Source organism: Watersipora subatra, chromosome 10 (assembly GCF_963576615.1).
Source record: "Watersipora subatra chromosome 10, tzWatSuba1.1, whole genome shotgun sequence".
Classification (NCBI taxonomy): domain Eukaryota; kingdom Metazoa; phylum Bryozoa; class Gymnolaemata; order Cheilostomatida; family Watersiporidae; genus Watersipora; species Watersipora subatra.
Window position 1 is genome coordinate 39,303,438 of NC_088717.1, and position 72,089 is coordinate 39,375,526.

The 72,089-nt window shown below is 37.2% G+C and overlaps 3 protein-coding genes across 4 annotated transcripts in view; 2 read left to right on the plus strand and 1 right to left on the minus strand.

The window, feature by feature from the left end:
• Window positions 1-1,397: 1,397 nt before the first annotated feature.
• Window positions 1,398-31,317, plus strand: LOC137405622 (protein KIBRA-like). Its single transcript, XM_068091941.1, has 23 exons — window positions 1,398-1,604; window positions 3,623-3,729; window positions 4,997-5,091; window positions 13,516-13,630; window positions 14,104-14,263; window positions 15,174-15,271; window positions 15,456-15,607; window positions 16,623-16,777; window positions 17,483-17,613; window positions 17,955-18,087; window positions 18,286-18,472; window positions 19,547-19,783; window positions 24,082-24,224; window positions 24,390-24,557; window positions 24,648-24,834; window positions 26,032-26,185; window positions 26,739-26,862; window positions 27,031-27,164; window positions 27,460-27,530; window positions 27,657-27,927; window positions 28,182-28,380; window positions 28,697-28,892; window positions 30,140-31,317. Exons 1-23 carry the CDS (start codon window positions 1,477-1,479, stop codon window positions 30,353-30,355), a joined length of 3,561 nt encoding a protein of 1,186 aa, XP_067948042.1. The 5' UTR covers window positions 1,398-1,476; the 3' UTR covers window positions 30,356-31,317.
• A 4,657-nt stretch (window positions 31,318-35,974) lies between these two features.
• Window positions 35,975-58,522, plus strand: LOC137405856 (membrane-associated progesterone receptor component 1-like). Its single transcript, XM_068092283.1, has 3 exons — window positions 35,975-36,295; window positions 49,646-49,801; window positions 57,649-58,522. Exons 1-3 carry the CDS (start codon window positions 36,019-36,021, stop codon window positions 57,753-57,755), a joined length of 540 nt encoding a protein of 179 aa, XP_067948384.1. The 5' UTR covers window positions 35,975-36,018; the 3' UTR covers window positions 57,756-58,522.
• A 3,231-nt stretch (window positions 58,523-61,753) lies between these two features.
• LOC137406068 (zinc finger protein Gfi-1b-like) overlaps window positions 61,754-72,089 on the minus strand; it is a 20,260-nt gene continuing 9,924 nt past the window's right edge. For both annotated transcript variants that reach the window (XM_068092593.1, XM_068092590.1), the window contains 8 exons: window positions 71,888-72,035; window positions 70,159-70,281; window positions 69,790-69,879; window positions 68,873-69,057; window positions 66,068-66,237; window positions 65,828-65,923; window positions 63,764-63,944; window positions 61,754-62,380 (listed from right to left, as the gene is read on the minus strand). In XM_068092593.1, coding sequence (XP_067948694.1) covers window positions 62,117-62,380; window positions 63,764-63,944; window positions 65,828-65,923; window positions 66,068-66,237; window positions 68,873-69,057; window positions 69,790-69,879; window positions 70,159-70,281; window positions 71,888-72,035 — 1,257 coding nt within the window. In that variant the 3' untranslated portion in view covers window positions 61,754-62,116. The remainder of the gene's footprint in view (window positions 62,381-63,763; window positions 63,945-65,827; window positions 65,924-66,067; window positions 66,238-68,872; window positions 69,058-69,789; window positions 69,880-70,158; window positions 70,282-71,887; window positions 72,036-72,089) is intronic.

Sequence of the window (72,089 nt, forward strand, 5' to 3'; positions counted from 1 at the left end):
AGGAGTTATCCTCCCACATGATTGTAGTCATTCAGATGTGCAACTATAAAATAGGCATTCATTTTTTGTTCAATATAGAGAAATTTGAAGGTAAAAAGTAAATAATCTACATCAATGGATAGACTAAAAAAAGATTTAACCGCTGTTCTTAACCCGGTAAGACCTATTATATGGTTATTCAAGTTGGTCCTTGAACCATGGCACGTCTGGAAATGGAATAATATAAAATACCTACCTCGAGCTAATAATGTTTTTTGAAAATATTTAATTATGTCACACGCTTATGTTTCATCCACCTTTCCACCGGCACAATGTTGTTGATGGGGCCAGAGGTTTTCCATCACCAACCACTGTTAGCTATTTGCATTCAGTTTTTTGTCACCTGCATTCTACTAGACTGGCCAAGGCGCAATTTCTGCTGGGCTATTATTGGTCAGCCTTTGTTGATTTGTTATCCTCATAATTTTGGTGTGTCTTCTATTAGTTTAATTTTGTTCTAATAAAGCTATCTATATATGGGCTAGTGTTTGTTTACTTGCTGTTATGTTACAGTTGCGGCTGTCGATAATATCCACCTACAGTATAACCCAGATAAGGTGGATAGATAAAATTTGTAGAGCTTTTTTAATAACTCTTTTCTCACCTTTGCTCAATAAACCATAATTTACCGCCATGTATATTTTAGTGCTTTTGTATTTGATACAGCCATTGCTGCAACAACTGTCAAGTAAACCATTTTTGCAAAATCTTACATTTCTTAAGAGGGGGCAACTCTGCGGAAAAAGCTGCGTAAAAACGTCCTACCTGTGATAAAGATAATTATGGTGAAGAAACGAAAAAGGGTATTTAAAAAGTCAGACAAAATGATCGTGTTTTTGTTTACGCTCTGACAGTTCGCTATTGCTCACAGGCTAACAACAAAATCTATCCCAGCGAGCCAACTAAAGCAGCAAAAGCTAGTCGATATAACAAGCGTCAAACAATCGTAAAATATTTCACCTCAGCAATATACCGTACAAAAGCATTCGACGATCAGAGTATCAGTTTTAAGTAGGCTAAACTTAGTTGTACGGGTAGAACGCAAATACCGCCTTTACACAAAGTACGTAGTCGCTGACACTTCGACATTCCATTCCTCGACGTCATTCAGGAATGTGAGCTTATCAGGTAATAGAGGCCTTCGAAAGGAGTCGATAGAATCGTCAAAACATTGTATTAGCTAATTCATACATAAAACCAAAAATTAAGTTTGTATTTTAAAAAGATTACTTTCAAATCGATTTTTAATTTGTAAAAACAACAAAGACTTGTTTTAAAAGTTGTGAGTACCGGATGTGTTTGTACGCACCTTCAAAAGCCCCGCAACATTCTATTATGAAGCTTGTCAAAATGGTGGACCGAAGTAGTAACTTGCGTTGTTGTTAATGCCATCATTTACGCTGATCGCCTGTGCGCTTTTCTATAGATGGATTGGATATGTCTAAACCTAAACCCGAAGAGTTGCCACTACCTGCAGGCTGGGAACAAGCTCAAGATTTGGACGGCAAAGTATTTTATATAGATCACCGGACAAGAACAACAAGCTGGGTAAATCCTCGCGACAGGTAAATAGTGAGCCTATTCGATATTGTTTTAATGTATGCTACGTATTCAGTATTAATATAATTTTTTTGCCAACCAAACCAATAACACGTTTAGTAACGTCCTTAATTAATCTTGTTAAACCCACTCAATAACATTCATATACCGACTAGGCCCACTACTACATCCATTAGTCATCGAGTATACAAAAACACTTGAACTTTGTATGCAGGAAATGTTCGCTTTTCACCTAACAATTTATAAGAGTAGCGTAATCAAGTAATATCTATAATATTATTAACTGATATGTAGCAGCGTTGTCATATCCCAGCGACGGTGATATGCTTGTCAAATTTCTTACTGCGAAAACTAATTAGATGATATGTTCTAATGAGTTATGTTGGCAAAAATGTTTTTGTTTAGTTTATTTATATTGTTGAGGATAGATGGAGAGTACAGGAATATGAGGAATTATTTAACATCCATATTGTAGTTACATATTTTAGCTAAGGCAGAGCAAATAATGCTCTAAAAATTTAAATTTGAAATACTTCTCCAATATGGGTTTGCTCGATTAAAATTTTGTCTCCGTGGCTAAGCCATTCATATAATTCCTGCTCGATGCACTTTGTCCTACCAGAGGCCAGGATTTTATGTTCAACCTTGAACAGAAGTTTACCAAGAAAAAGAAGGGTTTTTTTTCACCTAACTAGGTCTTTTATTAGTAAATATATAATTTATATAACAAAAGCCTTTAATGCTATAAATAACGCCACAATGTTTCAATCTATAATGAATATTCATCTCTTGAACTGTGCATTAGTTCACTCTTTCAGACAAACATTCATTACTTTTAATGCAATTTGAGTATTTTGTTTTCTCATTTGCCTTTGAGAGATCAATGTTTTATCTAGGAGTGTGTTTGTGTTTCTGTGTAGGACACCAGTAGATCACATTTTAACTAGAACATGTAGATCAAGGTGCTAGCAAATGACATTAAAAACAAAGTTGGCAATGCATTACTTCATCAAGAAATGAATAGACTTTTTAGGCCTATTCTACTCCTCTATAAGTCAATAATTGGGTCCTTGCATTAGATGTTATTGTGAAAATGTTTATGAGAAACTTGAAACAAACTACAAAGCTAGTAAAAAGTGTCTTTGACGAGATTGTAGTGAAGGGCAAACAACTCCTTCTGTATTGCTGCTCAAAGCGTGAACCCTGAAATGTAATTTCCTTAGCGGTTATTAATACTTCATGAGTAGTTAGCTTCATTGTAGTTTTATGATCTCACGCAAGTTATGAGCACTTCGAGCTGTAATTCAGTTCTTTACCCGCAACTTCTTGACGGAAAGTTAACTATTTTTCATGAGCATACTTGCCATTCACTGTAAGACACTTTTTACACAGAGTGAAGCTATTTTGTAAAACACTAAAAATATTTTGTTTGCCGTCGATAATAGTGTGGAGTGTGTAGGAAACTAAAGGGAGCAGTAGTTCATTACTAATTGATTTCGTGCTAGGAAAGCGAAGAGTGATGGGCGCACTTGTTCTTGAATTCCTGTGGTTAATTGCATACCACAGCATACTACGAATCCCACTGGTGATATTTCCTATGAACTGGAATACCTCACCGCTATTGCCCAGCTATTGCCCATCATTGCTATCAGTCCATCTATCCATTCAACCCTATGCTATTCATTTCTGCGCTCCCTTTGTTTGCTGAAATATTTCAATATCTTACCCTTCATTGAGTCATGAATAGCTTTTTCATGTGAAAACCAAATACTCAGCTCACTGGACAGTGATAATCTTACCACATTCCTTTCAAGGCATGATTCTCTCATAGCTGGGCTCTTGGCTTGCTGATCAATCTCCCTCTTTATGGTAATATAAGGTCCGATCATGGCTTGCTATAGAAGCTTATCATTGAGATTGGCTCTCTGGGAGTTTAGGTTCTTATTTCTGTTAGTAGACAGATGTTGGCCTGTGTTGTGTCAATTTTTTTTTTTCTAATACAAAATGGGTTGGTGGTTTGCAGGACAACAAAACCTCAAACATTTGCTGAGTGTGTTGGAGAAGAATTACCTTTTGGATGGGAGAAGGTATTCAAAGACAACAATGTCTACTTTATAAATCACAACACTAGTAAGTAAGCTCTTGTACTATAACACATGTGTTCTAAATGCCATACAATTATTCTCACTAAAATACCACACATTTTTGTATCTGTATGCGTATTATTTGTTAAGGTTATCAGGCTGGATGACTAAACGGGCAGTAAAGTCTCTGTGTAGTAGTATTGTTGCCAAAGACTACCTCTTTGCTTTTAGGTTTTCAGATATTGTACCCTATCTTCTATAAGCAGTGCTTCCCTTTTCATTTCAATTGTCGAACTCTCTACTACTGACCAGTGCAATCTCGCCTGCTTGATTAGAATGTAACCAGAGACCTCGCAACGTAATAAAAAAAAGACATTTGAAATATATGAAAACTATTTTATTGGAAGACTATTCTACGAAGAGTCAAACATTTTAACATAGCCGCAACATGTGAACGAGCTCACTTTATGATATTTGACTTTTCTCTTGCCTCTTCTCTACTATTATTTGATCAAAACGTCATTCGTTGTGGGTGAGTGAAATGCACAGATGGTTTTCAGGACTGATGGCGTTATGATATTTATTTTCTATGTATAGTTGAAATGAAAATCCATATTCGCGTAGCCGAGTTGTTGCAAATGGAACTAGAATTTTCAATGCTCATTTCGGGAGAGTTCGATAACCAGTCTTCACGATTAATGTCGCGATTGATGCAAACAACAGCTGCATCCCTTAGTTGTATGAGCTCCCTTAATTGGGAAGACATGATTATAGCTTTCCTCCAAACAAAATATTCGGGCAACCCTTTCATTTAATAGGAAACCTTTGCTTACAACAGTTTTTGGTAAACTCAACCTCGGGTTCACCTGCACTCTTTAGCTTGATTGTAATTCAATGATTGTATCTTAGGGCTGCTTTACTATTAGCAACTGACTTTCAGTATGTGATATTGACACAGACAGAGCAAGCCTTCGATTCAAATATCTAGCTATATATTCCTGTTAAGATTATTAATGCAGCTTATTATAATACTGTACGTTGCAATTCATTCCAGTATGGCTTCTATTAGCCATTCCTATGACATGACACATGACTGGACTCCATGGTTAGTAGGGCTTATGATTAGCTGATGATAGTGTGAGTCATTGATTGGCCTGGGCAGAAAGACTTTGTTATTGTATTTGTACTTTAGTAACTTGGATAGATTAGTAGTTACTAGCATATATGTTACGATATTGTTTGCGATACTAATCTGAATCGCTAAACAGAAGTCTAGAATACATAGCTTAACCGTCTGATTTCTCAAATATTAGGTCAAACACAGTTGGAGGATCCATGTCTGGAATGGAGACGCCGACAACAGGAAATGCTCTCAGAATATCTTATCTCAGCTAATGATCAGTTGCAGGTGAGGAACTCTTGCAGGGCACCACCAGCCCTGCCTCTTTTCAGATGGATTGTAGCAAATGTGATCCAGTCGTATCTAATGCTCATGTGTTTTAGTGGATAAAAAACCAAATAAGTAGCAATTATTTTTAAATCAAGTTGGTTCTAAATACAGATATCTTCAAGTAGTTAAGCTAGTGTCTCTAATCAAATATTGTGTACATTATTTCTAGCAAACTCTGTTCGGTATGGCCGTATTAAAAAGGTTTTGCTGCGGACTATCAAAACCTATTTAACTCTTCAGATTTGTCTACTCAATGCAGTTACTTTGAGGCAAGCCTACACAAATCGATATAGTTGTTGTTACTCCAATCTCGATGCAAATCTTTAGTATTGCTGAGAAATAATCTATCAACTTGAGTTTTTGCCTTCTTATAAATTTGACAATGCATTGTACTTCCATAGATGGCAAAAACTCGCTTTTAAAGGTTTAACAAAGCTAGGCCAACATAAAAGTTTTGACATTTTGCGTGAAACAACCCTATTGCCTTAGCGAGGAAGTGTCACAAACATTGAGACGTGGGCTTTCCCTTTACCGATAAAATAGGACCTTAGACTAGATAATCTTTTTATGAGTCTTGAATAATGAGGACAAGTGATGCCTTGATTCCTGTGTCAATCAATCAGTTTTAATTATCATAGAGTGAAGAAGCCTTTAAAAGTCATGTATTTATATAGAATTCTGGTTTGAGGTTTATTTTGACTTAACTTCTGGGCAGTTTTATCAACTAAAAAGTCAATTTATTGTCTACTTGGAGCCATTAAATTAGTCTTTCCTGGACATTAAATTTGATTTTATGACTGCTATCATCCGAATTTAATTTCAGTTTTCAGTTCTCTGACTTTCAACTGAAATTAAGAGGATTATGAAATGTAAAACACTGTCGTATTGCATCTATTTTTATAGATTGTTGGAGAAGGTGTAGTACACATTTCAATCGATTTATTATGTGCTATTTGACTTACATGCTGGTAAAATGGAATTTATAGAGTTTAAAAATTGTTTCAAGCTACTTGACCATGTGTTATATATAGTCTGGTGCTCTGAATCGTTTAACATTCTGTAAAACGAAATGGTGCCTCTGAAAACCTCAAGCACCGAGTTTGATCTGGGATTCTTGTAGAGGTTCCAGACAACTTATTCAGCGTTCAAAAATTTAGTAACTTGAGCGCTGCAACATCGCTATTACCATCGCTTTTACCATAACCCTGCAGCATGAAACGATAAAAGTTCTAGAACATGTTGTTGAGAAATGATTCCAACAAATCATTCTTTACTCAATGACGCTTTCTCTCAACTTCATTATCCAGGTTCTAATTTGAGAGTTGTATTACACTGTTATAGGCTGACCATAACTAGTTTACGTAACAAACTCTGCTGCTGATTTACATTTAGAGTTGAAGTTATAACTAATAGTGGATTAAACCAAGCCAGTTGTCAGTTGTCACATTTTATTGTAAGTTTTTCTGTCTGAGCCGATGAAAGCAGTACAGAAGCTTGTCATCCAGTGCCTTCCTCTGCGTGGAAAGTGTTAATATGTATTTCAAAATGTGTCAGCTAACGAAAGTTAACATAGATAATAGATTTATGACATGCTTGTAGCTATGTACCTTACTATGGCACACTTGTAGACATGTGCCTTACTATGGCATACTTGTAGACATATGCCTTACTATGGCATACCTGTAGACATATGCCTTACTATGACATACTTGTAGTTATGTACTTTACTATGGCATACTTGCAGACATGTGCCCTACTGTGGCATACTTGCAGCTATGTACTTTACTATGGCATACTTGTAGATATTTACCTTACTATGGCACACTTGTAGACTTGTGCTTTACTATGGCGTACTTGTAGACATGTGCCTTACTATGACATACTTGTAGACATATGCCTCACTGTGGCATACTTGTAGCTATATCTTTTACTATGGCATACTTGTAGATATGTTCCTTACTATGGCATACTTGTAGCTATGTACTTTACTATGGCATACTTGTAGACATGTGTCTTACTATGGCATACTTGTAGCTATATACTTTACTATGGCATACTTGTAGACATGTGCCTTACTATGGCATACTTGTAGCTATGTACTTTACTATGGCATACTTGTAGACGTGGGCTCTACTATGGCTAAAACTAATCACTGTAGTCTTCATTGATGAAGCTTTCGTTATCTTGTCTATTATGCATGGTTCCTCTGCCGAATTTATGATTACCTTCTCACAAAGATTACTACTATCTCTAGATTATGGACAATTTTATTATTGTTCATGCTCAAATAACAGATATTACTCAAAAAAGTATAGGGTGAACATATTTCAAGTGTCAGCCATTTCTTTCTGAGATAGAACAAATGGAGTTTGACACCGTATTGTCTCGTGATTGTAAGCTACTTGGGGGTAAGACAAGTCCAACATAGTGTCATTTGATTGTTAAATTCATACACTCAATTGACTAACTTCCTTCATGTATAGATATCCACTTGACCTGACATCATCATCAGTTATTCAGCTATGGCAATCGTAAGCACAGCTGTACTTGAAGCTATATAAACACAAAGCTTTCCTTTGATCATTATACCATCATTTAGTTTACAAGTGTGACTTTCATCCAAGCACTCATAAGTAAAAAATTTCTTTTTTTAGCACCACAATTCCCCAAGGCGATTCATTACTTTACTAGAATACAGTGACATTCGTAGCAGCTGAATTAGGTTTAAAATAATTTTTTTATGTTCAAAGTCTTGGTATCAAATTTTATATTTTAAACATAGGATTATATTGCTAGTTGTTCAATTTGGATGTAAATTGTGTTGATTTGCTGTTATTAATTACGCACTTGGAAAATTTTTAAATTCATCTGGAATTTATCAACAAAACAGAAGTAATTATCAAAGAGAGCTTCACAAATATTTAGAACTATCATGAAGGATTGCTCTACTATTACTGTTATCACAGGTAGAGGTTAAATTAGTCCAAATATTGAAAAAAGCCTCTCCAAGCTTGTACTAAACAGTGATATATTAAGTGAACACATTTAAAACACTATTGTTTGTGCACGAAGCAAAATCTACCTGCTAGCACATGTCGCCACTCTATATCAGACCATTGGACAATTGTTTGAACACGTTTTCATGCTTTTCTTGTGTTTGTCTGTTATGTTAGAACTTATTAAAATTGGCTATGGATGATATGCATTGCTATGAATGGATTATAAAACATTGCGGTTAGCTCTGATTGGTTGAACAAAGGGTTGAAGATTATGCACACCTGCCAATGCTTGTTGCACACCTGCTAGCGTTAGTTACCAATAGCTGCTCACTCGAGAAAAGATGGCTGCTTGTTACCATGAATGAAGAATAAATTTTCATGCTCAATTGTAATCAATAAATGAAGGCCCTCTTGACAAGCATGTAAAGCATATTTTGCATAGGTGAGGACATGCATCTTGCTTAATCCACCTAATAATGATAAACGTTACACTTTTCATTGATATATATTACACATACTGTTTAATGAATGCAAACTCGCCACGTCTATAAATAATGTATAAGCTATCAACATTAAAGGCTAGTCTACACCTACCGACGAAGTATATTATTTGCATAGCCAATACGTATTTGATGCGTTGTTTTGAAACGAGCATGTTAGTCAACATCACTACTAAAACGGACACATTTGTGAGCGGTAGAAATAGTTGATTTCAATAAACGCAGTACCATTTTCATTTTATTCATTTCTCGTGTATGCTGGTTTCGCTTAAGATTCGCTTCTAGGCGACGATGGTAACATGGCTTCACACAAACAATTATTCATATATGAAACGATATATTTTCACTTTAACAGTAATATGAAGGTTACTAGGATTAATTGAGAGTGTTCATAAAACATCTCAGATAGTTCTTTAGATAATTACACTTTTTGAAACCCGATTTTTAAATAATTTAAATTATGAACCCGAATAATATTTGTACTTGGGTGTGTAAATTGGTAACATGTAGCAGTTTTGCTTGTGCAAAGATGTAGCAATGCAAGTCGTTGCATAAACATTATTATTATAGTAAATTGTTAATACATATTAGATAATATCATCAGAAAATCAAGCAATGAAGTTGAAGTGATTTGATGGCTGCGGTAATTCTCATTGGCCAATCTATTTGTCAACAGGACGAATCATTTTTTATCGTCGGTATGACTAGCCATTGCAAAAATGTAAGGAATGCACTTGCTGTACATGTCGTTGATTTATATTGCAGCCAGTATATTATATATATATATACATGTATATTACTTGCACTTACTGCAACATTTGGTAGTATTAAGCATCTAACTTTGTCTTGGCTGGGAAGTATTGATAAAAGTTTTGCTGGTGTTAGCATTTGTACTCCCATTACAGTGCACCCTCGAGATACGATGTTAATTCGTTCTAGAGTTGGCATCGTATGGTGAAAAATTCGTATATCGGGGTATAAAGACCATTGTAATTATACAATGCAAGCATCCCCTGGTAAAAATCGTCAATTTTGTTTATAAAAATGTGTACATATTGACAATTAGCAACAAAATAGTATGTTAACTTTAGTAATTATAGTTACCTACAGTAACTGTATTGTATTTAGTGTATTTTAATGGTTATGATCTGCAATAAAACGCAAAATTATGTGTGTACCAAATGTAGTACGTACGGTAAGTTCTTGCCTTCAAAAGGTACGCATAACATAAACTTTGAATTTACTTCAAGTAAGTTTAGCTTGCTAAGCCTACACTTAAAACTAAGTTTTAGTATGTGTTTTGAACTATTTTACTGAATTTCAACTTTTTATTACGAAATTTTATCCTTCAGCAGTTCCTATCTTCACTTTCACTATAAACTTTAGCCTACCTGGTTGAAATCTTTTTCGACCTAAATCAATAAGGTCGAGCGGTGCAGTTATAGAAAGCGGCCTCTCGCACACTTGACCATTTAATGCCTACCGAAAAGAAAAATAAGATTATATTTTCTATACTGGACGTACATACCTTTGGAGTAACGTAGCTGGTACATGTAGCGGGTAAAGCAGAGAGGAGGCAAAAACGTATCAATGCTAATTATGGTGCTGGACACTTGAAAATAAATTTAAAACGTAATGAATTGGAATTTTTAGCACGCTAAAAGAAGGTGTCCATTCCTGTCCAATTTTTCTGCGGAAAAATTGATGGTGCAATGCAGAAAATTGCTAGCTAGCGCTTGTAAAAGTATCCAGAGAATGTGGTACAGTAGTTTGTCTTGTATGAAATGTGCACAAGAATCAATGTAACCATACATACAAAGTTTGTACGTATTTATACCCTATGGGGGGACAGGGCTTTAGCAAGTTTCAGAAAGTAATGTGGATGCGTCAACTATCTTGAGTAGCTAGTTATATGAGTTACATACATACGATGAATTGTATTCACGTAGAAGATAACAAGCCCATATGCAAAGACATGGTTAAACAAGAAAATAAAACATAAAATCAAAAGGAAACAAATAAAATGAATAAAATATGAAAAACATGCCACACAAGAAATAAATAATATATATTATACATGCATTGTTTTAATGTACCAGTCCACATCAGTAAATTAAACACTTGAAACATTTCTGCGAATGTGGGATTTTTTGCATCTTCTGCATCCTCGCCTTTACAAAATGGTTGCTCCTTTTGAATGCTGATCGCGTGCATGAACTAGCTCATTCAAATCTTCAGTTGGAAGCTCTTTCTTGTGCTTGCTTTAATGGAGTTCTTGTTTTAATAATAATTGCAAATGCTGATTGGTTGCGATCATATTCCTTGACAATGTTAATAATACGGGTCCCTTCTTCTTATTTACGACATCCAACATTGTTGACATAGAAATCATTTTTTCTTCGTTTTGTAACGTTTGTATCGGTATCAGATTCCATAGATAACGAATTAAATGTAGATAGTTGTAGTTATATACGTATGCTGACTTGAAAGTTTATAGTAAAAGCTATAATAACGCTGCAAATGAATATTTGCTCTCGCTTGTGTATTTTACACGAAATTTTCCACGCGGGCATGAGAGAAGTCGATCATCGTGTCTCTTCTAAACGTTCTAAGAACGTTTTCGGCAAACTATATTTCGGTGTCTTTTTTATTTCGACGCGTGTTATAAGCACACCGGCGGCCAAATTTTTCCTCGGGCGAAACTTTTTCAAATTCGTATGGTGAAATAAAATTCGTATAGCGAGGTGAAGATATCACAATATTTGACTTCGTAAGGTGAAAAAATCGTATATCAGGGTAATCGTTTCTCGAGGGTGCACTGTAATTTGTTTTCTTACTAAAATCTCTCCCACTATCATGATGCATTGATGTAGAGAATGTGGCTGGTTTCCCATAACATGCCTCCACCTTACCAGCATGTGTTACCACCACCGTTTAAGGCTTAATAGACTTGACTGGAATGTCACACCTTTTTGAAGCGTCAGAGTTGACCTTTTATCTATCACTCAGGTTCAGTGATAGCATCTTGAAAGTTTAACTGTCTAGAGAGTAAGCCTTATCTTTTCATTAATCTAATTGGGATGTTTTATTAAGTAGACATGTATTGACCATAATTAAATGTGTATTCTCTCTTCAAAAGGATAAATTCTCGGCTGGGGTCAAAATTTAAGGCGTTGGGAATTGTGAGAAGCATGTAGGCTTCTATAGGCCTGGAGTGACCGCTCCATCACTCCATCAAGCTCATTGAACGCAAAAAAGGCACAAAAATTTTTTCCAGATTATTCTTACATACACATTTCACTTGCTAGGACTTGTTTTTGTTTGATTTGCTTGTGATTTTAATATATGTAAACTCTACATACAGTATTCTATTACCGTGTTTACTTGGGCTGCTAAGCAGGTGCCCCTAATACCAGATGTCGGACAATCCACAAAAATTAGTAAAAGCTAATTTTTTAGTTTCATTCCTTACTTTGCAACCACTAAGCCTCACGAGTGTTCGAAATGCTAACATTTCATTCAGATTCTGAGAGTGGAATATATGTCCTGGAGTTACAGAATTTTTCAATCAAAGAAATATATTTTTTAGTTATGTTAATAAGTTTATGCTAAGTCAAGCTATAAGCTTGGTGTCTGACATTGCCAATAAATAACCTTAAACACGTCGCACTTTCTGCTGAACAAAATAGCACATTATAACAAGGTCTTTCGCTGTACGTTCATCACAAAAGACTGCCTTATAAACTGAAGAGCAGTGGTGTGCACAACTTGATTTTCAAATGGAACAGTCCTACTCCTGGATCACCTACTTACAGGTGATCCAATTAGCCGCTAGTTTGCAGAGCACTCCAGACATTCTGTTTTCAGGCATCAGGTGGTTTGTAGAGTGTTCCGATGCGGGTCGTTCCCAAACAATCATGTAACAACTGTAATATACATTTTGCAAAGGGTTTAAGCAGTATAGTTGCTTGCGCCTTTGCCCTTTGGTGGTTTGTTAGAATGTTGATGGTTATAACACGATCACTCTCACAGCGTTGGTTTATAAGCTAACTGACTTTTATTTGCATGTTATGATCAGGTTAGTACATGTGTGGTAAACCAGCCATGCTGTGAACCGCCAAAGCTAAACAGTTGGTCTCTCATTTTATATACAGGCCATACAGGTCGTGCCAGGTCGGGTTAAGTTTTATGTACTTTAAAGTCAAATCGTTATGATCAAATCTTCCTTATGCAACCCTGTTGGTTTTATGCAACAAACCACAGTCATTCAACCACACTTCCTCCCTGCTGGAGTCGTTAGAAACTATCACTGCACCTTAGTCGGCTATCATACTACTGGCTCTCAGCGTTTTTTTAGTAAGGAGGGTAGATAACTCTGGCTGGGCTCAAGTTTACTGTGCATCTACGGGAAATGGTTGACTGGACAGATGGTTTAGCTCTTATTTCTTTTGTCCAGTAATACAGTTAAAAGTTTATTGTTTATTCCAAATCTTATATGGACCTGGTTTGTCCTTTAATGATTGTTTGACATACTTTCTAATTTAGTGAGATGCTGGCAAACTACTATAAAAAGTAGTTGTAAAATATGGTGGGCTGTAATAGGTGCTCTTTGTTAACAAGCTTAATGCGGTAGATTGCATATGATAGTGTTATGTAGGGTTCAGGTCCTGCTGGTTTGATTGAAGGCGAACTCGTTTACCTAGTCTAACCGATTGTTCGTGGTGAGACCCTAGTACTTTGTGAATGTTTAGAGGCGGTACCTTACAGGTTTTTGTTTGGACAGGTAATGCCTTTTCTAGGTTAAATATATTGACAGGTAGGTAATGCCTTTTTTAGGTTAAATATATTGACGGGTGGGGGTTACTAAGTTTTTGTGTTTTTAGGTGAGGAAGGAGATTGTCGAGGTGAAGCAACAGCAGCTGAACCTTGCAGAAAATGAATACAAACAGTTGAAAGACATGGCTGGGCCAAGTAGTAAATACACATCTACATCTAGCTGTAAGTGTCTTTGGCCTTGACCACAGGCTAGCTTTATAGAGTCTGCAGCATCACAGCTTCCAATAGTTCTCTCTTGTTTATTATTGTAGCTGACCAGGATCTAGAATCTTTTTTGATTATTTTTATATGTAACAAACTCTGAATGGACAAGATGAAACTTGCTATGTTGGTCCCGTGGCATATTACATGCTAGGAAGGTTTTACAGTTTGTCCAGCAATAGGTCAAACGAGTTCCTTCACTTCAGGAAGCTCGCGGAGCAGTTTTTCGATTTCTATGGGAGACATTGATAGTGAAAAACACTGCTAGTTTAGTAGTAGAAGACTTAGTCAAATATGTGATTAGGATGAAAAATTGAAATCCAGCAAGACTAGTCTATTATATGGAATATGTTATACATGTTTATGATCGATCACGAAGACGGCAGTGGCTGAAGTATTAATATAAGGTGTACAACTATCAGGTTTTGTTACAGTATCATCAGTGACAAGCACGGCGTCTGTCAAGCATGATCGTGACTTACTCAAGGCTGACATCGCTCTTGCGAAGAACCGACTATCTCGTCTCAGCCGAGAGTTGTCAGACATGAAGTCTCAGATGAAGCTGAACGAGTCGGGAGTAAAGACACTACAGCAGTAAGTGAATTATGTTTCATACATGTACATGTATATGATTCATCACATATTGCAAGATAAGTAGGTGTCATAGACACGGGTCCAGTGTCATTGGGGTTCATGCGAGGGCTGTTGTAGTCGAGCATAGTCTCGCTCCCCTACTCCTGGTCTAGCTACTCTAAAATTTACGCTATGGTTCGCATGAACAGATCTCAAATTAATACGGGTAGATTTTCCTACCTTTTGTTTGCAAGCATTTCCTATTTTATCTTTGAAGATCTTTCTATATGTGCGCATTATTTACTGATTTCCAACAAACAAGAGGTATTAACTTGTGTGTTTTTATATCATCTACATGTATGTGACTGGACAGACATAAACATTGTTTTAAAAACAACATATTGGTCCATTTATATTCAATGCTAGGCTGTGAAATATGTGTGAACCATGCTTATCTCTGTTGTATCATTGTCTCTTTGGAATGAAGAGGTGCTTCAAATGTTGCCATGCGGAAATACCCTATAGTGAACCAGTTATGTTTAAATATCTTATAATTGGAATTCTGCCACTTGACATTGGTGGAATGAGATATCATCATTATTGAATGTGTGAATGGTGTTTTTTCTACCAAAATAATCATAGTGTAACCCTGTATTAACTAGAGATGCACTTCATTATACGATAGCCATCAAGAAGTGTATGTTTCACTCACTATAATTATAGCCACTTCACTTGAATCGTGGTACTGCATAATATGACCATGTCTTTAATTACATGAAGGCTTCTTTTTCTGGTGTCTTAGTCAGCATGCTGTTTAACCAGTTTGTCTTTTAAGTATCGCTGCTCTCTGCTTTGAAGCTGGGAAATCGCTGATGATCAGTGGCACAATGAGCATAGATGCTCTCATCGGCTTGATCACTTTGTGTTACAGAGTCAATGAGCGGATGTGCAATGGACAGCAGTACAGCTCAAGGGAAGCCAATGAAATACTCAATGAGATTTATCGAATAAAGCAATCGTTACTCTCCGGTAAAGAAATTCTTGGCCTTTATATCATAATTTTGATACTATTTCTACATGTCAAGTTAATATGTTGTGGCCTATGTAATAATGCCTTTAGTACAACTCGGTTAGGAATTTCATACGTAATAAATTATTTATATTTTGTTTTGTTTATAATTTTCTTTTCTAAATTGACTACTGCATGATGCAGGTGAAGAGGAGAAAAGAAATCTGATGGAATCACTAGGTAAACTCAAAGATGACTTCTTGTTAAAGAAACTACAGGAGGATTCTAGTATGCCTGATCTCTATACTGGCCTCGATAACTTGACTGCGCTATCCAGTAGGGACATCAGCGGAGAGGTGCGTGTGTGTATATATTATCAGTGTAGAGATGCCCCTTAGATTCGGGCTTGGTTTTTTCAATAGTCTCAAGTGTTATAGCATTTCTGTCAGTGCACTGTTGTTAGTTCCCAGACCACAAATACATGTGGCTAAATGTAAAATGCTTGTTTTACTGTAATTTTAAAAGTTTTCAATAGAAAAAAACCTGCTATCGCAGAACCTTTAACAATGAATTTTCAAAGTTGAATATCAAAGACACTTGTGTCGTTATGACATCCCTCGTAGGTTGAAGCAAACAGCTGGCCTTTCTGCTAGCTCATATATACTGAGCATCACGTAGCTATATATCTATGATGGCTTCATGGGACAAGTCTCTTTTATAACTGGTCTCAGGGTTGTTTCATGCCTATTTATTTGTTTTGAACTAGTTTGGTTTGTTGCGTGAACTGACAGATAAGACTGAGAAGACTTCCTACCACACACTATATCCGGTGATAATTTCTTACCAGATGCATCGGTTTTCATACATGACTTCATAACAGCTTGAAGTTGTTCAAAAACTAGACACCCTATTTTATCACTCTAAAGACCAAACTAGTCAGACTTCTTTGACAAATTTTGACATTTGCTTGCCTATACCCACAAACAAGCATATATCACTTATATATATTCGCCAATGTCGAACAAATTTAATTGTAAAATAAGTTGGTGGGTCTGATCTACGCTTGCGCTCTAGCATTGCATTAGAATGTTAGGAACCATAAGGGTGTCGCTAGTGAACTAGAATACGAAGATTGCTTGCAATTTCAGTTTTTGTTTGTTTTACTAAATAGGCTAAACACACATACTTTAATTTCTCTAAAGGCATAGTCAACTTGTGACAGTGAATCTGGTTTAATTTGTTTTGCCCAAAGTCTACAAGCAACTTTGTGTGCGAGGAGGAAGTATGAGTGAAGATGATATTTGATGAAGGCTCATTCAGTTATTTTTTTGATATTTCCTAAAATCAATTGTTAACCTGTGTCACTTACAGTTCATTCCAGCCAACAAGCGTATTGCTGACATGGCACGGCTACGACTACAGTATGATGAGGCGAGGCGCCGAAGGGTTGATCTCCAGAAGAAACTTGCATATATAGAAGACAGTCAGACTCACGAAACTGACAACGGAATGTGTGACCATGATAGGTGAGTCACTAGACCATGCGTTTGACTATGATCTTCTAGTAAACTCAGTACCGTAGCTTGCAGTACTCTGTCTTTTATTCGACTCGCATGGCCATTAGAGTCGCTCCATCTTTTTCCAAATATTTGTAAGCCAGCCTCATAAAGGTTTTTAGTGGAGTGTTGAAATGGTTTTATCATTATTAATTCTTCTTGCTTTATTTTAAAAACAAAACAAGTTTGGGTCAGTCAGAACTATTTATGATTTCATGTTGTTGGTGAGCATAAGAAGGGTACCGTGAAACACAGTATAGGTTTTATGATTTCATGTTGTTGGTGAGCATAAGAAGGGTACCGTGAAACACAGTATAGGTTTTATGATTTCATGTTGTTGGTGAGCATAAGAAGGGTACCGTGAAACACAGTATAGGTTTTATGATTTCATGTTGTTGGTGAGCATAAGAAGGGTACCGTGAAACACAGTATAGGTTTTAAAATGTGAAACAAAACATTTGCAACTATTTCTGCAGCTGTGTAAGACTACGCGTTGACTATTTCACTTAGAATAATGCTCGGCCTGCATGTTTCAATCCAATAAATTTGATGACTATTGCTACACCCTGCTATTCGCAATAGATTGTGATGCGAAAAAGTTTTAACGAAATCCGATGTTTCATTCCAATCGAATTGATGTTTTATTATCTAATCATATTTTCACTTGTTGTGCAGAATTATGCTCATTTCGGAGAAAGAACAGCTATTGAGTGAGCTCAAGACATTGAGGTCTTCAAAAGATAAATCTCCGAGAGAGAAATCGGAGATACGAGAGCAAATCATTAGGTTAGATGAAGAAATTAAAGGTGAGTTTAGACATTATATTGTGTACACGGTGAACAGGGTGAACGGGGATCTCTAGCTCAACAGACTGTTCTTTGATTTCTAGTTTGAAATGATAAAACTGTTGCTACTATCTGATGCTTTGCTCAGACGAACACGCTCAAGGCAAATAAATTGCACTGCATTTTCTCTATGCCAATAGTTCCTGTCAAAACTAAGGCTACCCCCTGTTGGCTGAATAAGAATATGTCTCGGTCTTTTTATAGAGCTATTAGGGAAATACATGGACTGAGTTACATTGCTATGAATTTAAAAAGAAACTAGCAGGTGTAATGACTTTCTATTGATTTTCCTGCTGTTGCAGCGGCTCGTGCCATCGGTCACAATTTAATCAGCGACAGATTAAAACAAGACGAACGAAAACAGGGAGTGATCCAGCAGCTGAGTGATGCGGCTCGTCTCACAACCCAGCTCGAAGCTCAGTTCAAGTGTCTCGGGTACGCACATTGTTTCCTGCTTGTACGTAGAATGAATTTTCACACAAAGCTCACCTATAGTTACTGCGCAGGTTTTAAATCCCCGTGAGATTCTAGGCTTTCTTAATGATTATAAAGCATTTTTAAAGAGTGCTGCATTTTCAAGCAATGGTTTTTTTCTACCGATTTCACAATGTTTCATCTGCTTTTTCGTTGCAGCATGTCTATAAGTTCCCTCAGCTCATCGTCTAGCCTTGGATCACTCAGTTCTCTGGGTTCTCTGGCAAGCAGCAGGGGCAGTCTCAACTCCTCCTCCTATAGCGACCTCTATTCCTCGCAATCTCAGGCTTCCAGCGAGACAAGTCTTCCTGACTTGCAGCGGAGGTTCGACAAACTCACCACTCAGGTTAGTCATTTGATTCGCTGTCCCTTTTTGATGGTGCGTAATTAAAAGCTCTAAGTAGCAGGGCTTTCAGAGACCTGCTTTTCTAGGCCGATTTCAGCCAATGATCAGTCTGATTGCAGTAAGTATCAAAGTTGCACCAATATAAACGTTTGTGACGGAACTTCTACGTTTGTCTGTTCCAGTGGTACATAGGGCAAGTTATCAATGCACTTGTTTCTGGTTTATTAGCTACTGTTAAAACTTTTGATTAAATGCCAGTCGTTATTTTCACGCACCAACTATGAATCATCAAGCGGCGAAACACGCTTCTACTGGAATTCAAGACTGAAACCTTGCTTGTAATGGATCCTCTATAGAAAAAGAGAAGCCAATCATACGTTAGAAAATAGTACCGAGTATTCACATTTACTGTTTCTTGTCTCACGTCTCATATTATGTTATAACAGTTCAGTTTACTCAAACTTATAATATCGATTAGTATTATATATTAACATCTATTATCTGCAACTTATAATTAAAGAGTTTCGGTAAAGTGAACATCATTTGTATTCTCACTATAAAATTTTCACTATTTAAATCTAGGGAAAACCATTTGAAGTATATATCTATTTTATAAGTTGATTAGGTGCAGTTGGTTGAGCTTTAATTTTTTATTACTAAATGTTTAAAACTAACATCTAAAGCGAAACTCATGGGTAATTAATTATTTGTCCTCTTATTCGATTTTGGTTGTTTTGTTTCCTACATCCAGTTTATCTCATCAATTCGCTGCACACCCAGTAGCTTTTATCCTGCATATCAAGCAAGCAACCTGTCAAGTGTCACGCGCAAACAAGGTTAATCTGCTTTTACTCCGTACCATTTCTGCTGGCAGATGTCACTTTGTGGTTGTTGGTGCCCTCAGGCTGTGCTCTATCCGGCTATAAACAGTTGTCAAGAACTTGGCTGTTTTTTCACCAATGGTGTTAGATGGTTTGTCACTTCGGCTGTCATGGTCCAAGTATTGGCAGCTGTTGTTAGCATACCAAGATACACCAACAGGTCTACTGATCTAGGTATTGATCATGATTGCAGTGTCCTCCCTCCAGCATCAATCAAATGGTTGAAGCTGCCTACACAAATATCGCTCCGCCTTCCAGCGGTTCACAGTCGTCTCCTGGCAGCAGCAACAGCCTGCATAGTCTTTCCCCACCTGTCTCTCCTTACGATGCAGGCCCCCCTCCTACATATCAGCAACACCTTAACATGGTGAACAGGAAGCGCACAGTTCTTCCTGTTGCCAACAACCCTGCCAGTGTTGCTGTCAATCAGGTGAGTGAGTGATAGGGTGCCTTTTGTACAAAACAAATTTGTAATTGCATATGAGTAGCTCTGACGTTGTTCTCTTTTGTAAATGACACGACACGCCAGTCTGATGACATTTATTTGATGGTCTGCATGCCTAAATCTAGTTGTAGGTGATGTTACTTGTCAAGATTGGTGATTGACCAGCAGCCTTTAACCATCATTATCCTATATTTTATTGGTGTTAGGTCTGTGAACATCTTTCAAGGTTGAACACCCTCCGTATTGCACTCTCTATTCACCAACATGCAAATATATGTGATGAGAAATTACAGTCAACAGTCGATTTTTGGTCACCTCAACGTTTGATTTTTTGAAATCTTGCTGAATTATTTTCTCTGCATATAAAGTACATTCCAGCATACAGTGTACAATCTCTAAAATTTCTTGAAACATGACATTATTGTTAGTATATATAAAATTAAAAATATAAAATAAAGTATATTAAATTAGGCTAAACTATATTTAGAGTAAGTTGCCATCCCTGTTTTTATCACCCACTTTACTATCGATCTCACACGTTGGTGAGCCTACACTTCCTGTTTACTTGTCACTAAGGGAGGGTGACACTACAAGTATTACTTTTACTGATTTCATTAATTTTCTTTTTATATATAACTCGGATTTATAACATAGTGTTCTTACATAATTTTATATAATGCTATGGTTATATACTATACATAATTTTATATAATGCTATGGTTATATACTATACATAAGTTTATATAATGCTATTGCTATATACTATACATAAGTTTATATAATGATATGGTTATATACAGTCAAACATGGATAACTCGAACTTCAAGGGACCGAGCAAAAGTGTTCGAATTATCAGAGCGTTCAAGTTATCAGAGCACTGTCACAAGTCCATATATTTACTTATTTATTAGTAGATACATGTACATATACAAATTATAATATAAATCAAAAGCACAAATGGCTTGTTTCAAATTAAATGCTTCTAATGTAAAGTTTAAAACGTTTTCATGAAAAAGTATAGAGATTTTTCTATCACTTGAGATTGGTTTGTTGTTTGAGGTGATGTTATTGCCAGGACGTTTTTCAGATTGACATTGGCAAAACTTGATCGTTGTTGAAATGCTCAAAAGAAAAGACATTTTTTTCTTTTGGGGTTTTACCCACGATCAATTTTGCCGTTTTTTCTTGAAGTTTATGCAGATTACCTTACTTTACCTGGGATTCGTTAAGAGCAACACTCCGAGGCAGTTCAATTAGAAGTTTTACGAGGTTTTACGGTACATTCTATATCACTCACGCTTTTTTAATAGATACTTATTGAATGTACACACGTATTCTGTGTTTAGGTCAAACGATGAATAGTTTTTTGTAGCTCAGACAACGTATACGTTTAATTACACCAATTTTAAGACGTTTTAAACATTCAACATTCCGACATTGATTCAACACGGAATCAACGTCGGAAAACTATTCATCACGGGCTAGCCGGGTCACGCACTCAAGGATTTTCGCCACGCACATACAAAACAACATGCGATTTTTGTTTTGTATGTGCGTGGCGAAAATCCTTGCGCGCATGACCCGGCTAGCCCGTGCTATTCATCGTATCGCAGTATAAATAATTTTCACCAAACTTTTAGAAAAGTCGTTGACAAAAATATTTTGCCGATGGTGGTAATAACGACGCTTATGAATTACGAAAAGATGAAGTTTACCTCTATGGCTTTGAATAAAGTGATTTTCTAAAGCGATAACAACCGTTTCGGTAGCCGTTGGGCAAAAAAACAGTTCGAATTAGCAGTGTTGAGTTCGAGTTATCTATAGCAATTTATCATTACGTGGGAACGGACCAAAGGAAATGTTCGAATTAACCATGTGTTCGAGCTATCCGTGGACGAGTTATCCATGTTTGACTGTACTATACATAATTTTAAATAATGCTATGGTTATATACTATACATAATTACTTGGTGTATTTATCACTTGTTTATTTCTTGAAAGGATTGAACAACAGAGACTATATACGGTAGATGCTCCTACAACGTAAATAAGCTGTTTCAGGAGCGGTTATGTTATGAGGAGTTTAAATTATATGAACAATAAAATACATGTGAATTGCCTTTTCTAAACTTGCTCCTTTGGCCATGCAAATAAGAAAGACTAAAGCAGACTGTTTAACTTGTTGACTGTATCGTACCAGCGCTGTTATTCCTTTGCATCGACAATTTTTCTCTTTTTTCTGATCAGTTTCATTGGTTTTATAGACTGATTGCATCATTTTACAATCATTGGATGAGAAATGCGCATCTTCCACATTCATTTACAACAGTTTATTTATTTTTTGAACATCAAAGTCTATTCTGCAAAATAAAACTAATAAAAAATATTTTGTACGTCTACAATAAAGCAAAACAATATATTTTACTATAAAAAGAGCGTGTCTATCCGTTTTCCGTCAATCTGTGCCCCGGGGTCAAGATTATGATGAAAGAGAACTTTCGACGATACTGCAGCATGTGACAATCAGATTGGTAGATCGCCGCTGTAACACCTTCACCAATCAATCGCCTTCAAGTATTTATGAACAATTACGCAGCTACCTATTTTCTAAAATGGCATAGCAGTTGCGTATATATGCTACTGAATGCCCGGTATATATGGTGGATATATATAGTAGATATATATAGTAGAAAAAAATTGTTTCCTCACCCCGGATACCCCGTATGGGTGGTAAACTCTGCTCTAACTCGGATCTCCTACCAGAGACCTGGGAGTTTGAGCACTCGCCTCAAGATCTTAGCGGTTCCCAATAGCGCACTTTTCTGCAACTCACCTGAGTTGATTGTTGTTGGTATTTGGGCAAGCCACATTTTATAGTAGATATATATAGTAGATGTATATAGTATATATATAGTAGATATATATAGTAGGTATAAAGCTATACGTACATCGTTTTTTCTTTTTCACAAGTGCGGCGAGATATGTTACCATTCCGATTGAATTTGAGAAACTGCCGCAGCTTGACATTTCATGTTATATGGAATTTCTTTACTTAGTAAGAAGCAAAAACTTTACATAAATTTTTAATGTTATCTGGAATTTACATTATAAAAGGTCTATGTTATAAGAGCTCCTATTGTACTTAAATGTTTGCTCCATGGTTTTCACATACCAAACTTATATTGGACCGGATTAACGTCAATATGTAATTGTTTGACTTTATATGACCTGTGGGGTTACAATAGCTTTGATCCACATTTTCAGCATTAGCATATGTCGCTGTTCTTCGTGAATGTTTATGATTTTATATCATATAAAAACCTTTATCCGAAGAAAGTTTTGGAGTCGCCCTTTTCTTCCGGTACATGTATGGTTGCAGCCTTGAAACTTACCGTACATTCAATTTTTGTTCATTTGTTTGGAGCTAATGTTTACTTAGGGCCATGGTCAATCTCTATTTCTTGTTTTAGTAAAAAATTTAAGGTTTTAATTTTTTATTAGCGTTTCCAAATCAAGCGCAAGCCTTTGTTACAATTATAAAGGGTTAGTAGCACTGTCATCAAAGGCTCAATGAAAAATTATTTTGTTTTCTAAAAACGTTAAAAATTAATGAATTTTTTGTTAACTGTACTTTTCATACATGTGTCTTGGTCAAATTTCTGTTTTCTCAAGTCATAATCGGTTATCAAACTTGTCATAACAATAACAGAACCGCTAATCGGGCAGTTAGTCTGATCTATGCTTCAACAAATTCCAAGATGAAAAGATAATTTGTGAAAAGCTGGTTATGACCAGTTTTAATTCAGCATTCAAAAGATTATCTTCCTCTTCTATCAACATGTTTGTATGTATATTGTCAGTAGACATTTTTACAAAGCATTCATTGGCTGGGTAAAAGCTGTTTACTTCTATGCCTTGTCAGTAGCATTATTAATGTTTCATGAAAGAACATGACAAGTCAAGAGATTATTCTTTCAGCTTTGATGTCGCCTGTTTGGATTTGCTGGAGAGCACAACTGGAAAATCCTCTCTCGTATTTCAGTTTACGCGCATGAATATTATTCTGTGAAATACAATCCTTTTAATAGCTTTTATTGTTCTACGGTTACTCTTTACGTTACCTTCTGTGGCTTGTAGTTTGACTGGACACAGTTGTTGCGCTCTTTGTTTGACAGACGGTTCTAAAAATGGTTGATAATTAAAACGCTGTTTTACTTATTTATGAAGTGTAAATTTCTTCTTAATGTTAGATGCTTGCATTATAGATATGTATTCCTCTACAGGACTCCACAGATACCCTCTCAACCTTCAGTGCAATCGCTCAGCACAGGAATGGCTCAGAAAGAGATGACACTGTATCGGCAGCAGTCAGCAATGAAAGCGTAGCAGCTGACAGCGGTGTCTTTGAATCCTGGGCTCATCCAAGGTTAGTCGAATGGAATAATTTGTGTCGGTCTTACTGTACTTGTTGTCCGGTAAACCTGAGAAGTGCTCCTTATTTACCGCCAAACTGAAGATATGAATATCTTGTGTTAGCGATTGTCATTAATAATTCCTGGATTGTGTGTCAGACGCTTTCCTTTTTTTTAAGGTTGGAAGAAGGAGACCAACACCTATCCGCTCAAACTTATGCCTCACCTGATACAATTGCTCAAGTCAAGGTCAAACTCAAATACAACGCTGAACATATGAGACTTTATGTAACCTTGGATCAATGTAGGAATCTCATGTCCCTGTCTATCCCACAACAGGCAACTGTGTATGTTACATACGCCTAGAAAGTTCTTTACTGTACTTTGCCTGAAATGAAAAATGCAAGAGCTTGATAGGAGTTAGTTGCTAATTTTAGGTGTTTGACAGCCGACACGGTACCCACGATGGGCTTGCTGCACAGGACTGCTGCTGCAAACAATCTTGTAGACCCAAGGTTCAACGAGACATTTTATCTCCTCGTTACCGAAGCTGAGCTGCGCAGCAAAGTGCTGAGGGTAGACATATGCTCACAACTGTCTCCCTCCAGCGACTGTGAGAGCTTGGTAAGTATATGGTAAACTAACTGGTAGGAGCGAGCGAGTGGAATGTTGAGGGACGAATACCTTGGGTGTATAGAACTTCCGAATTGAGTACTCGGTAAAAGAAAGCGCTTCATTTTGCCTGTAGTTGGAGCACGCAGGTGTAAGAATGTTCCGGAACTATGGCTTGATCACTGCTGGTATTCAACTTAATGCCATTCAGTATAATCATCAATCTTGATGCGGACAGTATTTGACTAATTGCCTAGTATTCATGCTTAGCATTGAATGAGCTTATTGTTGTAGTCTCTGCTTTGTCTCTCGTTCAACCGAGTTGTTTGGAGATGAGTTGCTAGGTTTGTTTGTGTAGATAATTTCGGAGAGTTGAACGCCGCCTCTTCGTATCGACCAATCCCATACCTATAATTCGGAATAGTGATACGTAATGATTAGTGTTTGCATGTTGGTTTGACAAGTACTTGGGGCATAGAGTACAGTAGTTGATTTACCATAGTTCACTGTTGTGTATTAGATAAGAAATGTTCACCCTTACTGACTCACAGGTGCTGTAGTTATTTAAAGCGTTACGTAAAGCATTGCGCTTTACGTCAGCTGCAACATATTCCCTTTACCTTATCAGTGCTTTGTAATTTAGTTATCAACAGGAAATGTTTTGTGTGTCATGAAGCGTGTGTCCATACTGGTCTCACTGTGTGTTATTTAATCTATTGCTAGCTCTTAACCTTCTTACTCGATGTATCTTAACCGTATTGGAAGTTCTGCAAGTCATTTTCTAGATGCTTGTTGCTCATGAAGTTAGTTTCCATTAAATACCGTGTTCTATCATTTTACATTATATGTTCCCGCTCCAATCTGTCCCAAAATGCTTTCTTCGTTCTTCCAATATGCAGTATACATACATGCAGATTAACCGAATGAAATACATCAAAGTCGATAAAAACCTGGCTTATTTAAAATACCGCGTTAACATCTTAACAATTGATTTTTGGTTTTGTATTTGAACTACGTTCTATACGGTCAAAGCTCTTGGTGCGGTATCACGTAGAATTTTTTCATACGCATTTCTTTTATACAAAAGTATAACATTTAGGCTAAAACCTCATTAACCATACATGTTTGCAAATGTGTGGTAGTTCAGCCTCCCTACAAGTTGTGTATGCTTTTCAAAAAAGTAAGTTTGTATGTTGTCGTCATTGATAGGGTTGCGCACAAATTAGTCTAGAGAAATTCAACCCTCGTAAGACGCATACTCAGTGGTACAACGCGATCCACTTTAACCTATTGCTGCCAGACGCAGCGCTGCCTTCTTACTCCTCCCAGCCTGCCCCAGCAGCTCAAGCCAAACTTGTCCCTGGTGAGTACCTACCATTTGACCGTGCTGTACTCATCTTGATGAGTAGCTATTAAGGTGAGCTACCTCAGCGGTGCGTCTAGCCAATAGCATTCAGTCAGGTCAGCAATAAAAACTTTATGTTGAAACTGTAATAAAATTTTAATAAATAGCTGACCGTGTTTATCTTGCCAAAAATAATCATATCTTTGCTTTCAAGTAATTTATTTCTAGCAAATGTACTGTGGAGTAAGTAGAAGTTGTCTTTCCTATTTAAAAGTGATTGCCTGGTTCCGCACAATCCTGCCTTATCACGTTTTTAATGGATTCATATAAGTGCAGTTATGTTTCATGATCTGTAAAGTGATTGTGATATCCGAGACTTTGAAGTTGATTGTGTAGGGTACATACGTTTTTGCAATGTATGTGTGATCATTTAAGTTACCCAAGTATTAGTAACAGAATTCTTTGATACATAGTTTATTGTGTCACGTTAATGGTTTCATTGAAATGTTACATTACATATTACAGCATTTCTTGTAGCACTTGAAAAACTCTATTGATTCACTTTATACAGCAGGCAACAGTCTCAGTTCCACAAGCACCGCCCTCCTTTCCTCTACGACTACTCGCAGTCACTCTATGGGAGATGCTCTTGACACGTCTAGCAGTGACACACTGCAGAATGTCAACCGAAGCAGGTGCTCTTTTCATACAGTTACGTGTACTCTTGTATTTTAGTTCAATAATATTGCAGTTGAAGTTGTTTGTGTTGACTATTAGTTTAATTTTTTTTTTTTAAATGTTTTTAGACAAGTTTAGTGTTTATCTTGTGTAAAGTATCCATGTCTATGATCTATGATATGCAGGTCCCTCTCTGATGGCCAGTCTTTACAGCAAGTTGACACTGATGTTGACACATCCACCCTAACTCGAAGTGATAGCCACCGAAACAAGGCAAGCGGGGACTCTCCAGCCAGAGCAACCAGATCTTCTGCGGATGGTATGTTAGGTGTCTGCAGCGGAGGTGATCGTTTCTAATCTGAAATCCTCTGTTGTTGTAGGCCTCTACTTTCTATAGTGTAATCATCGTTTCAACAGATGGCACATCTAATTTGCAGCACAATTCCCACCAAGCCCTGGCTAATAATAAAATCTGTTTCTGAATAGATTATTTATAATGTGACATTGATATGGTATTTTGACCGACTAGGTATTACAGGCAAAGTTGTTTCGAACATACATGATTTCAAATCAAGCCAGTCCAGTCAAATCATAAATATACTCTCTGTTTGTAGTTCATCATACTAAGCCAGAAATCCCTCCAGTAAGAAGGTCGTCAGCTATTGACAGCCAGTATATATGTAGGGTAAGTCAATCACAGTATTACCTGGTTTCGTAGAAGATAGCTTGTTGATGCATCCTTGGTATGGTATTGGCTTATGGTATTTGGTTGACAAAATCACTGATTGGTTTGCTTTTTACTGAATTTCAGTTGAATCGCAGTGACAGCGATTCATGCATGCACAGATCGAGAGCATTCACTCGTGGCTCATACGAGCGACGTAGTCTACGATACAAGCAGCCAGTACGGTCAGTGATAAAGAATCGTTTGCCCATTATGAAGCTCTCTCAGCCACCGAAGCGAACTTCCCTCGATCTGGAGCTTGACTTACGTGTATCGGAAGTGAAACTGAACCACTTAAAGGTGGAGATTAATCGGCTCAAGGATGTTAAGAGGAAGATGGAGGAGGCAAAGGAAAACGGTAAGTTGAATCACGTTCAGTTGAGTCTTAACTCAACTTTTAATCAGTGGCGCGAGTAATCAAAATACCCTTTTCCGCGCAGTTATCCATATTTATGCTGAGCAGAACCTGCTTTTAATAATTATAGTTTGACTTTTGGCAGTTGGAGGTACAACACAGAAACTGCCTGTGGCTAGTTTTTCGCCATCTACACGATAAGCTTATTGCTGACAATTTCCGATTTTTATAAATTTTCAGATTTTCTGGGTTTGTAGGTGAGGAGATGCCCTCATGGCTGAATGATGAGCAACTGCAGTCACTCCTATCGGATGCGGAAAGAGTTGTGGCGGAGCGTTCGGAGACGCACTACATTCACCCTCGAAAGTTGCAAAAGAAGATCGATAAGATAATAAGGAAGGCTGACAAGTACAGGCGAACGAAGCAATCTGAGACGAGAGAGATGAACAAATTCAGGTAAAGATTTGTTGATTGCACAAGGTTGCATGCTTACATGTCTGATGTGTGGTTTTTTTAGCATCAACGGTTTACACCTTTCTCGTATATGATACTAACATTATGAACCAACTACACATATGTCATTTCTTCTGTCTTTAGTTGGCAAGAGACAACTAAATTGCTTGGTTCACACTGCGATGTAAGATTTTTTTGCTGATATTCTCTAAGGGCAATAGTTCTTGTGAGTTCGTGTATCGTCTTTGTGTGCTTAATTACAAATTGATTGTTTTAACATTCTATATGCCTTTACATTTTATTTTAATACCTTATTTAGGGAAAAGATGGCTGCATTCACTTCGTGCAAACTAACAGTACCAGCAATAGTTGACACAGACAGTGTGACAACTACAGACACAGGAAGTGATGTTACAGAGACTGACAATGCCGCCTCGCTATCAGATGAGAACACAGAGACTGAGAGTGTGCTGACGTCGTGTAACACACCAACCTCCGAACTTGGGGAGAGGGAGGTAGGTCCCAAGTAATACAGCGTATGTAATGTGTGTACTCTCGTGCACTTGTGTATCTGGGGGGGGGGGGTGGGGGTGCTAAACCTATGCGCTATCATGTCTATACTTGGTCTTGCTGAGTAACAGTAAGCTAATTCATTGCAAATTTACAGTTTTATGTTTTACCAGAAGTGATATTCAAGAAGTTATCTACAGTTGCGTTGCGTCGGATGATAAAATAATCCACTTAATTTGTCATGCATCAAATTAGCAAATATTTTGTTTTGTTTTCCCTTGCTTGTGATATCACCAAGTGTTTGTCTAGTGCTGTCAGCTGTATCTAGCATTTATTTTGCTACGTTGTTGAACAATGCAGAAATTGTTAAAATTAGAAGAAAAAAACAACCACTAACGCCAGAAGATTAACCTATTGAATTCGAAAGTAGCAAACACTCATTTAACACACGGCTGGTTACCGGGTTTGCTTTAACTGAATTCTGTAGTTTTTTGCATCACTTACAAAAAGAAATGTACATTTAATACACTCTGCTTTGTTTCTGTAGTAGATGGTAAGATATGGCAGTCTATTCTTCTATATCCAATCACCTAGTTCTAATCACGTAGTTCATCACACTTCACCACGAAGTAAAGTTTGGCTCGCTAGCTCATATATCTGTTGAGTTCGGGGAGGTTTTTCATGAACCGTATTGAAACCTAGTGTTCAACATCTAGCAAACATAAGGCTGTAGAGGGTCTGTGAACCCACAAACCTACTTAACATTTTCTTCCAAAAAACATTAGTGCCAATATTTGAAGGTTTTTCGTGCTAAATCATTGGTATCATAGTCATTTAAAATGCTTACTTATTCTGCTCATTTGTGCTTTTCTCATGGCCCTGAAAAATTGACTTATTTTAGTGCTGGTAACAAATCTTGGCTGCATCTGCTTGTTGCAAATACAGTTGCATAATTTAGACGTACAATTTGGGTTTGTCCAGACTTGATAGCAGACAAAACGATTGTTGAAGCTGTAGTATTATCTTTTCGCCACCCATAGTGATGTCACTGTTGACAGCGATGTCACTGTTGCTGATGTTTTTTGGAAAGATTTGTATCATTTAAAGACCTTTATTGGGCTTTGTCAATATGTTTACTTTGTAGATTTTAAAACTATTGCTTTATAAAAGTTACTTTTGTCTTGCTTACTGAGATAGTATTGCCGGTGGGCTTTAATATGGATAACCAATACAACAACATATATCGTTGCAGTCTCCAAGCACAGTGCTTGATTCAAGCATAACATCAGCTCAGTACACAATGCTGCAAAGTCGCAGCACGGTGGATGAGGGATTTAGACGCGCTGCTCAGCTTGAGCCGACAATAATAGATGCTATGAGGAAGCCCCCGCCACCTTATACGAACACTATACAAATCGGACAATTCAGACTCGAGCTAGATCAGATCGGAGAAGAGGAGATCCTATAGCATGGTTCACCAGTATTTATCTTTTTTATAGATGTTTTCAGGGTACGATATGAATGACTAAGGGATTAAGTATCACATTTCATTTTTTAGATAAGGGCAAGTCTGCTGTTAACTTAACAAGGAATACTTAGTATTTTAACTGAGCTCTATGTCACTGTAACTACTTACTCTTCATATTTGCTTTATTTACCGAATTTTAAGGATTTTATTCATATTTTAGTCACGCATCGCATTTGTTGATGTGATTGATAATAAAGGATTTAGGTAGCTGTTATACTCAACCTCAAGCCCTCGGTTTGACTTGAAATATGTTTCTGCCTTCTCTGGTGGTTGTGAGTGTAAGTAATTTTTTAGTACGTGAATTGGTGACTCTCGAGGCTGTACTTAGTTACAACATATATTTGGACTAGTTTCATTGCCCAACCTTGTTGCATAATTGACTAAACTCTGCTGATTTTAACCTTTTGAACATGTGTCGTTTCATTTCCGCCTATCTCTTGGGCATAGGCGGAAGCTCTTTCTTTCCTAGTTGCCGTGTTTGCCTCACGTTCACAATCTTATATTCTTTTTGCTTTACTTCGACTTTTTTACTATTCTCTCGTGAAACGCTTTTTCTTACTCTCTTGGACTAGTTTTTCTTGAAGCCAAGTTTTTTAATTGTGTATTTTGTAGTTTTACTGGATTCAGGCTGAGCATGTTGGTACGCAGTAAGATTCAGCATTCGTTAACCAGCAACAGTCCCATGTTTTCTTACTTATACTTCTATTTATCATTCATTATCTACGGACTCTGTCAGTCATTAATCACAACCTGCAACTGTGGATAATTTTGTTAGTATGTACATAAATGTAAATATTGAAAGACACCTAATAAATTTCCTATGTTTTTAGTGGTTCTGTATTCACTCGGTAGGATGCTTGAAACTTGGTGGAAAGAATTTTTAACAACACACTATTGATCATATTGCAGTCATACTTCTGTGTTGGTGACATGAAAAGGACTGATGTCAGTATTTAGCTGTTTTACTGCGAAGTTGTCAATCTTAGTTAGCAATGAGCATTGGAATATATATATATATATGAACAAAATGGATAATGAAAGATGCGGTAGTTATCTAATGCTACATCAGTGTTAGCCTATCAAAGAATACTTGTATAGAAATGGATGACCAGATGGAGATACATGTATTCAAGTGCAATACTTGTTCTAATGGGGTGAAGTGGGAACTAATGAACAAACTTGGGTTTGTCTCGCTCCTGTCTTTAGGTGTTGGTGGCTGGTTCATGCCAGCAACAAAACTTCAGCAGAGCTTTCCAATCCTTGTTCATCTGTACATAACCTGGCAGGTGAACTATAGCAACCCATTTGTTGGAGGAAATAGTAGATACAAGCATAAGTTGCATTATTTAAAGAACAGTAAAGCACATGAAGGTCAAAACTGCTTCACTGAGTGAACATCATACACCACACAAAATATGCACAATATACAAATTTTATTATGCAAATTGACATGAAAATACACTTAATGCAGTTATATAGTACTAGTGCTTCATCGTAGGAGATCAATTATTAAGGCTTTGCAGCTGTACATGGTCAAAATTCATGTACACATACGTCAGAGTGTTACCAAGGAAAAAGGGAGTATCCAGGGTTTCGTGCAGCTGAAAACAACTTGCCTCGCTTTATCACTATTTTAATTTGCCAAAGTGTGTAAAACCTGTTTTTAGAAAATATTCAAGTCTTGCTAGAGGCTTAAGTAGCAAAAAGCAGTCTCCTCTCAAAATTGAAACAAAGGATGTAAAACCAAAAGCAAGTAGGGATAATTTGTGAGACACAAATGTGGTAGTATCAAGAACCAGCGCTATGTACATAAGCCTTGTGTAGGTCGCATGGAATGAGGCTGACCTACACAATCATAAATAAGTAGTTTATCTGGTAAACCGATGCAAGATGACCTGAACACCATGTTGATGGAACTTGAACGTGATACTGATATAAAAAAGGATGGAATGTAGGAAGATAAAGAGCATTCAAGAAACAGAGGATGTGGAGATCCAGATCAGAGGAAAGATGAGAGAAGAGAGAAAAGAGGCAAGAAAACGGTAACATTTGGAGAAAAAAATGCGGAGCGACAATTATCAAGAACCGGTGGCGGATACTCACCAGTGAATGAGGTGCAACATCGACTCAAAGAAAGTCAGTGCCATAATAAACATGCAAGAACAAATGTTGAACGCTTGAAAAAAAAAACAGGGAGATAGTGGTTGATAGTGAAGTAAACTGTACTAGACAAGGATAGACGACTCCCAATTCAAGAGCGAGTTCATGCAAACTCGATGAGTCGATGAACAGGCTCGTGGGTGAGCCGATAAACAGACTCGAGGGCAAGCCGATAAACAGACTCGTGGGTGAGCCGATAAACAGACTCGAGGGTGAGCCGATAAACAGACTCGTGGGTGAGCCGATAAACAGACTCGTGGGTGAGCCAATAAACAGACTCGTGGGCAAGCCGATAAACAGACTCGTAGTTGAGCCGATAAACAGACTCAAGGATGAGCCGATAAACAGACTCAATGGTGTCTTTTCTCAACTACTACACCCTAGTAAGCAGAGCCGCAATAATTGTTGATGTTCAGTCAATAGCACTTAGAGTAAATGCAGCTATGATACGCTGGCTAATATCACAATGCTAAAGTCAGAAACAGTGACAAGAATTTTACACACTATTTGCATTTGAAAATCAAGCAGAGCTATTATAAAGAACGCAGTATCTTTAGTGGTGTTATATCTCACAGCACCAAGCAGTAACACAACAGCAATGACAAAACTGAAAGGTTATTTAGCAAACCAAGGGAAAAATCTACAGTTGATTGGCTGCACAATAATTAGGTCAACTGTTGCCACAATAAAATATTTTGAAAACCAAAAACGATGATATTTGTCACTAACTAATCACGCAATATGAGTATTAATAATTTTTTTGAGTATTTACATGTATATAGCAACATGCAAATCTTAAAACAATATGGTAATAAATGGTTAACATAAAAATTTGCTAATATAAAACATACATATAATATTATACTACAACGAACATGTATTAAGCGAGCGCATTATAATTGACTGCTCAGATTTGAATAAACAGCGATTATAGCAGAGAACTCTATTACACACGCTATCAGTCTATAAATATGAGTACCGACTGATAGTCACTTCATTAGTTCCTCTCTCCCATCTCAGCTCCAGGGCAGTATCCACCTGTTTGAAAATGGTACTGCAGGGAGAGTCCAAGAGGGGTACTGAGCGCCCTCTTAGTGGGTGTAAGGGGGTCCGGAGGTTCTCCCCTGGGAAAATTTTTAGTATAACTAGTCAAAATGGTGCAAATCTAGCACACTTGGCTTCTGATGGGGCACATGTTCTAACAGAAAATTTGACATTACTGTATAATCCAGTTTTCTAAATATAAAACTGTTTATTGAGATGGTCTTTAACAACGCTTATTAAAAATATAATGTGAATGAGAACTGCTAAAGGGGTTGGCCACAGCTAGCATGAGGTAGAATTATCACCTGGTACAGTGCTGAATGGTGTAGGAGACGAGCAGTCTCCTATGAAATAATTTGATTAAATAATATTGTAGAGTTAAAAAGTAAAATTAATAGAGCACCATGTTAAAAATAATGTACTTATACTATAGTCTATAATACTGAGCAAGTAGTACCTAGTAGATTTAAGTTTGAGCTATGCATGTTACATGCATAGCTCAAACTTAATTTATTTCTATGAACAAAATATTTTGTACATAAGCATTCATTTAAGTATCTACTACTACAAAAATACAACCATGTACAATTGTATCTGTATGAAATGCTTGGAAGCATTCCTTACGGTAGAGTCCAATGCTATAACGTCGCCGTGCATGCTACCACAACGATCGTTTTTCTCTGTATTCTAAAAAGTTTGCATCACTTTCATCATCTGAATTATCGTTATTCTAATCACACCAAAAAATCACTTACAATCGGAGAATCAAATTATATTTTATTTTACCGTTTTGAAAGTCGAGCCGATGTTGAATGGTATTTCCAGCTTTTATTCTTTTCCAAGGAGGCGCGATTTCATTAGCACAAAGCAACGCCTTTCGGATAATCGTTTCATATCTTAATTTATCGATTAATATCTTGTTGATGATATTTAAAACTTACTAGCATTCATATCCTTTGTTTAACGTTACGAGACGGCAGCTTTATACTAAAAGCGACGTAAATGCTGTTTCCCCACACAACCAATGAACGACCTTTTGGCCATTTTCCCAGCCAAAGTGTTAAAATCAAGCATAAATGACGTGAATTTCGAGATTTTGAGCCTCAAAAAATGTTACTGCTATGGCAGTAGCTGCATTTTAGGAGGATACGGCCCTGCTCAGCTCTCCTCGGGGCCACCATTCCATCTAAAAAGCTCTGTCCCGTGGTGACAATGGTGGGAATTCTGTGTCAAAATTACCGCCAACCTTTTTTATTACACTAGTGACAATGTGCAGACTATGCGAGCAGGCTACAGAAGGTGTGATGCACTTGATATCCGGATGCAAATGCTTAGCAGCCAGAGAATACTTGGCAAGGCACAATAATGTACTAATGTCCTCATGACAACATTCTGTAAAAAAATGGTCTATCAAAAGAACAATACTGGCACAAAGTAAGATAAAAAAACAAAGTACAGAGTTGAAAAACAAAGTAGTGCATATGAACTGGTCCTTTGCATATCAGATGGGAAGGTGGCAACAGCCTGCAGTCCAAATGTTATGTTGGAATACAAAAGAGAGCCAGTCAACTAGCTGGGTAATGTGGCATGATTCATTGTGAAAAGCCTAAATGACAAAATTAACAAAAAAGTCCAACAGCTGGCATTCAAGTAAAGAGAGAGAAGATCAGACACAGAATGGAAGTGATCTCAGTACGTAGTTATTAGCTGCATAGACGACGGTGCAAGGGCTCTCATGAAAGTTCTGAAACAAATGGAGAAAGTTTTAAAATTTTGCACAAGTGATAGAGTCTGCCGAAATATGTTAAGTACCCGTACAACTATGATGGAATCGGTGAGCATCCTGAAGAACGTCATCAACAATGTTGTGACTGCAGAATAAGACAGGGGAAAGTACCGATAATAAATTAATAGCTGGCAGTGGCTTATCGACAATGGCTTTTTAAATCTTTCAACATATATAGGAATATTATCATCGCAACATATAACCGTATTTTGCTAGAGTGGACTGTTTTACTCATTTGAGCCAATGATATACAGCCACTATTGGGGCTGTATATCATTGATTGAGCTAAAATACATATACGCTGGCTTCTGCGTTGGAATGGAAGTTGGAGTTGCGTTATTCGGCGTGTGTAATTTAGCGTAAGATCCAAGCTATATCTCGTCAACCTGCGGTTGACGAGATAGCATAAATAACCTCAGTTTTCTATGTTCACGGTACACTCATCTAGCATCGAGTAACGATTCATAATATCGTCATATGAAAATTTACGTTGATGACCATGTTTTATACGCGTAGGAACGCCGGTTTAGAAACGTATTCGTCGACTGGCCGAGGTGAAGGTCATTTTTCCTAGTAGCATTGCCATTTGTCGATAGCTGCAAGAGAAAAAAAAATGGAAAATGCACAAAAAGTTATTTCAGAATTGATGGCGAATCCTATAAATGTTGGATTACTGGGCTTGATTGTGTTTTTAGTATACAAAATTGTTCGTGGACGTCGACCACCCGTTGGCTTGGCTCCCGACCCACCGTTGGCAAAGCTGAAGAAGCAGGATTTCACACTGGAACAGCTTAGAGAGTTTGACGGCACTGGCGCTGAAGGACGTGTGCTGCTGGCAGTCAATGGTCGCGTTTTCGATGTAACTAGAGGAAAAAACTTTTATGGCCCAAGTAAGCATAGGTTATAACAGTTCACTGTTCGTTGTAGGATACAAAATACATATACATGTACAAATGTTGCATTTAGGATATGTCAACGACTACTAGATATTACGACGTTTACATACAAGTGATTTAATTCTTTTTCACGTTCTCGTCTGTATTTTATTAGCTTAGGCTTTTAAAATTTTGAATATTACGCAGTTATGTCTGTTGTATTTCCAAGTACTTATTAGATTCTATTATTTAAATCCAATTGTTGAATTGGTAGCTTTTAACTCAATATAGACAATTACCTGTTAGCATGTGTTTTAGCACCAGACGATCCTGGCGTATTATTGTGTAGTACTATCGATTAGGGACAAATATGGGCTGGCCAGCCAAAAAGGGACAGTTAGCTTTAAAAACGTGGTTCTACATTACAAGTCCATTTCTACAAGATGTCCGACTCTGCGGTGCTGCTATTCTGCGTTTCTTATTTATTAATTAAATGTCCGATGATGCTTCTAATAATATGTAGAGTAAAATGACGATCAAAGGCTACGTTGATAACTGTAATAAATGTCTAGGCTAATATCCAAAGCTATGTGAATAAATGATGTTGTCGGCAAACAGCGACTAGCTACAATACGTAAGAACTAAGGCTATAGCGAATATTTACAAAGATACAACATCCCTCCTCTTCTAAAAGCATTAGAGTCGGCAGAGAATAAACGCAAATGCGTTAAGCCATGTCATAGTCTCGGTATCTGCCAGGCAGAATACCTCGAGTTGAGCGGGGTGCTCGCTGAGTACGGGGACTGAAGGATGTAGGAGTTCTAGCAGCTCTGGGGGTTGGCGTAGTCGGTGTGACTGGCTCTGACGCCTTATCACTTGCTGTGTTGGGACTATCTGGGTTGTTCTCCGTGGTGGTCTCATCATGAAGATCCAGAGGTTCTCTTGGTGTGTGATTTGGTTTCAAATGAACACGGTTCCGACGTACAACACTGTTGCCATTGTCCACCCAGTATGAGCGAGGTAGGTCATGCTTGGAAACAATAGTGCCAGGTTCCCAGGTCTGGTCATGTCCTGTTCTCACTAGCACTCTCTCTCCCTCAGTCAAAGGTTTTAGGGCTCTGGCCGACCGGTCATAGTATTGCTTCTGCTTCTGTTGATACACTGTGGATGTCTCGGGAGCACTGGGTGGCTGAACCTGTAGAGTAGCACTTGTACGAGGGAGGCAGCTTCGGATACACCTGTTGAACAGCATCTCTGCAGGACTGTAACAGCTGCCAGAGAAAGGAGTCTCCCGGTAGGCTAGCAGTGAAGCATAGATGTCTTCCTTTGAGTCTTCACACTTACGTAGAAATTTTTTCATTGTCTGTACGTATCTCTCAGCCTGGCCGTTGCTCTTTGGATAGTGCGGGCTTGACGTTACCATGTCAAAACCCCAGTCTTTGGCAAAAGACTGCATCAAATAGCTGTTGAATGGCATGTTGTCAGCTAGTATTGTCTTGGGAACACCATGCACTGCAAACATTGACTTGAGTGCGGAGATCACTTCAGAGGCCGTCTTACTGCTGGCGAGTCTCAATTCGGGAAAGTGTGAGTAGCAGTCAACAACTACTAAATAACTACGAGATTTGAATTCCAGGATATCCATAGCCACACGGAGCCAGGGAAGTGTGGGCACTTCGTGTTGCTGAAGGGGTTCTTTGGTCTGCTGATTGCTAAATCTGGCACATGTTGAGCAGCTAGCTACTGTCTGGAATATATCATTAGTGAGTCCTGGCCAAAAAACACATGCCTTGGCCCTCTGAGTACACTTCGTCATCCCTAGGTGGCCACGGTGTAGCTGCTTAAGTACATGCTTACGTTGGGAAAGGGGTACTACCAGTCTTTCGCCAACATATATAAAACCGTCATGCTCATGGAGTTCATCTTTGACAGCCCAGTAAGGCTGCAAGTCTGGTGGGGCTTTCTTTCTCGACGACCAATTCCAGCCACAAGAGATAGCCTGTCTCAACAGGTGCATGGTTTGGTCATCCTGATATGCTTTGCTGAGCGTCAACTGTTCATCCTTTGTAATCTCAAGACTGTGTACCATGGCAACTGTTTCTCCCTCGAGCTCAGCACATTCGCTATCATTGTCTCTAAGGAAAGCACGGGACAGGGTGTCAGCAAGATATAAGTGCTTTCCAGGAACATATTTTACCTCGGCTATGTCATAGCGCTGAAGTCTCAACATTAGTCTCTGAAGCCTGGGAGAGGCTTTGTACAGTGGTTTATTAAGGATAGCAGTGAGAGGGTTGTGATCAGTCTGAATGATGACAGGTCTTCCATATATGTAGTGATTGAAGTGTTCACATCCAAATACTATAGCCAAGAGTTCCTTGTCAATCTGTGCATAATTGACTTCAGCAGGGGTCAGAGACCTAGAGGCGTATGCTACAGGCATCTTCTCTTGTAGAAGGACAGCACCTAAACCGTGTTGAAAAGCATCTACCTGAAGTTCCACTGATTTGTCGGCATCAAAATAGCGAAGTATAGGCTCACTGGTTAAAAGCTTCTTGATTGCAGATATAGCAGCTCTCTGCTCTGGACCCCAGCACCATGCTGATTCCTTATTCAACAGTACTCTAAGAGGCTGGGTAAGAGAAGACATGTTGGGTATGTAGCCCCTTAAGAAGTTCAGAGTACCAAGCAACCTTTGCACACCAGCGACATCTGTTGGTTCAGGCATTTCCTGAATGGCTGCTACCTTTTTAGGATCGGGCCTCATCCCTTCCTTCGTCACGGTATGCCCCAGATAGGATACCTCAGACTTGTTTAGCTGAATTTTGTCTTTATTGAACTTCACATTGGAATCACGAGCTCGAGCTAACACGCTTCTGAGGTTTTCGTCATGTTCTGCTTGATCCTTGCCAGCCACGATCAGATCATCAAAGTATATGCAGACATCCAAATCACAGAATATTTGCTCTACACGTTTCTCGAATACTTCTGCAGATGAGTGGAGGCCGAATGGGAGTCTGAGAAATCTGTAACGACCAAAAGGTGTATTGAAAGTTGTGAGATAGCTACTGTTGGCCTCCAGAGGGACATGCCAGTAGCCATGTTTCATGTCAACTATGCTAAAGTGTTTCTTGCCACTGAACTTGTGGGCTATATCTTCTAGTGTAGGTATGTGGTGATGTTCTCTTTTGATGGCCCTATTCAAATCTCTGGGATCCAAGCAGATACGAATGTCTCCATTTTTCTTCTCAACTACGACCATGCTGTTTACCCATTCAGTCGGTTTGTCAACCTTAGCTATAATATCTGCCTGTTCCATACTGGCTAATTCTGCTTTTACTTTGTCCATTACACTGAGGGGAATGCGCCTTGCTGCATGAACAATTGGTTTCACCGTAGGGTCTGTCTGAATGACGTGCTCATCTTTGAAACATCCTATACCCTCGAAGACCGACGGAAACTCATCCAGGATGGACGTAGCAGCTAGGTTGTCAATTCTGCTGACAATACCTAGCGCAACACAAGACTTAAGTCCAAGTAAGGCTGGGAGATGATCATTCACTACTTCAAATTGGAGAAGGTGTTCATTGGAGTTAAGCTTCAGACTAAGCATTACTCGTCCGAGGTTTTCAATTTTGGCATTGCCGTAACCCGTTAGGCGTGCTTTAGGAGCAGATATTTTGGCTTTTAAGGATTTGACGACACTTAGGTTGACGATATTGGCCTCAGCCCCAGTATCTACTTTGAAAGTGACTTTCTTTGACCTACTTTCATGCCTAAGATTTAGCTCAACATTCCAGGAAGTCTCATCATCGCCAGTTGATGAACCAACATTCCCCAGAAACAGTGAGTGCATACAGGACTGAGTGCTGTCTTCCTGTGACTGAGCCTCGACAGCTCTAAGATCTGTAGACATACATCGGCGAGCAAAATGGTTCTTCTTGCCACACTTCTTGCAGGTCTGTCCGTAGGCTGGGCATTTGCCTCTTGCATGATCATAGCCACAGAACCTACAATCTTTCACCTTTTTAACCGTGTGGCTGGGTTGATTACTGACAGCAGCCACAGACTTCTTTGAATCCTGCGGAGTGTCTTTCGGTTTAAAAGCTGATTGTTCCTTCATGGATGCAACATTAATAGCTTTGCTTCCCCCTGCTATCTCATTCAGCTGTGTTAGTGTAGCTTCTGAAGCTCTAATGTCATTCATAGCCCGTTCTAGTGTCATCTGATTGTCACGGAGCATACGTTCTTTAAGTTTATCTGATGAAATTCCAAATACAATTCTACACAGAAGCATTCTGTCCCTTAAATTTCCAAATTCACATTTGGTTGCCTGTGTTTTGAGCCTCTTAACAAAGCTATCTATTGGCTCACCCTCTTTCTGAATCATGGACCACAACACATACCATTCATACAGTATGTTGCGACGAGGATTACAGTACATTTCAAAATGGTCAATTACTATGTCTAGATCATCACGATCATCTTCATTTTCAAAATCAAATTGACTGTAAATTTCATAAGCTTCCTCCCCTGCTGTATGAAGAAATATTGCCAGTTGCCTTCTCATAATAGCTGCATTGCCTGCTGGCGGCGCTTCGCCATCCTCAACAGGCTCACGCACAATGTCCACAGCACGTAAATAGTTCTCAAAACTTCTTCTCCATCTTCTCCAGTTTTCCGACACATTGCCCTCGAACGACAGCTCACCAGGCGGTTTCAAACCTTCCATTGTGGTTTTCACAAACAACAGCCAAGCAAAACAGAAACAAATATGCGAGGAGCAGCAGCTCTAGTTGACAAATAACTCAACCAATACGTCTGTAGTTAATATTATTATAACGAGAGTCTTTCCTTCTAGGCGTAGGCACACCTCGCTGCCACCATGTTGTATTTCCAAGTACTTATTAGATTCTATTATTTAAATCCAATTGTTGAATTGGTAGCTTTTAACTCAATATAGACAATTACCTGTTAGCATGTGTTTTAGCACCAGACGATCCTGACGTATTATTGTGTAGTACTATCGATTAGGGACAAATATGGGCTGGCCAGCCAAAAAGGGACAGTTAGCTTTAAAAACGTGGTTCTACATTACAAGTCCATTTCTACAAGATGTCCGACTCTGCGGTGCTGCTATTCTGCGTTTCTTATTTATTAATTAAATGTCCGATGATGCTTCTAATAATATGTAGAGTAAAATGACGATCAAAGGCTACGTTGATAACTGTAATAAATGTCTAGGCTAATATCCAAAGCTATGTGAATAAATGATGTTGTCGGCAAACAGCGACTAGCTACAATACGTAAGAACTAAGGCTATAGCGAATATTTACAAAGATACAACAATGTCCAAAATGATGAAAAGAAGAAACGAGGTTATATTGATTGATAGGCATTATATTGTATATGGGCATATTTATGCACGTGCCAGTATTGTATGCATACCTGCCAACTCTCACGCATTGAGCGTGAGACTCACGCAATCACCCCAAAGAAAAAATGAAAATGCGTGAGATTTTTGCCCCAATTTCCACAACTTTATATATACTATCATTGATACATCAACTGCCCCAAAACCAAATCTCACGCATTGCCCCACTCTTGGGTTGGCAGGTCTGATTGTATGGTGTACGCCGTTAGGCATCTTTATGCACATGTTATCATTTGTCGTTAGAAATTCTGCTCTGAACTAACAAGATGTACTTGACATTGCTGTTTTCTCATTAATCTTGCTCAAAAGTTGCAATTTAGTTCTCAATATGTCAACTTTTATATATTCATAAAATTCAGAAATTAGCTATTCCACAAGAACTCGTTAATCTTAGATATAATGAAATTATACATAAAATACAGCAAAAATAAATAGCATCCTAGCTGATTTATTAGCTAATTGGGAAATTTCTCCAGTAAAGTTTCAGATAATACGAACAACTAGAACAATTCCTTAAACATTAGTGATTGGTTATGTTTTAATAACCACTTGGAAGATTTCCTTTTTAATTTGTTTAGCACTGAGCAGTATTGCTATATCAGCTACACCTTTTCTTAATTTTGTATTTCACAATGCATATATCTATTAATACGGTTATATATTAGTTATCTATCATGTCTTTGGATAACTCAGTTTAATGCTTGTTAAAAATATGTCTTGAAAACACTGCAAACTGTTTTGCAATCACCTACTTAGTCACAAAATAATGTCAGCAATTCACATTATCCTACCAAATTCTGCAAATTTAGTGAAAAGCGCAAAGTTTGATTATCTATCATTGTGCTACTAGTGAAGAGACCAATGGTTTGACAACTACAAGATAAAACTTTGGGGCATTAGTTTGCTTTAAAGATTTCTTGCTAAACACAGAGATTAAATATTTAAGTACGCATATCAACATTTAGCTACGCTACAAAAGTCTGAAAAGACCGACTAAGTGTTTAGCGCACATATTTTTTGGTAAGCTTAGCACATTGGTAAGCTTAGCACAATGCTATCAAAGATTATACGTGTTAGTTTTGTTGCAAGGGCGTGCAACTACTGTAGGATAGCTAACTGGTGTATGCGGGAAGAGAATTTAGACAAGCCCCGTTGACCATCAATCCGCAGAGAAATTTTATGGATGTCCCTTGTGAAACATGCTCTCATTTCATGACTAAGAGCTCACCTGTATGGTTAGGCCTACTATATTAAATGTGTTATTGCGTAGCGCTACACCTTTTCTACCTACATGCTTATCTATAGCTTTTTAAAAGCCGGTAGAATGTATAAATGTGGGTTGATGGAAAAGCTTGTTTCTTTTTATATATTTTTCCATCACTCAAACCTTTAGGGCAACTTGCTGATTTTTGTTTCACTTAAGAACTAGTGTCAAATTGTTTTCCTATCTTATCTTTGCTTCTTCCTCACCTAGTTGCTTGTAGTTATATAATTTTTTTCACAAAAATTATTTGCTGATATTTGTGCTTGAATTCGTTGAGTTGAATTCGTAATTATTTGTAAATGAGATGTTGCTAGGGAGGAAGTTTAAAGAGTCACAATATAATTTGATTATTCGCTGGGTTCATTGCTGATGGATTTAGTGACAGAAGAGTTTTCAAATTCATCCTACTCCATATATAGATTATTTTAAAAAACACATCATCATTTCGTGAAATGCATGAAGCTATTCTTTGTATGCAGTTATTCATTCTTTTATGACTTTTATAAAAACTTTAATTAAAACATTTGCCATCCGCTGTTTTATCTACAAGTATTATGGATGCTACAATTACAGAACGCTGCTGGTGTTTGTAAAGTGTACTTGCCTTGCTCTACAGTAATTATCATCAGCTCAATAGCCTCTAATATATTCAAATACGTCTATAAATTTTTTTGTGTGGTGTAATTTAATTGTCAAGTACAGGGATACGTATTATTTATGGCATTAAATTTACTCCTGTCAACTTACGCTAGTAAAAACTCTTTTGATATGCTACTGCTGTTCATATCAGCTTTAGCGATACAATAATAATATCACTTCTTGGTGAACAGCACCTCTGAGGCTTATGATTGTTTCTGCAGATCTTTGGCATTCAATTTAGGGTATGTTTTTTAAAATGCACCCACGAGATAATGGTTATTTTGATGAGCGCTGGCTTCTAGAACTCTCCTACTGGACACTAGTCTGTAAAGTGTTTTTCTACAGCAGCCCATCATCATTGAAGTCTGAATTAGACTGCATGGAGAGACCCCTATTATATCCTACCAGTGAATTTGCAACATTGAAACCTGCTGTCAGAGGATTCTGAGTATTCTACCCCAGCTTTCACTTTTAGGCCATAACTTCTTAAATCCCGTAAGATCCCATAATCCCATGGCTATATTTAAGGTGCGATGTCAGTGGATTTTGAGTTATGATTCGTTGGTTGTTTTTATAGTGGTATGTAGTAGCTGACTAACTTGCTCATGTCGATCAACTGGAGGAAGGTTTGATACCAAATTTACTTGTTTCGTCTAGCCATTTGTGTATTGCAAGTCTCACTTGTATATACTAATTCTATTGGTTGATGAACCATTCTTAGAGATAATTTTCAATGCAAGCTCGTTACAACTTACATGAGTATATTTGATTGACTATATCAGTGTTTCTTGGATAACAAACTTGTTTAATGTGTGTAACAAGTCCATAAACACTCCTCTATCATGAATTAGCGAAGGCCTTATGACCTATGAGTTTATTTAGTGAACCATACAAGCAGGATTAACTGTGAGGTGGTGACTATTACTGTTACAGCTCTTCCTCACTACTCAGTTTAATAAATGACAAGTGGACATCAAACTCTTTACTGCAATCGTCTCTTGTGCAAGCATTGAAAGAGTATTCTACACATTTGGTTTTATTCATTCAAAAATGAGAAACTTCTAGGAACTGAAAAGCCAGCAAGCTAGTATTTATATTTCACGGGATCAATCCCATCGATCAAACCAAGGAAGAACGTTCTTAACCCTTTCACTGCCGTCCATGTATAAATTTAGCTATCGGCCTACTGCCAGCCATTTTACTGTGAATTGCCAATTTTGCTTCATGATATGTATACAATTTTTTCAACTTTAAACATAAATCTCTACAGCAGTTTTGTTATATATTTTATTTTGCTAACATATTAACAAATAGTGCTATGCCCAAAATTCAATGTATCTATACTTTGTGCATTGCTAAAGCTATGTGAAGCTACGATCGCTACGAAGCTCAAACGATCCTCTACAATGTTCTTTTAGGTGAAAACACACAGGTGATATTTAGAGCGATATCGCGCTGCGTGGCGCTAATCTGTGCTAGAACTCACTCAGTGTGCTCATGCAGAGCGATAACGCGAGACTTTCTCTACACAACTTTATCTCTCGCGAGATGCATTTCGATTGGTTGGTTTTTACCAGAATGCAATTTTATGGCGGGTAATTATTTCTTATCGATGTTCACCAACGTACAGCAGCGACAATTTGCTATTTTGTTACGATTGAAACATCTTCAGAACGAACACTAACTTGTTCATAAATTTAATAAAAGCACTCCCAGTCCTGTACGCCATAACAAACAAAAATTACAAAAAATCCGAGTTGAAAACTAACATTTGAAGTCGACCATTGCGCGAGTTGACCATCTTGAGAATGGTAGATATTTAATATATTAAATATAAAAAACTACTGCAAAATAAAATATATATAAAAATCGTTAAATATTACAGTTAAAAATACAATAATTGTTTTTTCTTATGTCTTCTTGTAGTGTAGGCAGTGTACAATCCGTGAAAGTGATGTAGGTTTAATAACAAAAGCGGAAGTTGTTTACGTTGTTGCCTAGATGGCGCCATTTTGACTTACCTAAATTTATTAACAACTCAGAAGAAACTAATGATACGGAATTTTATTGGCAGTTTGTGAGCGTGCCCATTATATTGTTTGCTAGTGAATCGCTCAAGTGTGTTTGGGCACACGCCAGCGATATCTCCGCCCCCTCATTACGCTCATGATAAAATCCCATAGTGTGTTTGGACCTTTACTCTTACAAAATTATTAATTTCATCATCATCAGAGTCGGTGCTGCTACTTTAATTATCTATATAATCACAAAAATCTAAATCTGAATTGGCTATAGTGTCATCAACATAAGTAATTATCTTCTTTCTAATTTGGAGGTACTTACAAAGCTTACACAAAAAATGTTCGTTTTTAGGTTGGCTCACAAACGAAAATTTTAAATGGCTTTGTTATTTCAGGCTAATTTTATAGAGAATTCTTCGGACAACACTGTCAATACCATAACAGTCCTAAAGATCATTGGTTATGTTTTGACCAAATAATAAATTAAGTTAATACGCAATTGCTGGGAAAGTCGCAATAATGTGTCTATGGCAGTGAAAAGGTTGAATATTTCATAGTGTCTTTTTATGTAGTCGGAGCTCATTTTTACTCTGTCTGCAGCTGCTAGTAGCTCTATTCCACTAACAGAATATAGTTGGCATAGTATAATTTTATATGACTGTTGACTGCAAGAAACATAAGAATTTGTCTAATTAAATGCCACTCATTAACCGTCATTAAAGTGACGGATACTTAAAAGTGGGTTCACCAGCATGCTGATGTGCAGTGCAGTACATAAACGATTTACTTGAGCAAATAGTGAATGCAAAAAATCAATTTTATTAAGAAAATCGATTCAAATCAAAACAATCTGATTTTTTTTGACTTTTTTACAACAAAGTTCATGATTTTTTTTCAACCGTGTAATTTACATATTGTTTTGTGTTACGACCATTCTTCAGTAATATTGAAAGGTATGGTTTTTCGAAAACATTACTATCAATTAAAATAGACATAATTGTATCGTAAATAAATTTTAACTTTTTCAGTACAAGAAATGAAAAATGTTTTGTAATTCACTTTTAATAAACTTGGTTTAGCTGATTTCTAATGAGTAGTTTTTAGCATTCGTTAGTTTCTGAGCTGTTATTTAGCATTCTTCTAAGGTTGACAGTTCAACATACGGTAACTTGTCTATAGCATCATATAGTCACATTATGTGGAGTGTCATGTAACGCTGGATAGCAGTTGATTGACTGATACTATGTATTATCATATAGTCACATTATGTGGGGTGTCATGTAAAGCTGGATAGCAGTTGATTGACTGATACTATGTATTATCATATAGTCACATTATGTGGAGTGTCATGTAAAGCTGGATAGCAGTTGATTGACTGATACTATGTGTTATATAGTCACATTATGTGGAGTGTCATGTAACGCTGGATAGCAGTTGATTGACTGATACTATGTAGCATCATATAGTCACATTATGTGGAGTGTCATGTAACGCTGGATAGCAGTTGATTGACTGATACTATGTATTATCATATAGTCACATTATGTGGGGTGTCATGTAAAGCTGGATAGCAGTTGATTGACTGATACTATGTATTATCATATAGTCACATTATGTGGAGTGTCATGTAAAGCTGGATAGCAGTTGATTGACTGATACTATGTGTTATATAGTCACATTATGTGGAGTGTCATGTAACGCTGGATAGCAGTTGATTGACTGATACAATGTATTATCATATAGTCACATTATGTGGAGTGTCATGTAACGCTGGATAGCAGTTGATTGACTGATACTATGTATTATCATATGGTCACATTATGTGGGGTGTCATGTAACACTGGACAGCAGTTGATTGACTGATTCTGTGTATTATCATATAGTCACATTATGTGGGGTGTCATGTAACACTGGATAGCAGTTGATTGACTGATACTATGTGTTATCATATAGTCACATTATGTGGAGTGTCATGTAACGCTGGACAGCAGTTGATTGACTGATACTATGTATTATCATATAGTCACATTATGTGGAGTGTCATGTAACGCTGGACAGCAGTTGATTGACTGATACTATGTGTTATTATATAGTCACATTATGTGGGGTGTCATGTAACGCTGGACAGCAGTTGATTGACTGATACTGTATTATCATATAGTCACATTATGTGGAGTGTCATGTAACGCTGGACAGCAGTTGATTGACTGATACTATGTATTATCATATAGTCACGTTATGTGGAGTGTCATGTAACGCTGGATAGCAGTTGATTGACTGATACTATGTGTTATCATATGGTCACATTATGTAGGGTGTCATGTAACACTGGACAGCAGTTGATTGACTGATACTATGTATTATCATATAGTCACATTATGTGGGGTGTCATGTAACGCTGGACAGCAGTTGATTGACTGATACTATGTGTTATCATATAGTCACATTATGTGGAGTGTCATGTAACGCTGGACAGCAGTTGATTGACTGATACTATGTGTTATCATATAGTCACATTATGTGGGGTGTCATGTAACGCTGGATAGCAGTTGGTTACTGCAGCTACTATGTGTTTCAAAAGACACTTTCTAGCAGTTTTTAATATAGACAAAAGTTCAAATATGTTTCCTAGTAAATACACAGTATTCAATAATTTGAAACATCAGCTTGTTAGCATAATCAGCCAGTAGTCAATTCTTAATTGGTGGTGCTAATAAACACCCATGTAATGCATATTTAAATTATTTGAAAAAGTGTAAACGGCATGGCCTTTATGTTGACGATAAACCGGTTGACGATGTTGAAACTATGTTGACGATAATATTTCCTTAACAAATTGCAGCCAATGATTTCCAGTGGTTAGCTTGACTTTTTTAGCCTGTCTGTTGTTAATGCACTTATATTTATTTGCTAGCTGCTACAGAGTTAAACCTTAATGTGTGAAAGTAATTTGTACTTATATTGTTTTCATATGCTAACACCTTCGTACGTTGAAGCCAATATTCTTGTATTTTTTGTAAATTTTGCTTTTAGTCAATTAATTGCTCAAACTGCATGGATCGATGAACCCGTGCGGTTTGAGGCTAGTTTTGTTGTAGAACTATAGCTATCTCAATACACATAAACTGAGAATAAATCACGATTGCTTCAGATGAATGTTTATGTGCTGGTCTCTGAAGGCTGGTAGTCTGTCACATTATAATTCTACTCACTCTCCAGTTCCAATTAGAGTTTATATTTCATGAATATACCTGTACATTTTGAATTTAATTAGCTCTGAGAACTTCTTGGTGTCTTTGTTGACGCTGCAAAGTGCCAGGTAAAACATTCTCATGCATCTTAATTAGTTTCATCGCTTTCATAATTAAAAGCCTAATAAATACGGCAGATAGTTCATTACGCATGACAATAAAATGACTCTATAGTATAATTGCACACATGAATTAATAAATACGGTATCAATAACAAAGGTTTTTATTTTTGCATTTTATTCAAGACATGAACTTGTAGGCTTCCTCGCGCAGGGAATGGATGATACATAAGAGGATGATGGAGATGTCTAGCCTAGCTTACTCTTATTTAGATTAGGTGAATTTTATAATAAGTGCGCTTATTTATTTTTGATTAATTTATATATTTTTATTTTCTAAATCAGTATTTTTGTGGACAAAATTGTGGTGCGATTTCAAGAACCTTTGAATGTCATAATTAAGTTGGAGTGAAAATGAAACTCAACTTATAAATTCAAACCCTGCATAGTATTATAGAACTCCAGTGTTAAGAGGATTGTATTATACACATGTATGTCAAAGTTTTACTGTAGGCTTATTCTTCCCAATCAATTTTATCTAATTGTATATTATTTCTGTCTATGTACACCATTTCTAAAGGTCACGTTAGTCTTTCATCGTCATCCTTCGAAATGATGCGTGAAATGTCAAATCCTGGAGCTTTACACTACAAATATATAGTTATCTATTTTCTATAACCTGCTATCGCTTATCTTATAGATGGACCGTATAGTGTCTTTGCTGGCAGAGATGCCTCTCGAGGACTTGCCATGTTTTCCGTGAGTGAGGATGTTATTCGAGAGGAATATGATGACCTTCAAGACCTCGACAGCGAGCAGATGGAGCGAGTGAGAGAGTGGGAACAACAGCTAAGTGGTGCGACAGCCGTTAGCATGACCTTATATTTATTGAACTATATACCTGTGATGCCCTGCTTGGCTTCGCATATGCATAACCCTCTACTGTGACTGGTACTAACTATGGCTTGTTGCACAACAAATATTTTGTTTGCAATGCACCATTACATACGACCATGTTACAGTGGAAAGTGTTGGGATGCTACATTTGTCATCAAATTTTTCATATTATCTGGCAAGTGATTCACCTGTTTGAAAGAGCCGTCTCAATGCGTGATTTGTTTACCTTAACCATTAAGTAATAGGATTTATTATGGAACAGGAACAGTCAATGGAGGCTGGTAGAAAAACAAATTGTCTGCGCGATCATTTTTATAACTTCCTGAATAAGCCTACTGAATTTTAAACCTATATCGAGTGAGGAAGGGTCATTTTTGGTAATATGTTGTGAATAGCTAACCAAATCTTTTTGTTGCTACATTTATTTATTTTTGGTTGAATTTACCCTGCATAATGCATTTTAAAAACCGAAACTATTAGTTAGCATTGAACACTGTCAGTGTCGCTAACATCGGGTAATATTTTAGGTATTACGGGATGTTTTACTGCACTAGTTCAGTGATACAAATGGCATGGTGTGACTTGTGTTCTGGCCGGCCAGATTTTAATATCTAGAACATAATAAGTTGAAAAATTCTAACCAAACCTGTTAGTAGAAATGGGCTGGGTGATACAATCTGGTACTTTTGTCATAAATGAAATACGTTATTTAGTTATCTTGTGAAATGTTTCACTGAAGAAGTTTAATGATGATTTTTTGTATGACAAAGCACTCATCAAGAGCTGCTAGACTTCATACAATATTTTATGTTGAAAAAATGACTGAAAACTTGGTAGCCTAGCATGTACCTATCATCTATAGCTGACTCAGGCACATGTAATGACACCTCAACTTGCGATCACGTCTACATGTGAATGTTTAGCATATGATGTAGAATTGTAGGGAGTATTTGTCTCAACGTATGATGTAATTCCCAACATACGAAGTATTTGTCTCAACATACGGTGTAATTCCCAACATTCAAAGTATTTGTCTCAACATACGGTGCAATTTCCGACATAGGATTCTAAAGTTTCTCGAGACATTACATTTTTGTAAATTGGTAGATACGTACGTATACAGCAATCTGTTAGATAGTTAGATTCCATCTCACTCGAGTAATGTTAAACAATAATTACCTTTCATTTTTAGATTTAAAAAGTGACGTGCAGGAGGACTAGTGTGAGTCGTTGTGAAAAAAGGAGGGAAATGATTTTTTTAGAATAACACGACAATCATAGCCTCATAGGGAACATTAACTTTTGATCAACATTTTAAAAAAATTCTCTCTAGTGCTTATCATAGGGAGGAAGTCATGTGAAGAACACAAAGCCAGAAAAAGCTAACATTGGAAAGACTGTTCGTGGTAAGACAAAATCTTTACCATAATAAGAGTCGTGTCGCTCTATCTGTCTGCAGCTACGGTTGTAGGTTCGGTAAAAAAGATTGTATCATACTAAATTTGAACTCGTAATTATAAATATGATGACTTGTATATAAAACAGTACATACTATAGTCGTGGTAATATCTAAAATGTAAGTAGGCCAATTAGCTCAGATCTGTTTCTCCATCACAATTTCTCATATCTCAAAGGCAACCCCGTAACAAATCTGTCTTCAGAGTCCAAAGGCTACACCGTAACTGATCTGTCTTAGAGTCCAAAGGCTACACCGTAACTTATCTGTCTTTAGCGCAAAGGCAACACCGTAACTTATCTGTCTTTAGCGCAAAGGCAACACTGTAACAAATCTGTCATTGGCCGAAAGGCTACATCGTAACTGATCTGTCTTTAGCACAAAGGCTACACTGTAACAGATCTGTCTTTAGCCCAAAGGCTACACCGTAACTGATCTGTCTTTAGCGCAAAGGCTACACCATAACTGATCCGTCTTTACCCCAAAGGCTACATCGTAACTGATCTGTCTTTAGCCCAAAGGCAACATTGCACTGAAAACTTCTTGTTTTTGACTCTTTCTTGAATTAATTAGTTTTTTCTGTATAATTTAGAATTTTTATCAATCACTTTTTGCATTAAATTTTTTCATAGTTTTATGTGCTGCATTTGTTTTAGTGCTAGTTGTAATTATCTGAAGCATTAAGTTTTTTTTGTCGGTGGAACGACTTGAATGAGATATGATGTTTTCTTATAAGAATCGTTGCTCCAATGTACAACGGTTTTGACATATGAAGTAGTTATTCAACCAAATTAATTCTTATGTCTAGGTTTGACTGTACATGTCAATTCTATCTTTCAGGCCTTTTTAAGGACTCGTTTAGGAAGATGCCAAGTTTACAACTGAGTTTTTTGCCTGTGTAGATGTCAACTAAAGGGGTCTCCTCTGCGCAATGCATTTCTTACTAGACTTACGCGTTATGCTTAAAGCCTTTTCCATGAGACCCGATGCTAGTTGCCACTTTTGTGTAATAGTTGAGGCATGCACATGTCACACGTGTGTTACAATTTGAACAGAAGTGACCTGAAGCCACCTAAAGCCTGGATCACATAAAGGCTGCAAGACCCTGTCAGTAATCTTGCGCAGCAAAACACTTGCGGCGCTAGGCTCGACTGGCTTATGTTTACATAGAACTGTGTAGCTGATTATTGCATAAAAATTGCCGCTTGCAATGCCATTTCGAAAGTGCTGACCTTCGCCTGTCAGTGCATTTTGAGAAGGCTTTGCCTGCGACCCCTTGCGAAAGTTGAACAGCGCTGAACTCTTGCGTTGACTGCTGGCAACTACCAGCGGTACACGATGTGTAGGCTCACATTTTACCACCAATAGTTCTGTGACCCTGCCACCTGCCACCGGTGCTTGCGGCCTATATGGGAACCAGGCTTAAACCATAACGGTCACGTACAACTTAAATCGTATTTTTTAGGTAAATCAGACAAGCTGATTTTGATTTTGTACTCAAAATAATGATTGGTTCACTAACCTTCAAAGTCATTAAGGCTTTTTTAAAGCGTTTCAATATCCGTCTCGAAAACAACACGATCGGCATTATAAGCTACGCCCATAAATATGTGACGAAACCCAGCTTCTTCAGGAACGGAAGTTAGGAATGTTTAGTCCGATTCAGAATAATAGAGATGGGTGTCTTAAAGCCCATTATTATCTAAATCCAGCCTTTAAAATAATCTGTCTTTTATGAAAGGTATATAAACTATTTAAAATTGCTCGTAGCTTGTTACATGATGTTTAAATAGGCTGAACGCCGAGAAAAATGAGCTCAAAAAGCGTGGTTTTATCACAAGCTAGCGTTGTTAACGCGCTTTTTTGAGCTCATTTTTAAATATGCAGTGTTAAATAGCTTATCTACCTTTCAGAAAAGACAGAGATTATTTTTAAGGCTGAGTTTAGATAATAATGGATTTTAAAACACCCATCTCTATTACTCTAAATCGGTCTAAACATCCCTACTTAACTGCTGTTCCTAAAAATCTAGGTTACGGCACGTATTTATGGGCGGAGCTTGTGCCGAACGTGTTGTTTTCGAGACCGATATTAAAACGTAAAAAGCCCTCATTACTCTGAAAGTTAGTGGACCAATCTTTTTTTAGTACAAAATCGGAATCAGCCTGTCTGATTTACCTAGCAAATACGATAAAAGTTGTACTTGACAGTTATGGTTTAAAGGGAGGAACTATCAACTTGGGACAGTCTTTGTACTTATTGGGACAAGCGCTATTAGCATTGATTCTTTGTTTGTTGTATGGCGGCTTTTGGCTTTTGCACTGAGATAGGGCATATCTTGGATTAGGACTTTGCCCTTTTAATTGTTACTATCTTGTTACCCGTCTTGTTACAATTGTCTAGAATGTTCTTTACGCTCTAGCGCTGACACGTTTATGTGGACGAGACAATCATGCGGGTCTATCGCTGAGATTTGGAATGAGAGTTGAGCACGTTCTAATGGATATAAATATTTATTGTATCTTTGCCGTTTTGTTGTTGTTGATCATGCAACTTTTAAAAATAAACAAACAGTAAATGCCAGATATTTATAAATAGGAAACAGCACTAAAAAGGCCTGCTTCATTTGGAATGACATTTGAATGAAGCATTGTTGGTAAATCATTGGGACTTAGACACGCACAATTGTGTAATTGGTGGAGCATTAAGGCGTAGTCACACGAGCGCCGAACCAACGTAGGATCGGTTCGGAGGCTGGTTCGGTTCGTGGCACATGTCACACGGCATCCGAAGTCACTTCACTTCCTAGATACCATACGTATAGAGACAGGACACTGTTTCATTGGTAGTTTTTATGTATTTCAGTTAAGTATTTCTATTGTAAACAAAAAACTTTGAGGAACAATTATAAATTATAATTACACAGCAAATTTATTAGAAGATCGTTCAGCTGCTCAAAATAAATCACTCGATGCAAAGATTTTGGCAACCCTTCCCATCAACATAATTATATTTTTTATTAACTTGAATGTTTTTCTATGCTGGGTACATAACAAACAAAAACAGTCTTTATCATAGTACTGTGGTTTTACATAAATAAATCAGTCAACGACACTTCATCAGGATGAATATGACACATTACTTATATTCTACACGAAAGAAAATCGCAACAATTTTCTTACATTTATGCAAAACTTTAAGTGCAACATCTTACATTTATGCAACACAATCACAAGTCCAGGTGAACCTTGTCGTAAATTGCTTCATGTTGTTTATTTAACGAAATAAAACTATCGTCTCATTTCTTTTTAAACTTTGCTCGCACGCATGTAAGGAAAAATGTGACGCGTGCTCGCTAGAATTTTAACCAGCCAATAAGAGCAAGGGTTCGGCCACGAAATTTCGAGCAGGACCGAAATGGTTCGTTTCGGCCAGAAATGTCTTCGGCCGAACTTTTTACAGCTGACAGTGACGTCGTTTTGCGTCATTTAGTTCGGTTCGACGCTTGTGTGACCACCCCTTTAGAAGGTCGTCAAACGTTCTCACTAGTTTCTCATCAAATTTGACAGTGATGTCAACCAATGGCATTTTCGTCAGCAGTACCACTTTTTATCTGCTAATTTAAGATCAATTTTAAGCATAAAAAACATATTAATAAAGAGTTCCGATGTCTTACCACTTTTGAAATTTCCTGTGTTTCTCTGTCTACTAAACATCGACTGGTTATGAAAATGGATCGAAGGCAGAGCAGTAGAGGTAAAGGAGGGCAGGTGACCAATCATTGTTCACATATGTAGATATCATGAGCAAACCTGACTATAGTCTCTCTGCCATCATGTCTCGTAGATAGCTAAATACTGTAAATCCCTATTTGAACCCTTTCCTTTCCCCCTAAAGTTAATCCTTTTACGGGTGAAGCTAACGCCGCCTGTATTCTGCTCTCTCCTATGGGCGGTGCTTAGAGTTTAGATGGGCGAGTTTAGATAATGGCAATGGTTCTATCAAATAATATGGTATAAATTTGCAAATGTATAAGTTACCATATTTAATAATAAAGAGAACACCAACTGCCGGTGAATGGTACCCCAAGCTGAGTTCCTCTTCGGTATATTGAATTTTTGTTTGACGTTACACAAGATGCTCATTTTAGTTATGCTAGCTTTTTCACTGCATTAAAACTCGTATTTCAGGCTTGTAAGGTGCAATCGCTTATTAGCGAATCAATAGACTCAATTGTTATGTGTAACAATCGAATTGTCATGATATTGGCCAGCATCTACTTAAAATGCTATTTTCTATTAGCCTGTTGGTTTATAAATAGTTTAGCTATGCTTTGATTCAATTAATTTTTGATTCAATATTTTGGTTGCATTCAACATATTTAAATGGTAAAAGATTTTGTTACGGGTATCATATGACGGGTATCACGGGACAGGTGTCACGGGACGGGTATCACGGGACGGGTGTCACGGGACGGGTGTCTCGGGACGGGTATCACGGGACGGGTGTCACGGGATGGGTGTCACGGGACGGGTGTCACGGGATGGCTGTCACAGGACGGGTATCACGGGATGGGTGTCGCGGGATGGGTGTTACGGGATGGGTGTTACGGGACGGGTGTCATGGGATGGGTGTTACGGGACAGGTGTCACGGGACGATTGTCACGGGACGATTGTCATCTGATACAAAGTACAGAAGACGCTTCTACAACGTAAATAATCCATTCCAAAAACATTCAAGTTATAGGGATTTTATGTTATACGAACAGTAAAATAGGCCTACATGTAAATTGCCTCATTCATTCCAAGATCTTTTCAAACTCATCCTATTGGCCATAAAAGAAGAAAAAACTACAACTTTACAATTTGTTTGCTGCTCTACAACTGCAGTATTCTCCTTCCTATCAATTAGGCCTACACTGGTTTTATAAACTATGATTGCGGTAGTTTTACAATAAGTTGATGGGGAACGCACGTCTTTGGCTTCTATTTACAACGATTTGTTTATTTTTCTCTAGACAGCAAAGTCTATTCTGCAAAATACAACTAATAACAAAGATTTTGTACGTCTACAATAACGCAAAACAAAAATATAATTTTGTTATAAAAAGCGCCGTGTTTACCTATTTGTCATTTATCCGTATTCAGGCTGTTCAGGGGTTAAGGTTAGGATAAACGATAATTTTTGACAACACACCAACTCGTGACATTCAGATTGGTAGACCGATGCTGTCAAACCTGCACCAATCGATCGCCTCTAAGTATTTATGAACAATTGCGCAGCTACCTATTTTCTGTTTTGTCGACATGTCTGACGATCTATCACGACGAGCTAAAATGGCATGGAAGTTGTATATATATATATATATATATATATATATATATATATATATATATATATATATATATATATATATATATATATATATATACATTTATGCAACACAATCTACAACATCTATATATATATATATATTAGATATAGCACTATACATACGTCTTAGTTTTCACAAGCGCAGCGAGATATGTTACCATTCAAATCGAGTTTGAGAAATTGCCCCAACTTGACACTTGACATTATATGGAATTGTTTACGTTAGCTGGAGTTTACGCTATTGGAGGGATACGTTGTAGGAGCACGTACTGTAATCAGAATTAAAAATATACATTTATGCAATGCTAATTTAGCCTATAATTGTCATGTATAACATTCTTTGCAACTTAACCACTTGGTTGTGATTGATCCAGCTGGTACTGCTGGATCAATCACAACGTAAATTGATCCAGCAGTACCAGATGAAAAAGTAAATAAATTTTTTAAAAATTTAGCTACCATTCTTAATCTTTTTACCACCAGATACATGTACATTGTATATGAATATACACCAGATACATGTACATTGTATATGAATATACACCAGATACATGTACATTGTATATGAATATACATCAGATACATGTACATTGTATATGAATATACACCAGATACATGTACATTGTATATGAATATACATCAGATACATGTACATTGTATATGAATATACACCAGATACAGTACATGTATATTGTATATGAATACACACCAGATACATGTACATTGTATATGGATAGAATTTACAGATACATGTACATTGTATATGAATAGAATTTACAGATACATGTACATTGTATATGAATAGAATTTACAGATACATGTACATTGTATATGAATAGAATTTACAGATACATGTACATTGTATATGAATAGAATTTCCAAAAGGCGAAACTCTGTGGAGCTGTTTTCATAGATTTAGTCTGCTGCCAGACTCATGTAGACATATTTACAGCACCTAATTATTTGTTCATTTTAGAAAAGTATGACCATGTTGGGAAATTATTACGACCTGGAGAACAGGCAACAGACTATGAAGTCGAAGAAGAAACTACTGCAGCACCTGATTCGACGAAGTCTGACTGATTCTGGCATCTGCGTGTACCTTAACAATATTAGCAATACGGCTAGGTTTAATCTGTCACATGCCTTTCATATACTATTGGTTGCTTGGTACTTCGTATCCTCTCGGAAACCAGAGGTAGAGAGCAAAGATTTTACAATAAACCCATTGAAGGCTCTGTTAGTGACATTTGAGCTCTGCCTTCCTGTCACTCTAACTACTTAGAGACTGTTTTAAAATGCATATCAGCATTTTGTCAATGTTCTGATCTGTATAGCTTTTAATTAAGCAGGAATTGGTAGAAAAGCTATAATGGGTAATGTTTACTGTCCATCTCTCAATTTATAACCTCCTACTGATATTTCAAGTTTGTCCTCTGATAGGGTTGTAAGATTAAACAATGTCGGTTGACACTTTGTCCTGCTTAGACACAGAAATTGGATGGCACACTCGAGAAGATGGTGGCCCTTTCTAATTCACCTAAATACTTGCATTCCTTTTTGTCTTCACTTGGCGCTCACTGTTTTGATTTATTTGTACCATCTCCAACTACCATTGTAATATACATGCATATGATATTTGCTGGTAAGCTGTTTCTTTATACACGCAGCTGTTGTACAAATGCTACTGCGTAACAACTTGTTGCCATACAGGATCTCTCTAACTTTGCGGCTTCAACTATCGATGCTCCGATTGTATCGCAGGTTTCGTGGCCACTCGAGTTTTTTCATTTTCGTTTAATAATGATAACTCATGTTTACAAGTCGTTTTAATTTTTTGCTATAGAATGAATAAATTGAAGACTCAACGCAGTGTATAGCAATACAGTATATTTTATTGTTATGATGCGACTCCAGAGTGTTATCTCTACCGGCGGTGACCTTCCTTTGGATATGTATGGCAATACACTGTGCGTGTCGCTGCTAAGGCATGAATGTGGAATGTATAGTCTATGGATATGAAAGTTGCCTAATAACGAACTGGTTGATGTCAGTGATAACAATAGAATATCCTACAAGAATAGCTTATTCGCTGTGTTACAATCTTCTAGAATGTTCTTTATGCTAGGTAGCTGACACGTTTGGGCTGACGAGACAATTATGCGTGTCTATCACTAAGATTTGGAATGAGTGTTGAGCACATTCTGATGGATATAAATTTTTGCCGTTTTCTATTGTCGTTAACGAAACTTTTAAAGATAGACAAACAGTAAATGCCAGATATTTATAAATAGGAAACAGCTCTAAAAAGGCCTGATTCATTCGGAATGACATTTGAATAAAGCATTGTGAGTAAATCATTGGGACTTAGACATGCACAATTCATGCACAATTGTGTAATTGGTGAAGCATTAGACGATCGTCAAACTTTCTTACTAGTTTCTCATTAACTTTGACAGTGATGTCAACCAATGGCATTTTTGTCGGCAGTACCTCTTTTTATTTGCTAATTTAAGATCAATTTTAAGCATAAAAAATATTAATAATGAATTCCGATATTTTATCAACAAATGAATGGATGTTGACTATTCCTCCTTCATCTACAGACAACCATCAATAAGCACTTTCTACCATTTTACCATCCTGACACTGATTGGCTCAAAAATATTTAGCCCTGATTTCTGATTTTCGCCTCAGGCAAACTTTTTCCGTTCAGTCGTTATTAATCTGTCATGGATTTCTGTATTGTAAATACAATGTACTAAGTAAGGATGCCGCATGAAGAAAGAAAGGCAGGTCATATATACATACATGTATTACCATTGCGAACATTCAGAAAGCAGGCTAACTGGCAGCCCATTTTTATTGCATTTACATCGGCAGCAGATAGCATTACAAAATAAAGTTTCAATATTTTTTTTTTATTTTGCCCAGATCTCCAGGACAGAATGAAAATAGGCAGAAAGATTCATGCTCTTTTCAAAATATCAACCGGAAACAACCTGAAATCACTGTTTTTGTAACTAGATTATTTACAAATTGTTCTTTAAAAATGCTTATTCATGAAAGTGTAACATGTCGACAGGTTTAAGCAGATGAATAGTGGAACATATGTCGACAGGTTTAAGCAGATGAATAGTGGAACATATGTCGACAGGTTTAAGCAGATGAAAAGTGTAACATATGTCGACAGGTTTAAGCAGATGAATAGTGGAACATATGTCGACAGGTTTAAGCAGATGAAAGTGTAACATATGTCGACAGGTTTAAGCAGATGAAAGTGTAACATATGTCGACAGGTTTAAGCAGATGAAAGTGTAACATATGTCGACAGGTTTAAGCAGATGAATAGTGGAACATATGTCGACAGGTTTAAGCAGATGAAAGTGTAACATATGTCGACAGGTTTAAGCAGATGAATAGTGGAACATATGTCGACAGGTTTAAGCAGATGAATAGTGGAACATATGTCGACAGGTTTAAGCAGATGAAAGTGTAACATATGTCGACAGGTTTAAGCAGATGAATAGTGGAACATATGTCGACAGGTTTAAGCAGATGAATTCTGAGAATAGCTAATTTGTACAGTTAATTTTTAAATTTCCTATTTGTATGTACAAGCCGATTAGTGTAATTCTATAAAAAAAATGCTTGAATGTTAATGCGGGATGTATGAATGTGGCACGGAATTCTTCAGTATTTGTGGAATCTGCATCAGACTTGTGTTATAATTATCTGCCATATTGGGTAACCATAACCACGTAATGTGGCGACTAGATGAAAAAAATGCATTGTAATAGTGGCCTACAAACGTGCTTTTATCTCGCATTCACGCCGTTGGCTAATTGTCAGCATTGACAACTAGTTCATAAGTCTGTGTTTTGCCAGAAAAAGGACAGCCTTGTCTTACAGCGTTGAGCTTGCATCATGAGTGTTTTTGTCTCCAAAACTGGTTTGCTAATTTTTTATCACCCAAAGCATTGCTGAAAAACAAAATATGATTATAGTGGTCTAAGCAGATGTAATTTTAAAATGTGTTTTCTTAAGTGTTGAAATTCCAACTCATACAAAAAAATCTTTTTTTTGTTGCATAAATTCATATTTTGCAAATGGGTCTGAAACGTAAGCCATGTGAAGTAGGATGGATTACTGTACTTCAAACCAGCAGATTGACGCGTTAGCGATCACACATGCACACACACACCACCACACAAACACACGCAAACATAAACACCACCACCACGCAAACACACACACCACCACGCAAACACACCACCACTACACCAACACACACACCACCACCACGCACATACCACCACACACATACCACCACCACGCAAACACACACCACCATGCAAGCACACACCACCACGCAAACACACACGAACTGCTAAAGCATTAATGTTGTAGCATATGCATTAGATAACAATTCAACAGAGTACACAATTATTGTTGGAACGCCGAGTTACCTCGGTCAACTGGTCAATGAAGTGCTTGATACGTTTTGAGATGCTTAGCTACTTGTAAATGTGTTTTATTATGTTTTCTGGTAGAATTTGTCCGTTATCCTCTGTATTGTCCTTCAGTAACGATTGCCAGTTGCATCAATTTCATACATTCACATGAACTCTTGTTGTGACAAAAAATAGGATTGATCCGCCCTGCTTTCAAACGGTGCTGTTGTAAAACCAAGCCTGACTTGCCTAGGTCTACTATGCAGCTGTGTGGTTTAAATGGTACCGCAACAATCTATAGCATCTAAGCAATGCCCTATGAGATGAGTAATCGACCACCTGCAATGCCCCGAGGGTCAAGACTATTCCACATCACTACTCTGTTTAGAAAATGACATAAATAACGGTTATGCCTAAACACAGAATAATCACTGTTCAACATGAATCTCTAGTATTGCAGCTGTTAAAATCTTCTAGTAGTTGTGTGAGTGTTGAAGGCTTGTCAAATGAACATTAAGCGTGCAAATCACCTTAAATCACCGCATAATCAATGAAGGCACTGGTAGGCTGACTCTCTGGTGACCTTGGCTGGGCGAAATATTAAACATCAAATTTGTTGTTTATATCTCCATTGTTGGCTTGATATATATATATACTAGCGAAGGAAAAGTAACAGACAGGGAGTTGTTACAAAATGTAGACAGTTCGCAGAAGTGGAACAGGTCTCAGAATTGGATAACATTACAACAAAAATGGTGACCTTATTATAAACCACTGTAGATAAAACAAGAGAGTCCTATTGGAGATAAAAATATGAGACGGTAAAGAGTCATTTTCAACTAGTCCATGAACAAAGAGCCAATTATGAGTAACATAATGAAAGTAACATCCATCTGAGGGAAATAGAAATTATGAGGCAAAAGGTGCCTGCGTGTCAATATGACGGACAAAAAATAATGCTCCATTGGTTGAGGGGTACAGCTAGGAAAGTCAGGGAAAAACTGGTTGATTAATAGAGCTTGTCGCGAAGATAGTCTCGGAAGAAGAACTGAGAACATTTCTTGGCTTTACATTCTTGGATGATGCCACATCTGGCAGTGCCATGTCGCTCGGCAGCGCCCTAGATGAGCTTGGAGACTGTCTAGGTGGTGTCATGCTGTGGTCAGATTTCATGTGCTTCTTTAGCAAAGTGTTGGTAGTTGCGTGGAAACCACATATCGTACACGTGAAAGGATGCACTCCGGGATGAGTTTTCTAAATATACACATAAAACAAGATACAAACATAATGGGGTATTATGGAACAAAAAGCTTGCTGTTTATTAGCAATGTCAGATCACAAAACCTATCCATAGGAACTTAGTTTAATTTTTCTTGACAGCAATTTTATTGGCTGAAAATAATTTCTGTGGCTGCAAAAAATTTTTACCCACATATTTTTGATTGTATTGATTTTATTTCTATCGATGGATTTTTGTAAACGGAAGAGAAGTAAAGCAACCAATACGACTTCTTCCTAATTGAAAACTACTTCGATTCACCTATATTCTACACCCACAAATTTTATTTTGCATTGGACATTTATTTGACAATTTTCATAATACCACAGAAAAATTTAGTACATTATCCATGATGGTCGGTCAGTAATGGCTGATAGATGATGCACTGAATGTTTTTGTGGTATTTTGAAAATCGGATAAGGAATGTCCATAATAAAATAAAACTTGCCGGTATAGAATATAAGAGGGTTGTGAAGGCTCCAAGTAAAACTTGGTATTACACTCGCCTGTGTTTGAATCACCCCAACCAACATTGGCCTAAATTAAGAATGATTGAGTAGGCTTGAAGGTTATTGGTATGCATGAAACGCGTCTATTGACATGCTATGCATATCACTGATATGAATACAGTTCATCCTCAGTTTTCAACCATCTCAGATGTCAAACAAATCAGAAGTCGAAACTAAAGGTTCGAGACTGTTTTGAATTCCAAGCATAAATCTGAAACTTCAACATCGCTGAGATAAGCAGAGGAAACCTAATATTGTAGGTTATCTACTTATTCTCTCTTTAGTCATCTTCAGCATTAAACACTCGTACACAGACAGACCTTTTCATCGGGGTTTATAAAATGCATGTGTTATTTTATCTTTTATTAAAAGAAAACACATGGTATTTCTAAATTCGTCCATTTTACACAAAAATTTGAAAAAGTAAAGCTACAATACAAGCTGCTACAGATGTGTGCACAGGCCTAGCCTTACCTATAAACACGCTATGCATAAAAAATTCAGTGTATTTGATATATAATCTGTTTACTTATATATAGCTCATGGTGGGAAATAATGAAAATGCTTAAAAAATTTTATTTTTCAGTTCAGACCTGGAACGAATTTGAATTATTTACAATATTTGTAATGGGAAAAATTGTTTTGGCATTGGAACAGCTCACATTGCGAACGGCCTTATGGTATGGATCCAAATATGAGGCCCAACTGGACATACAAACACATTTGTTCGGAAGAATAGCGACCCCCTACGATGAACATCTTCAAAACTGGAGACATATCCAGTTACCAGATACCAGCCTAACAAGAGAATAGTTTACAGGCCTAGCATTGCAAATAAGTTTTTAATACCGTCATGTGTTTGAGAAGCTCCACGTGATCGAGAGAGCCAAAGGTACATATGGGACACTTATGAGGCTTCTCGCCGGTGTGAATCGTATAGTGCCTGGTCAGAACATGCTTCTTGTTGGTCTTGTAATTGCAGACGTTGCACGAGAATGGGAGAATTCCTTTGTGACTCAGGATGTGTGACCTATAACAGATTTCAGAAGATAATATCTACAGAACTCTAACTATATCAGATGAAATGTATATACAGTAGCAGATCCTATAAAGTAAACCTTTACGTTAATTCCATTTAATGTAAAGAATTTATGTAAGACTTTTCATTCATATCATGTAAAACTTTTTATATAATGCGAAATATGAAGCGGTTGAAATTTCTCAAATTCAATTGGAATAACGAGAGTCCCATAATCAGCCTTAAAAATATCGTTTGGACTCTAGCTGCACTTGGAGAGAAAATAATGTATAGGGGTATTTCTGTTGTATATACTAGTACCCTGGCCATCTCGTGTGCCGTCAGAAATCATCAGGTATGTCAATAAAACACAGAGAATAAGTAGCTGAACAATTATTCAGAAATACTTGAAGGCGGTAGATTGGTGCAGGTGTTAAAGTATTGGTGTACCAATCTGAATGCCACGAGTTGGAAGCTCATTGAAAGTGATGTTTTATCCCTACCCTTTAATCCTAGCCTCGGATGAACGAACACTGCTCTTATTATAATAAATATATATTTTTGTTTTTCTTTATTTTAAACATAAAAATTTTTTTTTTGCAGCATCGACCTTGACCATAGATCTCGCTGTGTAGAAAAAAGTGAAAATATCATTATCATAATCATGGACCCAGAAACAAGTGATAGGAAAAAAGAGAAAAGTTGTTGATACAAACCATTAATACTGCAGTCATTAAATTAAAAATCTGTTCCGGAAATGTTCACATTATAAGGATTTTACGTTATACGAACAGTAGGCCTAAAATATATGTAAATTGCCTAAATCCGTTCTAATCCGTTCTAAGCTCTTCCCAAACTCATTTGTTTAGCTCTTCTGAAAGAAAAGAAATAAATTTCACTTTTTTAATTTGAAGGACTGTCCAGCAACTGCAGCATTAATAGTTTGCATCGACACATTTTTTATCGATTATACTCGGTTTATGGTTAATGAAAACAGTAATTTTACAATAAGTTAAGGGGAGTGCACACCTCAAATGTCAATTTACATCCGTTTTTTTTATATTTTTTTTAGACAGTAATATTTATTCTGCAAAGGAAAAATATTGCAAAATATTTTATATGTATACAATAAATCGAAAATATACCGTAGCTTCACTATTTGTATTAGGAGCGGTGTCTGTCTGACCGTCCATCTAACAGTAGCCAGGGCTCGAGGTTATGATCAAAGAGAACTTTCGGCTACACTAAAACTCGAGACATTAAGTTTGGTATATCGACACTCTGCACCAATAGATCGAATTGTACAAGTATTTTATAATTATTGCGTTGCTGCTGATTTTCTGTGTTTTGTCAACACACCTGATGGTCTTTCACCGTGAACTAATTGCCATGGTACTTGTATATATAATAGAGAGAGCCCTGTACGACATTTTTTCTCTTTCAAGCGCAGCATGAAATAAAGCGATATTTTTACGGCTAACTGCAAAATTTTTGTTAATCAAATCGATGTTGAGAATTTGCACCGACTTGACACTTTGGGTTATATGTAACTCTTTTCGTTGTGCAAAGCAAAAACTTTAGATAAATCCTTTACGTTATGTGGCATTTACGTTATAGGAGGTACATGTTATGGGAGTGTTTACTGAACAATTGTTTGTAAACAAGACCTGTTAGTCATAACAGGCACAACAGATCACACAATATAAAGCTGGTCACACTAGATACAAATTTTCACACTAAAACAGCTGGTCTGACCAGATATGGCTGGCCATATTAGATATAGATGTTGTCTCAAGGTAAAGCAGGTAAAATCAGGTACAGGTGCACACCTCAGGTTTAGCTATCACAGAAAATATAGCTAACCACAGGAATTACAGGCTCAAGCCATGACTAACCTCATAGATGCAACGCTCTTAGATCTCCAACCGCAGTCAGAACAGTGGTACATGCCATCGACAGGTGGCTCCATAAGCTGTGCATCTACTGCTGCCCTACAACCAATCACACCTCTCAAAGTCTAAAGTGTGGACAACTAAGTACAGGTCGTCCTCGACTTAACTAAGTATACTGGCGACTAACAACACCAAGGATTTGACTCTAACTAGCTAGAGTCATTGGGCAGCACTGCTATTTACCGAATTTGGTCCTCATTGCTTCGGGGCAGACCAGCTGGGGAAGAAAAGAGGGATGACAAAGAAGGAGGATTTTCTGCATCATTGTAGGATGGATGCGAAGGGGAGATAATCTCCATATCACTATCCATCTCAGTGACGGCCGTCTGCTTGTAGGTATCGCTAGGCTCAGGCTATGAAAAAAGGTTGTAGGTAAAAACATCAAACCAGAAAGAATACTGGTTTAGTTTAAAGTAACTAAAACATTGCCAAGAAGCATTCGTGTAGTTATATTACACAAGAGTTCTTACCGCTCATGAGCAAACTGCTTTTTTATTCAAGTGAGAGTAACTTCTATTCATGAATATTAAGGCAGCTGCAAAGACATGTATGGGATCGAACCTCTGCTAATGATCACCCTGCATAAAACGTTTTTGAGGTACAAAGAAACGATAGAGCATATATTTGTTTGACATCGGATATAATTCACAACACAAAATATTTGAAACTTTGCCAAACCTTACAATTCTGTAAATGAAAGAAAAACAGTTGAAATCAGTTACAGATGAAAAGTAAAACGATGAAACATATACAGTAGAACCTCAGTTCTCGCCCATAATCAGTTCCAGAATGTTGATCGAAAACCAAGTTGTTCGAGATCCGAACAATTATTCCAATTAGAATTAATGTATGTAAATTTCAATCCGATCCAAGCCGAGAAAGCGACTTCGGTAAAGTATTTTATAACATTTTGCATCATAAACTACTGCATACTACCTACTATAAATAAAAACGGGTAGATATAGATCGTGTTTCTTTTTAATAAATATTTTCTATCTATGATGATGGAAATAGAAAAACAAAAGGCAAACATTTCGTATGTTTTGCTCTTAAAACATCGAAAACATTCTAGGTTAAAATACAATATCAAATTTTGGAGAAATTGATAATGGAACAGCAAAAAATGCAACAGATCAGTTACATCAAAAATTGTGTGAAAAAGAAAATATAAACAGCAATGTTTACTTCACATCTTTGAAGGAGAATCCTCCTCCAAAACAATTTAGAGTAACTCAACTGGAGGAGTTGTCACCCTAGCAAATATATTCCGTAGAGGGACGTCGTCCCAGATGGTTCCTTCCTTTTTGTAAGGAATTTAATAAGCGTAACTTCTCCCTTTATTAACAAATGTTTCCATGCTGTTTCCGGAGATGTTCTGAACGTTTCATTCTAATGTGCATGTTTCGATTTGATCGAGAGCCGAATTTATGTTCGAGATTTTTTTCTCAAATCTCAATTTTTTTAGTTGAAAACCGAATTGATCGAGACCGAAGCATTCGAGATTTGAGGTTCCACTGTATAAAATTAATATAATCAATATTTGGTGAAAACTGCACATCCTTTTGCATGTCTATAAGATAAAATAACAATAAAACCTCTTTTTACTGGTTAACACTTTATTAATTTTGTTTTTACATATAGTTTAGGTTTTACATGTAAAACCTCAGATATAACCAACCTATATAACATTATATAAAACTATAACGTAATTTGTTGTTTTCTACATAGTTTTATATAATGTAATTATCTGAAGTATTTATCTATCTTTTAATGCTCTGGAATGAATCAAACAAACTTTAATGTGTTTCCTTCAAGAACACTTCTTAAAAAAATTGCAGTTTTAGCATACGAAATGAATAACAGAATGGGTTAAATTCATACATTGAGGCTCTCTGTTGCTGCGAGATCGTTTGCTGCGATCGATCTGTCACTGCGAGATCAAGTTTTGCCAACAAATCCACTTCTTCAAAGGTCAATTACAAAGTAGACACAGACATTTGCTTACCACGCAACACTTTTCGCCCACAAACTAAACATACATGCCATATTGACCTTGACCTCCTATGCGACGCGAGTGCATGAGAGCAACTTAAATATATACACACAGAAACACACGTGGAACAGCAAGGGAACAAAGTAAAACGACACAGCGACATTACTGTACCAGTAAATATTCCACTACAAATAACTTTATCTGTCTTGAATAGAGAGACAATGCCTGGTCTTCTTCCAAACAAGAAGTCTTCTTGCATAATTTGTTATCAAAAGTAAACTGAAGTACTTGACAGCATAGCATGGTTCACAATGAGAGTTAACCATGATTGATGGCTTCTGCCTATCTAAGACAAGATAGCTGAATAGATTATAATTCTCGGAATCAGCATAAACAAACAACAATGAGAGTCAATTCAAGAACTCTGCCATCACCCTTCGGGTTGTGCTCAAGTTGACTGAGCCCTCGGGTGCTGCTTGCAATAACAAACACTTCCAACAAACAGTGACACAACGTTCTAAGCACGGTCGTCCTCAGTTAAAAATGAACTTGCACAAACTCCAATGAATTTATCAGAAAGTATCGGTGTTTTTCTATCATTTGCGATTGTTTTTGATGTTTGAGGTGGTCTGACTGTCAGGATGTTTGAAGACTAAAATGGATAACAGTAGATCGCGGTTAAAACGATTAATAGTTAAAAAGTTTAATAGATACCGAAAGAATAAAAACGTGTAACGCTGCAATTTGAACGCGATAGCCGATATCAACTATAGCAACTAGTGACATTCGCACGTATTTTTCTTCTGAGCCTTTTAACTGCGATCTAGTTTTGTCGATTTTTAATCTTGAAAGTGCCTGGCAATCAGATCACCTCAAACAATCACAAATGACAGAGAAATAACAATACTTTTTGATAAAATCTACACAAAATTTGAACAGGTTCATCTTTACTGACAATATTCGTGTCTAGTGATCACCATCTTCCCAGAACTTACCTTGATACTGTCAGCCGTGAACATGTCAGCAACAGTAGGCATAGGGGACATATGGTCCTCTGGAGACGATGCATTCTGAGAGAGCGTAGATGGTAATGGGGAGACAACTGATACATTCTCATCCGAAGTGACTGAGGTCTGCCGGGGTGTGGGAACGGAGGTATCGGGATGATTGCTGCTCAGGTCTGCATATAAATTATAAAACAGGTGTGTATATAGTGACAAATGGAGATAACTAAAGTCGCAAATTGGATAACAATGGTAAGGGATGACCATTGTTTGTTTGGAGTGATGAGATGAGGTAAAACAACACACTGTGAAGTAAAACAGTAAATGCATATATATGACACGGTCATCCGTGAAATCTGTAAAATGCCATGTTAAAGCAAGTACTAGGGAAGCTGAGCAGTATAATAGTGAAAGCACGTGTGAGCACCTGTTTTTGTGGAAAGATTCTAGCTTATCGAGAGTAATAGTGACAAGACGCTTGCATTTCTCTAATTTTCTTGCTGATTCAAAAATTTTAACAATCTTTACTATAATAAGAGTAGTATCCGTTGTCTGGCTGAAGCCACACTAAGATCTTTAGGAAAAAAGTTTCCTTGCTCAAGAATCAAACTCAGATATTCCATTTTGCACTCAAGCATGCTACCAACTGCTCCACCTGACCACCTTCCAAATTAAGGAATAATTCTACACATATTTAATACACTTGATGATTCCTGCCAGCGCACTGATTGACTATAATAGCTGTTGTTTCTAAAGAATGGAAATGTATGGTATGAGTTTATAAAAACAACCAAAGAGCATTCAAAAACTGTTCAAAACATGTTTTTTCCACTAGGCAGATGCGGTTTCCAAAAAAGCTACAGCTACGTGTATGCAATGACTTGTCTACCCTGAGACTTTTAACCTACCAATGCACAGAGAAGACTCCAAGTCTGACATGTTCTTGGAAGGTGAATCATTTGCGGAGGCACCACCTGGCATACTCCCTGAGCCTGTCGCTACAAACAGTACAACTGGAAAATTAATAGAACCAATACCTTTTCCGTAACAATTTTTTTAATTGAAATGCTTTCTTAAAATGAGAACGGTCTATTTAACAGTTACGGAAGATTCCATCCGCTAATTCAGCATTGTACCCCTAGACCGTGTCCGCTTCAAGCCCAGACAAATTAAAACTGTTTCATAACTCGAGCATTATTCAGTGGCGAGAAGAGCCCATTACTTTTCAAAAAGAAATTGAGTCTATGGACTCAGTTCATAGACTCAGGTTCAGTTACCAGTTAGGGCGGTGTGGTGAGTCTTCATATGCCTCCAGACTGACGACTGTGCGGTAAAGGTGCGTGGGCAATGAGAACACCTGTGTCGTCGTCTACCTCTCTTCATCAACAGCCTTGCAAACGCTGGAAACATGACAACATTGGTAGATATAGTGAACACCGAACTTTTACTGATAGTTATCTCTCTTATCATAGGGTGGGAGCATTAGATGCAACATTTATAACTCAGATATCGAATGAAACCTCAACTTCAGAATGATGTTAAATTTGACCAAACCTCTGACTATACCTAAGGTAACCTTCCAGGTAAGACCAAATCTCTGACTATACCTAAGGTAACCTTCCCGGTAAGACCAAATCTCTGACTATACCTAAGGTAACCTTCCCGGTAAGACCAAATCTTTGACTATACCTAAGGTAACCTTCCCGGTAAGACCAAATCTCTGACTATACCTAAGGTAACCTTCCCGGTAAGACCAAATCTCTGACTATACCCAAGGTAACCTTCCCGGTAAGACCAAATCTCTGACTATACCTAAGGTAACCTTCCAGGTAAGAGGTTCAAAGTTTCACAAAAAGGTGCTGAGGCGCATGAATATTATTAATGATTATAATTATATACAAGTTAGTTTAAACACCACCTGTGATACGCTAAGTTACGCTGTGCATCTCTATCACCACCTCTACCTCCGAACAAACGATAAAAACCTCTTTTTATTACTACATTAAATACAGATCTTTGCTATCTATACAGAGATGCGCAAAATAAACGAACCTCTGTAGAATAGCTAGCCAATGCCTTGAAGTTGTAGCTATTTTATACGAAAATGAAAGTCAGAGTCTCCTCTAATCAAATATATTATTGAAAACAGTCTTGAGATATGTCAGTATTCAAAACAGGTGTGCTGTTAATGAGTCACCAATGACATTTTCAGTCTAAAGGCATCCTAAACCAACCACAACGGCCCTTTTCAGGGCCACCAACTTCTGCAGAGCTTGTTCACAACTAATTGTAGCAAATTTAATAAATTATAAATATAATAAACTTCATACTTTACATACTAAAAAATCCCTGGTTATAAAATTTGTTCAAGAAAACAGCACAAGTCTGCATTTTGAGCAGTAAACTAATTCAAATTTGTTTTTATTAACATAATTGGATAGATGAGACACTGAGCTCCATTTTGGTGTAAAATAAGTGCAACTTCGAAGCATTGACTAGCAACTAGGGCAACATATTTACGAAAATTAATAGTAATTCTTGGGTGGTCGGTTTATTTTTCCCACCAGTATAATTTCGTTTTTACATCAGCCTATATGACGCATTTGTTTCAACACTATGTATGATTACATGCAGCAATTATTAAAGAGCTACCATATGCCTTTAGGGTGTGAAGCAAGCAAATTAAATTACAGCATAACCGTATAAGAAAATTTGCTCTGACATACAGTTTTAAAATCAGACAGTCCGAACAAATTGCTGACAGTATGAGGTTTGATTGCAAGCTCATTTCCTACATTTGTAGAAATTTTGACAAAAGCCCAAATATGTAAGCTCAATAAATCCATCACTAACCACATTCAATGCCAAGATATCTCTTTCCAGAAAAATTTAATAGTAATAATATTTATTAATTATACAACAAATTAAGCACCACTTTAATATGTCTAAACCCAAATATTTGCCAGCTAACTTGAAGCGAAACCATAGTTTGTAGATAGTTATTACCACTTGTCTTTTGAATTGTTGGATTAGGATGGATTAATGAAGAATCATTATTCATTGCAGAGATTCGCTGAAATGGATCGGGTGGAGCCATAGGCATCACACTAAATGCTGCCTCCTTAGACCTTGAGCTAGAAATCATGGGAGCAATCTAAAATGAATGTAATATTCCCAAATTAACTAAAATAGAAGTGATGGAAAATAG

Excerpts from the sequence above, each read along its gene's own strand:
- LOC137405622 (XM_068091941.1), top strand. The coding sequence starts at position 1,477 with ATGTCTAAACCTAAACCCGAAGAGTTGCCACTACCTGCAGGCTGGGAA. Across the intron at positions 15,272-15,455 it reads AAAGCAATCGTTACTCTCCG|GTGAAGAGGAGAAAAGAAAT; the intron begins GTAAAGAAATTC and ends TGCATGATGCAG. Across the intron at positions 27,928-28,181 it reads GGAGGAGGCAAAGGAAAACG|GTGAGGAGATGCCCTCATGG; the intron begins GTAAGTTGAATC and ends CTGGGTTTGTAG.
- LOC137405856 (XM_068092283.1), top strand. The coding sequence starts at position 36,019 with ATGGAAAATGCACAAAAAGTTATTTCAGAATTGATGGCGAATCCTATA. Across the intron at positions 36,296-49,645 it reads AAAAAACTTTTATGGCCCAA|ATGGACCGTATAGTGTCTTT; the intron begins GTAAGCATAGGT and ends CTTATCTTATAG. Across the intron at positions 49,802-57,648 it reads GTGGGAACAACAGCTAAGTG|AAAAGTATGACCATGTTGGG; the intron begins GTGCGACAGCCG and ends TGTTCATTTTAG.